This window comes from Lolium rigidum, chromosome 7, assembly GCF_022539505.1.
Source record: "Lolium rigidum isolate FL_2022 chromosome 7, APGP_CSIRO_Lrig_0.1, whole genome shotgun sequence".
NCBI classification, from domain to species: Eukaryota; Viridiplantae; Streptophyta; class Magnoliopsida; order Poales; family Poaceae; genus Lolium; species Lolium rigidum.
In genome coordinates, this window is record NC_061514.1 from 144,020,208 (window position 1) to 144,087,576 (window position 67,369).

The following is a 67,369-nucleotide window of genomic DNA, read 5'->3' on the forward strand; positions in this document are numbered from 1 at the left end:
ACTTTACTTGGAACTTAGTGGTGGTGTATGGAGATGCACAATAGGATGGCAAATCCAACTTCCTAGTGAGACTGGTGAATGTCATTAGAAGCTCACGTATACCCTATTTTGATCACTGGAGATTTTAACATGACAAGAAAAGATAGTGAGAAAAATAAACCAGGAGGTTATAATAGATGGAGCCCCCTGTTTAATGCTGTAATTGAGCAGGGTGGTCTGATGGAGATAAGCCTTTCAGGTAAGAAATTCACTTTGTATAATAACCATGAAGATCCCACTTATGAACTATTAGATAGAGTTCTTGTTTCTTTATCATGGGAAGAAAATTTTCCTTTGGTGTGTGCAACAACTCTCCCTAGTGAGTTATCTGATCATACTCCTATTTTGATTAAATCAGGGGACAAGCCCAGAACACAGTATATTTTTAGATTTGAAAATTACTGGTTCTTGAGACCTGACCTCCAAGAAATAATCAAAAAAAGTGTGGGACAAAACTTACTCGGGGGGATAGGAACATTGATATTTGGCAAAAAAAAAAAAAGGTTTGACTACCTTAGAAAGACTTTGAAAGGATGGAATTTAAATATTGAGGGGGAGTATAAGAGGAAGAGAGGTGCCTTAGCAGTGCAGCTAGATGAAATTGATAAAAAAGGGGAGTTATATGGACTAACACAATCATAGATAGAGATAAATAAGATGATATGGAATCAATTAACATTATTAAAGAAGAGGAACTCAAATGGATCTAGAGAGAAAAAGAAAAAGAAATTTTGGATGGAGACAATAATACTAGGTATTTGATACGTCTCCGACGTATCGATAATTTCTTATGTTCCATGCCACATTATTGATGATATCTACATGTTTTATGCATACTTTATGTCATATTTATGCATTTTCCGGCACTAACCTATTAACGAGATGCCGAAGAGCCAGTTCTGTTTTCAGCTGCTTTTGGTTTCGAAATCCTAGTAAGGAAATATTCTCGGAATTGGACGAAATCAACGCCCAGAGATCCTAGAATTCCACGGAGCTTCCGAACACCCGAGAGCCGCAGAGAGGGGCCACAGGGGGCCACACATGGTGGCGGCGCGGCCCGCGAGGGGGCGCGCCGCCCTAGTGTCTCGGTGGCCCCTGCACCCCTTCCGACGCCGCCCTTCCGCCTACTTAAGGTCTCCGTCGAGAAAACCCTATGACGTTCGACGAAACCAGTAGAAAACCTTCCAGAGCCGCCGCCATCGCGAAGCCAAGATCCGGGGGACAGGAGTCTCCGTTCCGCACGCCGCCGGACGGGGAAGTGCCCCGGAAGGCTCCTCCATCGACACCACCGCCATCTCCATCAACGCTGCTGTCTCCCATGAGGAGGGAGTAGTTCTCCATCGAGGCTCAGGGCTGTACCGGTAGCTATGTGGTTCATCTCTCTCCTATGTACTTCAATACAATAATCTCATGAGCTGCCTTACATGATTGAGATTCATATGATGATGCTTGTAATCTAGATGTCATTATGCTAGTCAAGTGGGTTTTACTTATGTGATCTCCTGGAGACTCCTTGTCCCACGTGTGTAAAGGTGACAGTGTGTGCACCGTGTGGGTCTCTTAGGCTATATTTCACGTAATACTTATTCACCGTTATGAATGGCATAGTGAAGTGCTTATTTATATCTCTTTATGATTGCAATGTGTTTTGTATCACAATATATCTGTGTGCTACTCTAGTGATGTTATTAAAGTAGTTTATTCCTCCCGCACGGTGTAATGGTGACAAAGGTGTGCATCGTGTAGTACTTGGCGTAGGCTATGATTGTGATCTCTTGTAGATTATGAAGTTAACTATTGCTATGATAGTATTGATGTGATCTATTCCTCCTTTCGTAGTGTGAAGGTGACAGCGGTTATGTTGATCTGTCATGCACTCTAAGGTTATTTAAATATGAACATTGAATATTGTGGAGCTTGTTAACTCCGGCATTGAGGGTTCGTGTAATCCTACACAGCTAGTGGTGTTCATCATCCAACAAGAGGGTGTAGAGTCTAGCATCTATCTATTTATTCTGTTATGTGATCAATGTTGAGAGTGTCCACTAGTGAAAGTATGATCCCTAGGCCTTGTTCCTAAATACTGCTATCGCTGTTTGTTTACCGTTTTACTGCATCTATACTTCCCGTAATATTACTACCATCAATCACACGCCATCCGGACAGCAAAGCACTTTTCTCGGTGTCGTTGCTACTACGCTCGCATTTATTCATACCACTCGTATTTCACTATCTCTTCGCCGAACTAGTGCACCTATTAGGTGTGTTGGGGACACAAGAGACTTCTTGCTTTGTGGTTGCAGGGTTGCATGAGAGGGATATCTTTGACCTCTTCCTCCCCGAGTTCGATAAACCTTGGGTGATCCACTTAAGGGAAACTTGCTGCTGTTCTACAAACCTCTGCTCTTGGAGGCCCAACACTGTCTACAAGAATAGAAGCACCCGTAGACATCAAGCACTTTTCTGGCGCCATTGCCGGGGAGGAAAGGTAAAAGGCACTCATACTCCGGTCCCAGGTAAAAGTATTTTTCTGTTGCCGTTGTGTGTGTGCTAGAAGCTATTTCCTTTAGATCCTGCAATTGCATCTTTTTGTTTCTTGTTTACACTAGTTAGGCATAATGGACAACAATGAGCTTCTTATTCTATTTCCTGATTTAAGACATGGATGGTTTGATGCGAAAATTAAAAAACCTATGGAACCTTATTTGCATGCTGGTAGTAATATTACTATGAACGCTTTGAACACCATTGTTAATAATGATATAGAAAGTTCTAAGCTTGGGGAAGCTGGTTTTCTTGATCTTTTCAGTCCCCCAAGCATTGAGGATAAAATTTTCTTTGATGATACTTTTCCTCCTATTTATGATGATTATAATGATAGTGGTCTTTTGGTGCCACCTACTATGGAGAGTAAATTTTGTTGTGATTATACTATGCCTCCTACACTTGATGAGAATAATAATGATAGCTACTTTGTTGAATTTGCTCCCACTACAATTAATAAGAATGACTATGCTTATGTGGAGAGTAATAATTTTATGCATGAGACTCATGATAAGAATATTTCATTTGATAGTTATATTGTTGAGTTTGCTCATGATGCTACTGGATATTATTATGAGAGAGGAAAATATGGTTGTAGAAATTTTCATGTTACTAAAACACCTCTCTATATGCTGAAATTTTTGAAGTTACACTTGTTTTATCTTTCTATGCTTGTTGCATTATGCTTCATGGATTTGTTAATTTACAAGATTCCTATGCATAGGAAGCATGTTAGACTTAAATGTGTTTTGAATTTGCCTCTTGATGCTCTCTTTTGCTTCAACTCTTATTTCTTGCGAGTGCATCATTAAAACTGCTGAGCCCATCTTAATGGCTATAAAGAAAGCACTTCTTGGGAGATAACCCATGTGTTTATTTTACTATAGTACTTTTGTTTTATATTTGAGTCTTGGAAGTTGTTACTACTGTAGCAACCTCTCCTTATCTTATTTTATTGTATTTGTTGTGCCAAGTAAAGTCTTTGATAGTAAGGTTCATACTAGATTTGGATTACTGCGCAGAAACAGATTTCTTGCTGTCACGAATCTGGGCCTAATTCTCTGTAGATAACTCGGAAAATTATGCCAATTTACGTGAGTGATCCTCAGATATGTACGCAACTTTCATTCAATTTGAGCATTTTCATCTGAGCAAGTCTGGTGCCTCAATAAAATTCGTCTTTACGGACTGTTCTGTTTTGACAGATTCTTCCTTTTATTTCGCATTGCCTCTTTCGCTGTGTTGGATGGATTTCTTTGTTCCATTACCTTCCAGTAGCTTTGGGCAATGTCCAGAAGTGTTAAGAATGATTGTGTCACCTCTGAACATGTGAATTTTTTATTATGCACTAACCCTCTAATGAGTTTGTTTTAAGTTTGGTGTGGAGGAAGTTTTCAAGGGTCAAGAGAGGAGGATGATACAATATGATCAAGAAGAGTGAAAGCTCTAAGCTTGGGGATGCCCCGGTGGTTCATCCCTGCATATTTCAAGAAGACTCAAGCATCTAAGCTTGGGGATGCCCAAGGCATCCCCTTCTTCATCGACAACTTATCAGGTCACTTCTCTTGAAACTATATTTTTATTCGGTCACATCTTATGTACTTTACTTGGAGCGTCTGTTTGTTTTTGTTTTTGTTTTTGTTTGAATAAATGCTTGTGTGGGAGAGAGACACGCTCCGCTGGTTCATATGAACACATGTGTTCTTAGCTTTTAATGTTCATGGCGAAGGTTGAAACTGCTTCATTAATTGTTATATGGTTGGAAACGGGAAATGCTACATGTGGTAAATGGTATAATGTCTTGAATAATTTGGTACTTGGCAATTGTTGTGCTCATATAGATCATGTTTAAGCTCTTGCATCATGTACTTTGTACCTATTAATGAAGAACTACATAGAGCTTGTTAAAATTTGGTTTACATGATTAGTTTCTCTAGAGTCTAGATATTTTCTGGTTAAGGTGTTTGAACAACAAGGAAGACAATGTAAAGTCTTATAATGCTTACAATATGTTCATATGTGAGTCTTGATGCACCGTTTTATACTTGAGTTTGCTTCAAACAACCTTGCTAGCCTAGCCTTGTATTGAGAGGAATTCTTCTCGTGCATCCAAATCCTTGAGCCAACCACTATGCCATTTGTGTCCACCATACATACCTACTACATGGTATTTCCCCGCCATTCCAAAGTAAATTGCTTGAGTGCTACCTTTAAATTTCTATCCTTTACCTTTGCAATACATAGCTCATGGGACAAAATAGCCTAAAAACTATTGTGGTGTTGAATATGTACTTATGCACTTTATCTCTTATTAAGTTGCTTGTTGTGCGATAACCATGTTCCTGGGGACGCCATCAACTACTCTTTGTTGAATATCATGTGAGTTGCTATGCATGTTCGTCTTGTCTGAAGTAAGGAAGATTTACCACTTATTTAATGGTTAGAGCATGCATAATGTTAGAGAAGAACATTGGGCCGCTAACTAAAGCCATGATCCATGGTGCAAGTTTCAGTTTTGGACATATATCCTCAATCTCATATGAGAACATTAATTGTTGCTACATGCTTATGCATTAAAGAGGAGTCCATTATCTGTTGTCTATGTTGTCCCGGTATGGATGTATAAGTTGAGAATAATCAAAAGCGAGAAATCCAATGCGAGCTTTCTCCTTAGACCTTTGTACAGGCGGCATAGAGGTACCCCTTTGTGACACTTGGTTAAAACATGTGTATTGCGATAATCCCGGTAATCCAAGCTAATTAGGACAAGGTGCGGGCACTATTAGTATACTATGCATGAGGCTTGCAACTTGTAAGATATAATTTACATGATACATATGCTTTATTACTACCGTTGACAAAATTGTTTCTTGTTTTCAAAACCAAAGCTCTAGCACAAATATAGCAATCAATGCTTCCCTCTGCGAAGGGCCTTTCTTTTACTTTTATGTTGAGTTAGTTCACCTATCTCTCTCTCCACCTCAAGAAGCAAACACTTGTGTGAACTGTGCATTGATTCCTACATACTTGCATATTGCACTTGTTATATTACTTTACATTGACAATATCCATGAGATATACATGTTATAAGTTGAAAGCAACCGCTGAAACTTAATCTTCCTTTGTGTTGCTTCAATACCTTTACTTTGATCTATTGCTTTATGAGTAACTCTTATGCAAGTCTTATTGATGCTTGTCTTGAAAGTATTATTCATGAAAAGTCTTTGTTATATGGTTCAATTGTTTACTCATTGTCTTTACCATTGTTTTGATCGCTGCATTCATTACATATGCTTACAATAGTATGGTCAAGGTTATGATGGCATGTCACTCCAGAAATTATCTTTGTTATCGTTTACCTCCTCGGGACGAGCAGGAACTAAGCTTGGGGATGCTGATACGTCTCCGACGTATCGATAATTTCTTATGTTCCATGCCATATTATTGATGATATCTACATGTTTTATGCATACTTTATGTCATATTTATGCATTTTCCGGCACTAACCTATTAACGAGATGCCGAAGAGCCGATTCTTGTTTTCTCGCTGTTTTTGGTTTCGAAATCCAAGTAAGAAAATATTCTCGGAATTGGACGAAATCAACGCCCAAGCATCTTAGAATCCCCGGAGCTTCCGAACACCCGAGAGCCGCCAGAGAGGGGCCACAGGGGGCCCACACATGGTGGCGGCGCGGCCCAGGAGGGGCGCGCCGCCCTAGTGTCTGGTGGCCCCAGACCCCTTCTGACGCCGCCCTTCCGCCTACTTAAGGTCTCCGTCGCGAAAACCCTATGACGTTCGATGAAACCAGAGAAAACCTTCCAGAGCCGCCGCCATCGCGAAGCCAAGATCTGGGGGACAGGAGTCTCTGTTCCGACACGCCGCCGGGACGGGGAAGTGCCCCCGGAAGGCTCCTCCATTGACACCACCGCCATCTCCATCAACGCTGCTGTCTCCCATGAGGAGGGAGTAGTTCTCCATCGAGGCTAAGGGCTGTACCGGTAGCTATGTGGTTCATCTCTCTCCTATGTACTTCAATACAATAATCTCATGAGCTGCCTTACATGATTGAGATTCATATGATGATGCTTGTAATCTAGATGCCATTATGCTAGTCAAGTGGGTTTTACTTATGTGATCTCCGGAGACTCCTTGTCCCACGTGTGTAAAGGTGACAGTGTGTGCACCGTGTGGGTCTCTTAGGCTATATTTCACAGAATACTTATTCACTGTTATGAATGGCATAGTGAAGTGCTTATTTATATCTCTTTATGATTGCAATGTGTTTTGTATCAAAATATATATGTGTGCTACTCTAGTGATGTTATTAAAGTAGTTTATTCCTCCTGCACGGTGTAATGGTGACAGTGTGTGCATCGTGTAGTACTTGGCGTAGGCTATGATTGTGATCTCTTGTAGATTATGAAGTTAACTATTGCTATGATAGTATTGATGTGATCTATTCCTCCTTTCGTAGTGTGAAGGTGACAAGTGTGCATGCTATGTTAGTACTTGGTTTGGTTATGTTGATCTGTCATGCACTCTAAGGTTATTTAAATATGAACATTGAATATTGTGGAGCTTGTTAACTCCGGTATTGAGGGTTCGTGTAATCCTACACGGTTAGTGGTGTTCATCATCCAACAAGAGGGTGTAGAGTCTAGCATCTATCTATTTATTCCGTTATGTGATCAATGTTGAGAGTGTCCACTAGTGAAAGTATGATCCCTAGGCCTTGTTCCTAAATATCGCTATCGCTGTTTGTTTACTCGTTTTATCGCATCTATACTTCCTGCAATATTATTGCCATCAATCACACACCAGTCCTGGACAGACAAAGCACTTTATCGGGTGCCGTTGCTACTTGCTCGCATTTATTCATACCACCTGTATTTCACTATCTCTTCGCCGAACTAGTGCACCTATTAGGTGTGTTGGGGACACAAGAGACTTCTTGCTTTGTGGTTGCGGGGTTGCTTGAGAGGGATATCTTTGACCTCTTCCTCCCTGAGTTCGATAAACCTTGGGTGATCCACTTAAGGGAAACTTGCTGCTGTTCTACAAACCTCTACTCTTGGAGGCCCAACACTGTCTACAAGAATAGAAGCACCCGTAGACATCAGTATTATCACTTCAAAGCAAATGGGAGGAGAAGGAAAACTCTGATTATCAATTTAAATCAGGATGAAGGTTTTATAGAAGGTCAGGATAATCTTAAGAGATATATCACTAACTTCTACAAAAAAACTCTTTGGTAACCCCGATCTAAATAATATTCATTTTAGTGAAGCAGGAATGGAAAAACTTCATGATGAAGATTGTGAGCTTTTAATGAAAGAATTTACAATGGAGGAGCTTAAAACAGCTGTTTTTGAAATGGCAGCTAATAAAGCAGCTGGGCCAGATGGATTTAATGCAGAATTCTACCAGAAAAATTGGGAATTGGTGAAGCAGGACCTTTTTGGTCTGCTTAAAGATTTCCAAAAAGGGGAATTGGATATTGCAAGACTGAATTATGGGATAATCACATTAGTCCCCAAGGGGAAAGGTGCAGATAGGATTCAAAAGTACATGCCCACATGCCTTTTAAATGTGTCCTTCAAAATTATTACAAGAGTCCTAGTTAATAGGCTCATTCAGGTAATTTGGAGGGTGGTGCTTTTGAACCAAACTGCCTTTATCAAGGGGAGGTATATTATGGAGGGGGTTAATATATTGCATGAGATTTTAAATGACACACACAAAAATAAAAAATCTGGTGTGCTTTTCAAGATTGACTTTGAAAAAGCCTTTGACAAAGTCAAATGGCCTTTCCTTCATCAATCAATGGAAGCAAAATGATTTCCATCCAAATGGATTGAGTTGATAATGAAGACAGTAACCAGTGATGAGCTAGGAGTTAATGTTAATGGTGAGATTGGGGCCTACTTCTCCACATACCAGGGAGTAAGACACGGGGGCCCACTATCACCCATTCTTTTTTACCTTGCTGTAGATATCCTTGTCGTTCTTGTTAAAAGAGCTCAAGAGGAGGGTTTACTGACTGGGCTAGGTACAGACCTTGTGGAGGGGGGTGTGTCTATTCTACAATATGCAGATGACACCATCCTACTTCTAGAAGGTAATCTTGACCAAGCTAGAAACCTGAAAGTAATCATTTGTCTTTTTGGACAGATGTTAGGATTGAAAATTAATTTTCACAAAAGTGATCTTTACTGTTTGGGGAGGGCCTCAGATAGAGAAAAAAAATTGAAAAAAGTTTCACTTGTAAATATGGTTTATTACCAATGAAGTACCTGGGAGTACCAATAAACAAAAAGAGATTGAAGAACTCTGATTGGGACTCTACTGAAGGAAAAATGAGAAATAAATTAGGGCATTGGCAAGGGAAAATGTTGGTGATGGGAGGAAGAGTTACCCTGATCAACTCATCTCTGACCAGTGTCCCTCTTTATATGCTCTCTTCTATAGGATGGTAGTTGGTGTGAGAGAGAAATTGGATAGTATTAGGAATAATTTCTTGTGGGATGTGACTGAGGGTAAAAAGAAATATCACTTGGTAAACTGGTAGACAGTATGTATGCCAAAAGATCAAGGTGGTTTAGGAGTGTTAGATTTGGAGAAAATGGATATTGCCTTATTAGCTAAATGGTTATGGAAGCTCTTTAATGAAGATGGTATTTGGCAAGCAATTCTTAGGAGGAAGTATCTTCAGAAGAAAATTCTCTGCCAGGCAGTCACCAAAAATGGAGACTCACATTTATGGTAGGGGTTAATGGAGATCAAGAAATCCTTCTGGCAACATTGCAAAATTAAAATTGGGGATGGATCAAAAACAAGTTTCTGGGAAGACCAATGGATAGGGCCCTCCTGTCTGGCCAAAGCCTTCCCAAGATTGTTTTTGGTGTCTATGAATTGGAATGTGACAGTTAAGGAAGTTTTTGATGTAGGTGTAGAGATGCTTAGATTTAGAAGAGCAATGGTGGGGGAACTTAGAGAGCAATGGCTTAATTTGAAAAAAATGCTAGGGATGATTACACTAAATAATGAACCTGATAGGTTGGTCTGGAAATTGACTAACACAGAGAATTTTCAGTTAAATCTCTATATCTGGCAATGCAATGTAATGAAGTGGTTCCTTACAAATTTATGTGGAAAATTAAGATACCTCTTAGAGTTAATACTTTCTTGTGGTTAATGCTAAAACAAAGCATTCTTACAAGAGATGTCTTGCTGCAAAAGGGCGGGGGCAAGTGTGAGGAAAAATGTCTCTTCTGTGGATGCAATTAAACTATCAGCCATCTTTTCTTCAAATGTCCCCTAGCTATATACATTTGGAATATGGTCAGCTGCACCTTTGGTTTGAAATTCCAATTTGAATCTGCTGACCACTGCATCTCCAACTGGTTGAAAGGTTTTGGGGGGGGGGGGAGAGAAAAGAGACACTTGCTGACAAGGGATTAACTTATCAATGCCTACGGGTTGTAGACTAGGGTTTTAGTCGGAAGTAGAGGGTAAGTAGATCTCGAAGGTTTCAGCCGAAAAGTACTCGACGATATGAAAACTAGGGTTTGTGAGACAATGATTCGATGCTTTCTTTGTCCCTCGACTCCCCCTTATATAGGAGGCGGAGCCGAGAGATTCGTGATACACAAGTTACAGAGTCCAGGAGGGTTTCCAACTCATCCCGCAAGATTACAAGTATTGTTTCCTAATACAACTCTAGCTTTTCTTAATAACAATTTGGGCTTCCGATTCTTCTTATCCTTCGAGTCGTGGGCTTTCAGTAAACCCCGGGTACCATCTTTGGCAGACCCATTGGGGATGCCTATGTCACTTGCAGTGGGGATTGCTGCTGTTATTTGGAGTATCTGGAAAACAAGGAATTTGGCATGTTTTGACAAAAAGTGGCTGATGAACCTTATGTTGTTATTTTGAATTTTTTTTTATATTAATTCTTGGAGTTGTTTGCATGTGAAGCAGTACGCTAGGAGCAGTTTGGAGTTCTGTGCAAAAGTGCTGGAAAGAGTAGCAAAGGAAGTGTTTGGATCAAGAAAAAGTTGGATTTCCTGGACGCCAAGGTTGACAATGTAGGGAAAATAAAAATAAAGAGAAGGAAGAAGAAGAGAAGCTTGCAATAAGCGGGAGCAATTTGGTTGTGGATAGTAGGAGTTTGAGGGATAGCAGCAATGTTTTCTCTCCCTCCCCCTCCCTTCCCTGTCTTGATCTTATCCAGCTTATGTCTGTTTGATCTCCTCCTTCCTTCCTCTTCTTTGTTGTCACGAACTAGGGTCTTTTCAGTCCGTATGGTCTATAATATACCTTAAATAAGTGTTTGTGTTGTGTCTGGTGGTATGGATGTTACTATGTAGCAAAAAAACTGGTTTCCTTAATAAAATCGGGGATGACTCCCTTTTATCTAAAAAAAATGGAAAGAAAAACTATTAGACAGTCTATCGGTATAAAATTATATATGGGGAATCATACAGATTTGACATCCAATATACACTCGAGGTAAGCATATGGGCGTACCTAGATTCAGCTAAGAAGAGTTGTGTGACTACAATATAGAGTGGACGTTTATTTTTTTCGAACCTTGGCAATGCCTTTGATTGATAAAGTTGAAATGATTTTGGACAGTTTCTAAGAAAAAACAGCCGAAAACCATTGAACACAACGCACCATAGTGGGCCGAGGCCGCGCCCCCACACGAGTCGATGACCAAGTCACCCTAACGACCAAGTGGAGGCGAACATCTGGATGGGGCATTAAGCACATTGAGCAAACGTTTAGCGGAGCCAAAGAATCCGGGAGTTGCTCATTAGCGCTCAATGTGCTAAAATCTGACTTCTCTCAATATAAGTTTCACTCTTTATGTTCACGGGGTCATTTTTTGCATTAGGTCCACCATAGGAGATAAGCAAATCATATACACATGTACATGTACCAACATTCACAGCTTAATATTTTATTTTAAATAACCCGGCGGTTCCATTTACATCACGCCTGACTAATGTTACAAGTAGAAGTTCCATTACAAGTAGAAGTATTTACAAAGGCTAGAAAAAAAAACTTATCAAATGAAGAAGCGAGAAAAAGACAAGTAATATGTATTTTTTGTAATGTACAATCATACAATTCTCGTGCACGAAGCTGAACAACTTATCCGGTACCACAAAGATCATGAAATGTATGCCTTGGGAGGGTAGCTGTTCAGGCTATCCACCCAGGGGTTGCAGCCACGCCGGTCACCACGGGCGCCGGCGGCGAGGGACACGGCTGGCACGTCGCGGAGCGCGCGCCAGACGGCGCTGTTGCACTTGAAGCCGGAGCCGAATCCGATCTGCCACACGCGGTGGCCGCGGCGGACGCGGCCTTTGGCCTCCGCGTAGGCAAGCTCGTACCACAGCGAGCTGCTGCTGGTGTTGCCGAACCGGTGCAGCGTGCACTTGCTGGGCTCCATGTCGACGTCGTCTAGGCCGAGGCTCCGCTGCACCTCCTCCAACACGGCGCGGCCGCCGGCGTGCACGCAGAAGTGCTCGAACGCGCGGCGGAAGTCAGGCATGTAGGGCCGCACGCCGCGTGCGCGCAGGAGTGGCAGGACGCGGTGGAGCACGAGGGACCTGAGGAACTTGAGCTGCTCGGCGAGCGGGAGGACGAGGGGGCCAAGGGTGGTGATGTTCGTCTTGAGCGCGTCCCCGGCGACGGCCATGAGCTCGCGCGCCAGCGACACGCCGACATTCCCGCCGGCGTCCTCGCGCTGGTACACGCAGTTGAAGCGCTCGTCCGCGGCGCCCTTGTGCGTTCGCACCGTGTGGAGGAGCCGGTACTTGGCTCGCCGGGCGTCCGCGCGGCGGTTGGACAGCAGCGCCGCCGCGCCGCCCATGCGGAAGATGCAGTTGGACAGGAGCATGGAGCGGTCGTTCCCGAAGTACCAGTTGAGGGTGATGTTCTCGGTGCTGATCACGACCGCGTAGGAGTCCGGGTTCGCCTGCAGGAGGTCCCGCGCGAGGTCGACGGCGATCAGCCCGGCGCTGCAGCCCATGCCGCCGAGGTTGAAGGACTTGATGTCCTCGCGCATCTTGTAGTGGTTGACGACCATGGACGCGAGCGACGGCGTCGGGTTGAAGAGGCTGCAGTTGACGATGAGGACCCGCACGTCCCGGCGCGGGTCGATCCCCGTGGCGGCGAACAGCTCGTCCAGGCAGCCGAACATGACGGCCTGTGCCTCGGCCCGCGCCTGCGCCATGGACAGCTGCGGGGGGCGCGACTTTATCCCAGACGGCAGGTAAGTGCGGTCGCCCAGGCCGGAACGCTTGGTGATCTTTCTCTGGAAGTCGAGCGCGTCGGCATTGAACAAGCCGGTGCTCTCGGTCATGTCCAGGAAGCCGTCCTTGGAGATCTCGTGCTCGTCGCCGGGCTTGTAGCAGGCGAACTCCACGAGGTACACTGGCCGGGGGCGCTTGATGAAGCAGACGGCGAGCAGGAGGAGCATGGCCGTGCCAAGCCAAGCGGCGGAATCGAAGGAGCGGAGCACACCCACGTCGAGGTCGAGACGACGGAGCGAGCACGCTGCCGCAGCGACGAGCGGAGGCGCGAGCGCGAGCAGTGTCCAGGACGCTGGCACCGGGAAGATCCCGGAGCAGATGCCGAGCTTTACATACTTGAGGTTGACCGACCGCGCGAAGTCCGGGAGCCGCCGCCGGATTTTGATCACGATGCTAGGCGCCCGAGGCTGATCGTCCGCCACCTCGTCGCCATCGATCGGTGGCGTGAAGGCCATCTCGGCCGTCAAGTGCTCGCGTTCCATGACCGCCGCCGTGGACGCCATGGTGCTCGATCAAGTCGGTGTGACTTGGGGCTAGACTTCTTTGTGTGTTGGGTTGGAATTCGGCAATGGGCAGGACGTAGGGAAGAAGTCAATTTATAAGCACAGAAATGGAGTGGAGCAGGACAGCCATTGATGGGAAAGTAAGTAACGGCTTGCGGATAGACCTCACAATTATAAGAGCATGTGTAACAGATCCCTAAAAGGTCCAACTCATAAAATAATCGCTGATATATCGGGTAGAGCTCTACTCGGTCGTCTAGCAGACCCCATAAATCAGCCCCCCATATCGAATTTTTTCAGTTTTGGCTATGGGGTGGCTCCTCGCCCCCTACAAATACGGGGTGGGAGGCTGAATACAGGGCCAACCCCCCACTTGTGGCGCGCTGAACTTTCAGGAAATAGCAACTGCTTCCGCCTCGTTGACTCTCCTGCACGCACCCAATCGCGCCAGATCGAGATCCTGCACGCACCCAATCGCGCCATGCCCTGCACTGGCCTTCGGCCGCGCCCTTCCTGCGGAGTCCCACGCCTGCGACACCGTCTGGGGCGCCCTCCGGTCCCGCATCCTGGTGTTCCACGCCGCCGTCGATCTGCAGTTGCACGGGCGTGCTCCGCCATGGAGCCCCGCTGGTGCTCCCATATGCGCGTGTGGTGGGTCTCCCTGCCTTCGGCGACCGCGCCTAGCCACGGCTGGTGTGCGCGTGCGGCCTGGGACCAAGCGACGGCTGCTGGCGCTCGTCTGTGCCTCGCGTCGGTCGCGGCAGAGGCCGGGGCGGCGTCGCGCGACGGGGGCCGTGGCGGGCGGGGGCGCCCGGCCCACGGCCGGTGGCGGTGGGCAAGGGCGGCGGCGGGGGGCGGGGCAGGGCCTGGGGCAGGGGTAGGGGAATGGCTGGAGGAGGAAGAAGAGGAAAAAAAGAAGAAAAAATTGATTTGGCATATTCTAGAAATATGCCCTTTTACAGTTTAGGGATACAGGGTCTGCTAGCTCCAAGTTTTCGGCCGATCGAAATCGAATACAGGGCCCTCTACTCGTGTTATATGGGGCAGAAATTTAGGGGGTCTGTTAGACATGCTCTAAGGGCGGCTTTGGTAGGCTAGAGGCCTTTCGGCCCTTGTCGCACAGACCGGTTTTTAAACCACCCGCAGGACTGCCTCGGGAGCAACGGCTGAATCGACCATTTCAGGCATGACCCGTTGTGGTGGAAAAAATCATGGCCTCGTGGCTTTCTCGTCGCTTCCGTCGATGGATTCGGGTGCCAAGCTCACTCCCGCGCTCATGATCTGCGAGTACGAAGCCGGTGGAATCCGCGATGCGCCGCAGATTGACCCAGCAGTTATCCTGGTGTTCAATCGGTTGCCCCCTTTGCATCGACACCGAGGGAGATCACGAGGGAGGACGCGTTGGCCTTGGCTGCGGCAGGGAATCAACCAGCCACACCTACGATGGGGGCATTTAACCCCCAACTAGGGTACATGATGGCCTAAGCGGCGGCCATGCCGGTGGGTGTAGCAAAGGCAAGATCGGTGAGGCCTCCTTCACCTCCGTCGGGGCCGCTCTCAATCCACCCAATGGTGGATTCTATTCCATCCCCCTTTCGGTTTCAACAAGGGATTTTTATTCGTTTGTAGTTCATATGATTGGGTTAGGGTCGTTTGATTTAGGTTAGAATCTTGATAGAGTACTAATTTTGGGTGTTCCATTACATCTTGGGCTCGTCGGCCGTGATCAGCAGTACGGTGCCATGGTAACAGGGTCGTGACCGCGCTATGGAGTGGTGATCACCTCGCCAGCAACGAGATACATGTCCATGACAATGGCACTTACCATTGACATGCTTGTCACTACCTTTGTAATATTGACTCACACTCACATTGGCAACGTAGAACTGGAAGCACATTAGAAACTTCCCGGAGGGGCCGATGCAGGGCCTCGAACATACACGCCCAGGGTGCAGCTCATGCCTGATAATACTGCACTCATGCCCGCCGTCAACGAGCTACACTCGCGCAGGGTGCATCAAGGGCGCACTGCAAACTGGAGCACAGTGTCGAGCCGAAGGTTCCGGCCTTCTTCGTGCACCTCACGCTCGCATACCTTAGGGCCCTTAGCATGCTGCTGGCCATGGAGCAAGTGCTGGCAGATAGGTTCAAGGTGAAGGAGGGAGGGCAACCGGTGAAGACGCCAATCTACTTGGGAAAGTGGTGCCAGAACACATCCAGCTGCAGCTGCAGTGGAACGGCGAAAGGCTCTCCTTCTTCAAAGGCTGGAGCGAGGTCACCATCAAAGTCTCCATGACCATCAACGACACACTCATGTTCACCTACAATGACCCCGACTTCGATCTCCTGATGTATAGGCAAGGTACCTCCACTGTTGTAGCATGGGCGTGCAAGAAGCATCGCCAAGGCCCCTACAAAAGACCTGGACATGATGATGGCCATTAGAGACCGCGTTGAAGCTTGCCTGACTTGATTTTGATGTCCTGCTTGCAATGTTGGCATCATGAGGCTATTGAACATGTTTTTTGTTGACGATGTGTGCCAGGAATGTATGCCCCTAGTGTGAGTATGGTACTAATTAGGGGCGGAGCTACATTGGGGCTGAACTTTTCTGCCTAGGATTTTGGCATTTCTTCGTTTCTCTTGCTGGGCCGGCCCACGAAGGCTCCCTATTCTGAAAAAAAATCTTGCGCTTCTACATCTTGGCCCGCCCAGAAAAAATCACTAAAGCTCTGCCACTAGTACTAATGATGCCTTGTACAGGTTTAGAACATCCTACTTTTGATGATGTGGTATAACTAGTAGGATGTAAGACTAGTATGTTAGATGTCTGATGCATGTAGTTAAGTATTGTACTGAGTACTTTGTTAGAGGTTCATATATTATGTAGTATGCTTCTAATTACCTACTGTTGTGTGTGGTATGGTAACCTCATCGTATTTAAATACAGTAAGCACATACCAAAGTTGTCTGCCCAAAACAGCAACCAATGACATGATTTGCGACTCGGCAAAGATGAAAATGTCTTTGCAGACAACCAAATAACTTGGCATTTGTGTACCATTTGATGCAACTAATTTCACCGGATAAAATATCAATTATGGTCCATGTGGTGTATTTGCAACGGACTCACAGCCACAACGTCTACCCTCACGTAGCCTCACCCTGCCAAACGCGTCCACAGTACGTGTATACGTGCCTGAACAAGCCAGAGCTTAATCCACGCAGATGAAAGTGGTTCACGCGCTCGGCGCGAGCTCCGGGCGGCAGTTGCGTATCGTCTATGGCATCCTGATACTAAATTCCTGCGGTTAGCTTACCCATTTCGTCCGATGCCGACGCGGCGGCCTCCATCCAGCCCGGCATGGCGACGTACCAGATGCGCTGCTTCTCCTCCTCGGAACGGGGCTAATAATCGTCGGGGAGTCCAGAGTCCTGTGATCCGATTGAATTCGTATTTGAATAAAATTATCAACGGTATAACTTTTGTAACATGTAAAACATGTATTGCCGGTCAAATTAATGGTCAAAGTTTAAACACGAGAGACGAGGGCTCCACATGCATTGAGACAGAGGAAGCAGAGTGATTGTTTGATTCGTACAGTTTTATATTTTATTTTGCAAATAACGTACAGTTACAAACCTCTTTGGTTCTAGTACTATTTCAAACTCCTATCTCTTAGAAAGAATCAAGATAATTGGCAACTATAGCAAACACATAATCCTTAAAGAAGGCTCATGCATATTTGGTGAGTTGCAAGTTGCAAGCAAACAACACAAACAGTTTCTTATTGATTATGGAAGGATATAGCACAATACAACATCTGATTCATATGTTTTCCACATTCCCATGTTTCCATGCGTTCCAACTTCCGACGATGTTGTGGTGTATACGGTTTTCTAAAAGGACAGAGGACCTTGTATCGCAGATCAAGTTTATTGAACGGCACCCCAGTAGGCAAAAAAAAAACCATCACAGGGACAGAGCAACGAGCAGGCATGAGGCAGGCAGTAACATTTTCTACAGCACTGGCAAAGCTCACTGCTACACATTATTGGCAGTAACATTCCCAATGAAAGAACAGAAAGACCACACAAAACTGAAAAAAGAAAAAACCTCTACCGAAAACAACTACACTCTACAGGTCTGGTATCTTACAGGTTGGCAGCTAATCTAAGAGGGACGGGTGTCATCAGGCATATCTCTCGAAAGGGGAGTAGGGAGAAGAGTCAAATTCGCGGGAAGCGAGAAGGTCCTCTCCTCCGAAGGAACTCAGGAATCTCCACCTTGCTGCCACCTGTGGAAGATGGATGTCGACCATTGTCTCCTTGCATTTGTTGGCCCCCCTGGTTGAAAACGTGACATCCCATAAGAAAATTCCTCACAGAATTTAGACCAATAGTTATTATCACGCTATATTTACCTTTGAGGTGCGACCTTCTGGTTCATCCTGCCGTTTAAAGCCTGTAGCGATCAAGGTTATGCTCACCTGCATGAACAATTTACGCGCATAAGCATTTCCAATCAAATAATGAACTAATTAATCATATTCCACCTGTTGCTAAGCTTGTGAGAATTTTTTTGTGCAAGTGTTGAAGTGCAATAGATCATACTGAATAAGATGAACTATAATGAAATAAACACATTTGTGACTTACCTGGCCACTGAGTGATGGGTCTATGACAGAACCGAATATCAGATTAGCATTTGGATCAACAAGATCGTAGATTATTTCAGCAGCAGCATTTACCTAAATAATAAGAAAACCAGGTACCCGTAAGTGCTTAACCTGGACACAAGATCAAATAGTGACTACATAGACCGATTTCGAAATTATATCACCGCCATGGAAACATGAAAGCAACATCCACACAAAAGGTAAACTTTGATGCCAGACCCATTGCTTTCAGGAGAAGTTACTTCTTGTGAGCAAATTATCAACTCCAGTAAAACTTTCAGCGATGTAAGAGTTATATTGGTGCCAGAAACTTAATATTTGCAGTTTTGAAATACAGAGTTTTCTTATTGGCATAAACTATTGGACAGATGGAAAACATGCTGAGTGTTGAATCTGTCTCATGATGAAGTGTATGCTATCAGCCTATAGCATTCAAAACATGCTGGGAAACTGATAGTATAGTTTTGCAGGAAGAATTGTCTAATTAACGGAATCGGCCTAGTATATTAATATGGTAAAGTCAGAAAAAATTGTGTACAGGTTGGAAAAGGCAGCTCAATATATCAAAGGTACAGGCTCAGAATTTGTTTCCACTGTTCAATAAATAAAAGGTAAGGCTTATTTGAAGTGTTTGCCACTTTGCTGTATTTTGTTTGGAAATGCAGGTTGATATTGAGATGACAATTTGATATCCTGAAGTCCATGGGTACAGAGGCATATATGGTAGCAACTTCAGATAAAAGCAATACCAGATTTTTAACATAAGTATATAATATTATGGGTAAAAATAGAACATTAGAACACAATCTAATTGGATATCAAACTCCTCCAAAACCTTTTTTCTATATGTAGTGGTGTTATTGTATAGATCTTCTGTGGGATCACTCAAAATCAATCAACAGGAGCCTGAGAGAAACTCCCAGAAGAAACAAAGAAATTAAAATATGGCCCCGTGATCGATTTCGAAGGAAAACTAGCCGCTAAACCACAAATACCAGATGTTTGTTTCCTAGTCATTATCATACCCACTTGTATTAATATTGTCGTGTATGAATCAACAAAAATAGTATGTATCCTAGTAGAAACTGTTCTGTTTAATGTTACTCCAATAATATTAGATATATGACAACTTTATAATCACATAATAGGCCATCACAGAAACCTATTAAAAAGTAAGTTCATCAAACAAAGCATGATGTGAGCAAAATAGTGGGAAAAAGTGGAGCTAACCTCAAACAAAGTCAAATCAGTTCCCCCAGTGATATTCCACACGATGCCTGTAGCTCTCTCAATTCCAATATCTAGCAGCGGCGATTGTATGGCATTAAGAGCAGCATCTCTTGCTCTTGACTTGCCTGAAATTTTAAGCCAACACAATAAAATAAACAGAGGAATGTGAATTTCATTACAGTTGGCTATGGTCGTATGTCATGTGTGCAGAAGCTGCAAACTGCAGTGCAACGCCAAGGAAACTGAACTCAATTCGTCAATTTCGACCTATCTTGTGTATTATTATGTTTATGTATAATCAATAGATCGGTTCTCGACTTCTCGTATAGATATAAATTATGTTTCAATAATTAATAATTCATTTGGTTGTTAGTCAAGTAGTTAACAGTAACAATATGTTAGTGTTAGTGGGACGAAATGGTGGTTGATGTTATTAACTTGATGCCATCAGGTGAGAGAAAAACAATTCTGAAGCAACAAAATATCCACAGATTCAAGTTTTGGTAGCATGCATGGGAACTAATATCCTCATTTATGGCAAGCAATCATTTTTCTCTGTCTAACAGTATTTGCACCTAGCTGCACCATGTAAGGAAGTTTTCTCAATGCACGGGGTGCAAACTATAATTCAACTTGCAAGGAAGGTAGTTGGATGCATGCAGCAGTTATATAAATTTCAAAAAGTTACAACCTCTGTTCGTTAATGTAAGACGTTTTAGCAAAATAATTTAGTTTGCCAAAACATCTTATATTAGTGAACGGAGGGAGTACATTAAAATCCTCATTTCAAATGTAATACCTGTAGCAGTCCCTATACCCATCAAAGATGACCCTGCATTTTGCATGATGGCTCGCACATCAGCAAAATCTACATTAACCAACCCAGGAACCTGCCAAGGAGAAGAGGAAAACAGGACATTAAATATCTGTAGGTTATGTGTATCTCTGACATGCTCAAACTAATTCTACTGCCTTGTCGCGATATGAGTTAATGCAGACATCATTTTACTTACCGTAATGATATCAGAGATACCACGGATTCCTTGCCAAAGAATATCATCAGCCAAGTTGAATGCTTCGGTGACAGGAGTGTTTGGGGAAACAGCAGACAACAACTTGTCATTTGGGATAACAATAAGAGTGTCCACGCTATTTCTCAAGGCTGCTATTCCTTCTTGAGCCTGAACTGCCCGCCTTCTCCCCTCAAATGAAAAGGGTGTTGTGACGATACCCACGGTCAGTATACCCATGGACTTGGCGATTCCAGCAATTACAGGGGCACCTCCAGTTCCAGTTCCCCCACCCATTCCAGCCTGCAATTGAGCACCCAAACAGTATTATCATACATCCACTTATAAAATATCATGGTCTCATATGTCAAGCCATCTAAAGGGGGTGACATTTACCGTCACGAAAACCATGTCAGCACCGTGCAGTGCTTCTTCGATGGACTCACAGCTCTCCTTGGCGGCATTCATCCCAATATCAGGGTTTCCACCCGCACCGAGACCCCGAGTCAGCTCCTGCCCAATCTGGAGCCTGTTCTGTGAATGTACCGGGGACATCCTTATCGCCTGCACATCAGTGTTGACAATCCAAAACTCGACACCATTCATGGAGCACTCAATCATCCTGTTGACGGCATTCGAACCCCCACCGCCGACTCCAATGACCTTGATCTTGGCAGCGTTGTAATCATCACGGTCAGACGGCACCCCCAACCCCTCCAGCGTGCTCCCATTGTGGGAATCGTTCCTTGGGTTAACAACCTCGTCGTTCTGCTCACCGCGGAGCAGGGACACCTCCGGGTGGAGGTCCAAGAAGGAGTCTTTCTTCTGAAACGAGCTCGCGCTGCGTGGGCTCGCGCAACACCTGAAGTGAGAGTGACCCGAAAGGGGAGTGCTTTTGACCAGTGCCCTCCCAGATGTAGCCCCGAGGCTCCCGGCTTCGCCTCTCCATCCAGGTGACGGCGGAGCGAGCTGCGTGAAGCACGGCAGCTGAGTCGCCATCCCAGCAAGCTTAACAGCACACAGGGGACGGATCCAGATGCTGTGCCGGGTGTGCGCCGGCACGCCCAAAATTTGTGGAGGTTGGTTGGTAGAACGGGAACGGCGATGGCGGCGGCGCGAGTGAGAGGCGGACTCGGCACGGCGGCGGCTCTAGGTCACGGAAATGTCTGGGCTTTGACTGTATTAAAAAGAAACAAACGATTATTAGATGAAATGTAGCAGAATTTAGGGGCGGAGAGGACGAGGCCGGAAACCTTACCACGAGCGATTCAGGCCAGACCACGGCGTGGAAACCCCAGGAAATCACCGCCGGCGTGCTTCACAGCAGAATCAGCAAGCAGTTGAGATTTGGGGAACGAGGTGGAGAATTTGCGGTGGTCGGCCGCCTTGTCGTCAGAGGGGAGGGAGAGGGGTTTCAGTTTAGGATTTTGTTGGGAGGTGGTGGAATCTGGTATCTGTTGTTGTTGGGTTTCCGGCTTTCCCCTAAACCCCTACAACCAAGACCTGGCTGAGTGAGACGGAACATGTGGTTCTGTTGCTACCAAAGCTGACTGATTATTCTTTTTGCCAGTATAAAGATCATTATTAATGTACACTGTCAAAATGAAAATCTTTAGTGTTGGAAATATGTGTTGGAAATGTGATGGCAATATGTGGTTGTGGCCTCATGTCCATCTTCTCGTACTTGCTATTGTGAGCTGTATTGCAGATGTTGGAGATGGTGGTTGTGTTTGCTACCAAAGTTGGATAACCTAATTTGTTTGTTACATTGTAGTAAAATGTTGGACAGTCTAATTGCTCATTACCTGTACTGTTATGAAGATGACAAGTAGTATTGACGACATTCTGTTCAATTTTTTGTCGGTGGCCTGAGGCCAAATGTCTTATGTACGATATTAATGCTTTAATAAAATGTTTTTTACCGAGGGAAAATGTGATGGTAGATTTATTGTGAACGCTCCTCTAGCCCCGAGGCCAAGTATGATGTATGATTTTGATGCTTTTATAATAAATGTGTTTTATCGGGGAAATGAGATGTTGGATTTGTTGAAAACGTTGAAGACCGTGGCTCTATTTGGTACAAAATTTGGGTAGAGTGATTGGTTTTATCGGAGTACCGTTGTGTAGTCTAATTGTTATATTTAGATCAATGAACATATGTTTAACCATATAAAAAAGAACATATACTTTACCAAAATATGGTTCCACAAGTTAACACATTACTAAAATTTAGAGGTATATAAAGTTGGAAACCATGTGATTCTTTGTGGAGCTGGCGAGTTTCTCCGGTTGGATCCAACGGTGGTGGTATATGGTGCGCAATTGCTTGTTTCCATAGTCAAAAACTTCGATATAGTCTTCCCACTTGTTGGAACCATGACTTTGACATAGCATTATTCTTAAACATGTTGTCTAGGATGTGATGAATGCCTTTGATGTTATGCTTCATGGTAGCTTTATAGACATTTTGAATTCCAAGTTACTTACTATGTATGGTTGGTGTCGCTAAAGATGCTCACAATTTGACAGGTTATTTGATGTATAAGTTGACACTAATGTTCTTGCCTTTTGGCAGTCATTGATTTGTTGTAGAGGCTATGTGCATCGATAGATGCCGGCAAAGATATGTTCCTCCCTTTTCTGACATAACTAATACTACATTTGCAATGGATAAGGCATATAAATTATTTCTTAAAGGAAAACCACGTAAGTTTGATTGCGTTTTTGCAAAAAATAACATGCAAAATGTAAAATCAATATCATTAGATACATCCAGAAATATATTTTCATATGATATATATAGAATATCATATTTTCTGATAGATTTTTCTAAAGTGTCGTCAATCTTTACTTGGCTTGATTTTTCAGAAAAATGTAATCCTTATTTATGAAAAAGGAGGGAGCACAATTAAACAGGCATGACTTTGTTTGGACATGTTGTTTGGCTCTAGGGAGCATATGTTCCCCGATGAGAAGTAAATTCGTAAAAAAATAAAAAATATATGAATTATTTTGATGTTGCATATGTCTATGTATTTTTCATGTCTGAAAAGCTTCCTTGTAGAAGAAGACATATATTGTGTCCTAGGAAAATATCAAAATGGAAGCAGTGTAAAAAGATGTTATTGTAGCATCAATTTTTTCTTTTTCACACAAGTCACAAAAGAGGGTTTTTTCCTTGAAGTTTTAAAGGTAAGCATGGGATATGGAATGTGCATTTATTATTTTATTTTTATGACATTTAAAATGCCCATTTTGAGTAGGCAGGAGCATGGATCCTAGGACCAATTTTGAATCTCGGGACTTGGCTTCCAAGAAAACTATTAGGAAGCCATCATTTGTAGGAAGATGGAAATTTATTGTTGTTTATTCATAAGTTATCTATATTTTATAAACAAATTACATGAAATTTATTGTTGTTTATTCATAAGTTATCTATCTTTTATATAAAAAAATCATTCACATGTTTACATTTTTTATCAGCAAGCATATCACTCTCACGTGCCTCGCTGTCGATGGAAACGTCTCCGCCTCTTATGAAACATCAAAGTGTCAAACCACCTAGGGTTTAAACTCTGGTGGGCTAGAGGTGACACTAGCCTCCTAACCATTCAACCAGATATTGGCTCTTTGTCGCATATTTAGGAAAACGTAGGTGAACTTTTAGGTGACTGAAAAATATTTTAAGCTCCAAGCAAAGTCATACACCGCGCGGTGTTTTGCAAAGGTAAGTTGAAAACACGGACAACAAATCAGACGGTTAGACTTGGTTGCCTAGCAAATAAAGCCCCTAGACAATGGTTGACTTTTCATATCTCTTGTAGATTTGAGAATTAATTTGCGGTTGGATGGTTAGAAGAGTAGTGACATACCTAGTCCATCAACACTTTGGTGTCTACAGACTCAGTGGGAGGTAACGTTTGACACTTGTGGTCATCACTTCTGTGTATGTGTATATTTATAACCTATGCATCTGTACTTATTTCGTAAAAGATGATCTCCTGCAGATTCTTGAAAGAATTTGTTCATTTTCCATCTCAATCGGGCGGCAGTTTCTCCATCTCACTCCGGACTCCACGTACTGTGCCACAGAACCCTGGACACGGCACAAGCAGGAGAGAATGGAGAAGTGCCAAGAGCAAGGCCAAAGAGTCCTTGCCCAGTGCCAGGCTAGTGTGGACCAGGGACAGCGAAAGCGCTGGGCGTCTTGTGTTGTGCCATCTCCCGGCGATGCAGATGCCCTTCTCGGCTGGTTCTTTCATTGGTTCTCCGGAATGAGCAAGCCTCCAAAACCGCATGGTCCAAGTCGCCGGCAGATCGACAGGTTGCCGCCTGTCAGCTTCAGGTACGTCACGGACTCGACTCACACCATCCCACCGGGAGCCCCAGAGCCCCCAAACTGGTTTTATGGTTCGGCACTGCCGTGTCGGCTCCCATAGCCACCGGGTTCAATACAGGCGCTGGCAACGCTCGACACGTTAGATCAGGCACATGGGGCCGCCGTAGCAGCGACATAAAGGGATTGAAGCTTCAAAGGGATTCTATACCTTTCCCACACACACAAAAATCCTCCCACATTTTCACTCTTGCCGGTAGACACGTTCTCGTCTGCCTTTCTCCTTCTCCCGCATGAGGGCATCTCCAGCGGCGCGATGCATTTCGGACGTCGAAACGGACGCGTCGTGTCCGTTTGCGTCGGCCGAAATGGTCGAAATCGTCCGGGCGTCCGTTTGCGTCGGGTGGCTCCAGCGGCGCGACGCATAATTTTTTTGTTCATTCATGCAACCATAATTTACGTTAAAAAAAACATAAAAAAGCCATAAAGGCGTGCTAAAGAGTCTGTCGCGCCTATCGGGTCGTCGTCGGCCGACGAGGTTAATGAACTCCGGCGTCGGCCATGGAAGCTCGTACGCCGGCGGTGGAGGAGGTACCGCCGCATGGGCGGGAGGCCGTGGCCGGGGATCCCACGCCGGAGCGACGAGGCGGAGCGCGATCGTTGGAACGCGTCGGCGTAGCCGGAGGAGTCGCCGGCCTCCCTGCGTGAGCGCCGACTCCCGCAGGCTCGGATTGCGAGCCCCTCCCACAAAGCGAGCTCGTTGAGCTTGTCCTCGCGCGCCGTTGGCCGGTGCCATGGCAATGGCCTCATCCTCGGAAAGGTCCGGCGGCCGGGTCTCCGGATCCCACGCCGGCCCGCCGTCGTCGTGGTCGTAGTCGACCATGTCGACGTCCTCGTCCGCGTCCCTCCTCGTCGTCCGCGTCCTCCTCGGTCGTTCTCTTCTTCTTCTGCGGCGATCTCTCGGTCGAAGAAGTCCACGTCGCCGAGGTAGCCAGCGCGGCGGCGCGCGTCGAACTCCCACGTCCCGAATGAAATCCAGTTGTAGGAGTTCAGCGCGTACGCCTCATCCTCCCGCAGATCCGGCGGCAAGATCGCTCTGCGGCGGCGCACCTCGTCCCGCCGCTCTTGGCCCTCGCGGGGCACGGGGGGGGGGGGGGGGGCCGGCACGCGCCGCGAGTTCAGGTACCAGCCCCCCCCCGGCAAGTTCGCGTCCGGCCATGGCCCAGGCCGGTTTTCCCCCCATAGCTGCCGCGCTAGCCCAACGCGGACGTACCGGCCGACCCTTGCCTTCTTGCCGGAACGCGAGCCGCTTGCCTCCAGGTCGTTCTTCGTCTTGCGGAACGGCCGGCATTTCTTTCCCATGGCGTCGGTGGGGTGGATACTGTGGGATTTGGCAATGGTTTGGTCGTCGAAATGGACGCCGGCAGCGTCCATTTAAAAGGCTCCGACGCCATATCGCCTTCAATGGCCTGCCAGTGCAACGTCTACTAGCTGCGCACGCTCGCGGAAGCCGAGGCACGCCATTAACGCGGCCCTGCGAAGGCTGCAGCGCGCCGCCCGGAAGTAATGCCCGAAGACGAAGCAGTTGTGCCGCTACCAGGCGGGCCCGTGCGAGGACCGAGCGGACACTTTGCGCGTCCGCGCAGTGACCGCCGAGACGCAAACCTGGCGCATATTTGGGCCAGATTTGCGTCTCACTTTGCGTCGCCCCGCTGAAGGTGGTGCACGATGCATTTTCGGTCACGGCGGACACAAACGGTCGCTCAGCGTCCGTTTGCGTCGCGCCGCTGGAGATGCCCTGAATCCTTGCAGTCACTGACCGATGCCACAGCTCGGCAAGCCAGCGTGCGACGAAGAAGCCAAAGGAGATGTCAAATGAGGCTTGGGTGGAGGAGCTTCTGAGGAAGTCAATCGTGACCGACGAGCGCAACGGCCGTCACAAGGAGGCCTTCACCAAGAACAAGGTGGAGGACGTGTTTCGGGGCCCAAAGGCAATGGAATACGCTCATGCCCCAAATGGGAGAATTTCATACTACTCCGTATGATTTATTCCACACCATTTCCTGCGCGATCTGTCCAAACTGAAAGAACCCATACTATTTGTTGTCTGTGAGCAGCTAGCTAACTACACGGTACAGTAGCTGTGCCACGATTACAAGATTACAAGATCTTTAACAAAAAAACATATGTAGAGATGGATAGTTCAATGTCACTGATCTCCGAGTAGCAGAGACTTGACGATGGCGTCCGCCTTCTCGCTGTCGAGAGGGAAGAGGTGGCCGGACTTGGGAAGCTCGTGGTAGATGATCCACGGGAGCCTCTGGCTGATGTACCTCGACAAACCGACTGGCACAATACGATCCTCGGCACCGTGCCACAGGTGCACCTTCCCTTTGCCGCCGGCGAAGGGGTCCTCCAGGTCGAGCGGGCTCCAGTCCCACTTCCCGAACCCGACCATCATGTCACGGTGCAGGCTATTGTAATCCCCTTGCTGCCTTATCGTCGGCTGCGAGACAATTGACGATGCACAAACAGAGCAGAGAAATGAGCAGCCAGTTGCATCAAAGGTTTCTGAGCCAGCTTAATTAGTTATGCCAGGTGTGACTGTGTGAGTGATTCAAGCGATTCTTACGGTGTAGGTTCGCAGGCCAAGCTTCTTCCTGACCATCGCGTCTTCTTCAGACAATAGTAAAGGGCTGCGGGCGATGACGCTGGAGGGAGGGAAGAGCTTCTGGGTGTTCCACCAGTAGGTCAGCCATGGCAGATGATGGGCGACCCAGACCGCCCACTGGTCCTGCGGTGGCTGCTGGTACCAGGCGTCCCGCCACACGTTCGACGGCAAGCCGGACCACCAGTAGTTGCCCACCGGCCCGAGGATGGCCACACCGGAGAGCCTGTTCCACCACGGAGAGACAGACAGTCAGACTTGAAATCCGCTGATGTTCGCAGTTAAGAAATACAAAACGGTGACCAGCTTGTGCAACCAAGTCAAAGAATCAGCGACACACCTCCTATACAAGTGCCTTCACCTTTCACATTTGGAATGCCATTTTTTTTTTGGAAACTGAACAGTGGGTTTCCTCGCTTCATATTTTTCATTTTCTATTAAACAAAAGGGCAAAGTCTTTACAAGGTGGAGCTAGAGAATAGCACCAGAAAAGGGAAAAAAAGCTGCTAAAAGGGAAAAAAAGCTAAGTAACTAAACAAAATTCTGAACCCAAGATTGAAAACCAGAATAAGGTTTCCTTTTGGCTACGTGCACAAGCAATGCCATTTCATCCTTAAAGATCCTTCTGCTCTTATACAGATTAGGGACGATGTCCTTGAAGATGAAATCATTCTGAGAAGTCCAAATAGCCCAACAAGCCAAGACAATAATCTCCAAAGAAAAAGGCTGACCAATTTTAGTCTTGAGACTAACAATGAAGTCCATGATTGGAAACTGTTGGTCACTAGCAATAGGAGGAGTCCACCCGGACAAATATATTGCCAACACATAACAGCAAAAGGGCAAAGTGAAGAAAAACATGATTGCGGGACTCCACTGGTGCAGAATTACACATTGCATGAGGACAATCAGCCAAGAAACAATTCTTTCTTTGCAGTACCTGCCTGTAGTAGTAACCAAAAGAACACTTTCTGCTTAGGTTGACCGCAGGATTTCCATATCCATTTTAGGACAGGCAGGTAATGTGCACTGATCTACAACTATTTTATATGCAACTGATACCTTGAAGGAGACATCACTCCCGAAGGCCAACCATTTATCTAAGTCATCAGACACTGGGAGATCCACCAAAGGATCTTATAAAATGTGTAACTCTGAGAAGGTTTCATTGGACACAGGCAAATAAAAGTGATAAGAAAGTTGATCCAGGGACCTGACTTGAAACACTGACACATTCTCATTCTCAGAGAAAGATAAGAGATGTGGGAGCTGCCTACAAAGGAGATCAGTAGACCACCTGTCTTGCCACAATAGAACTGAAGAAAACCAATTGATCACTGGGAAATATCCTTGAAAGTACCCAAGCATTTGAGACAATCTCTCCACCAAAAAGAAATTTCTCTAGACTTTGATGGTGGCAAAGCATTGAAGCAATAATTTCCCAAACCAACTTGACTGAAGGCAGATTAGCTCGATTATAGAACTTGTGAAGGTGCTTCATCAGCAAACATGAAATAAATACGTCTCTTGAGGCTAATGAATCTTCCATGGCCTCGTTGCTTATCCCCGTGTCATGACATGTTGGTAGATGAAGATTATGTTGGGGAAAGGAAACGCCTGGAATGTCATGGCTTCCTTGCTTATCCTCATGTCCTAAGAAGTTTGGAAAGAGCAGAATGCTAGGGTGTTCGGCACAACCACCTCTATCATTATTTCAAAGATCAAAGATGAGGCTAGGATGTGGAGCACCGCCATGGTGAAATTCTTGAGTTAGTTAATTTTGAGAGAGTGGACCTTTATGTGAAGTTCTAGGACTTGTCCTAGGCATTTATTCTAACGAGAAATCTAACTCTTGGCTGACCACTGTGTGACTTACAGCGTGCTCACGCGCCGCGGCCGCGCGATTCCGATCGGACGGCTCCCATCTTCCTCCCTCTCACGTGGTGGGGACCCACGGCCACATAGACAGACGCGCGTCGTTTCCGGTACACGCGTCGATTCAAAATCGCCGCCCCGAAGAGAGAGAAACCAAATCCCAGTCGCTCCCCTGCAAGCTCGCAGCAACGTCGTCGCCGGCGGCCGATTCGCTCGGTGAACCTCGTCGCCGGCGGCTGAGAGGTGGTCTCTGCATCTCCAATCGACGTATCGAAGAGGGGTGGGTGGATTTGGTAGTTCCGGCGGCTTGAAGGGAGAGGTGGTTTCCGGCCTCGTCTTCCTCGCACCAACCTCGTCGCCGGCGAGCGATTCGCCGTGGTTTCCGGCTGAGAGGTGGTTCTCTGCATCTGCGAATCTTCATATCGAAGCGGGATTGGGTGGATTTGGTAGTTCTAGTGGCTTGAAGGGTGAGGAATTTCGTGGCCGTCTTCCTCGCACCAACCTCGTCGCCGGCGACGATTTCGCTGCGGGTTCCGGTGAAGCGTGAAGAGGCGGAGGTTCCTCTGCAACTTCGACCCTCCGTATCGAAGCGGGTGAGTTTCGATTTGCCATTTTCCTGCCATATTATCCACTTGATTTCATTTCTCGAACTGCAGTAGTCGTCGCCGGCCATGATTCGCTCGTATTTTTCGGGCGTAGATTAGTGAGGCGCAACCTATGTTCATCCGGGACGACCCCTCTCGCTTTTGTGCTCACGAATTTCTGACCCTCGGCCATCTTCATCGTTTTTGTAGGGATTTCATCTTCGATCAACCTCGCACTGCAGTCCTCGTGGGCGTCAAGTTTACCTCCAAGTTCACCTCCAACCTATGATTTGACTTCCTTCCAAGTTCGTCCAGGAAGTGTGTTCAGGTTCACAAGGTAATCCATGGTTGAGTTCAAGTTTTGGTGTGTTTTCAGCATCCATGTTTTTAACCTGCCGCATTGTACTCAGCAATGTTTAGTAATCCATCTGACTTGAACTATGAAATTGTAGAAGTAATTATGCAATGAAGAAGTATTTGGTGTCGCTGCAGGGTTAACTTATGTTCTATACATGCTTTTGTAAACTTAGTTAGAAGTAACTAACTGTTTTTTAATTGTTTCAAGTAACATAAAGATGTTTTGATTTTGTAGAAGTAACTCATTGTTATTTTGTGCTTCTGGCAAGTAACTCAATGTTTTTCATTGTGGGAGAAGTAGAACCGTATCATAGGCATGTGTGTTTCAGGTAGATGTACATAACATTATAAGTTACTTTTGTAGATTCAGCATTAGGTGGTGTTGTTAGGATTTTTGTCCGAAGTAACTATGTTGCCTACTCCTTTTTTGAAGTAACTCGTGTGTTTTTATGAAGTTGAATGAAAAGTAAACTGAATTTGATTTGAGAATTTGATAATTCAGTGAACTTATTTTTTTTGTTTACGGATTCACTACATGAATGTTATTTTTGCTGAATGTTACTTTGCCTTTTGTCGGTGGTTGCTTTTTTCGCTCCATTACCGTGCTAACAATCGGGATCATTATGACGCCTTCGTAAGTTTAGTTATTCTTGTGCTTCTTTTTATTAGGTACTTGTTTTGTGTTTAAGGTTTTCATCCAAGTAATCCAAATTCTGTTCATGTCATGCGGAAGAATGTTAAAACACCAAGGTACTGGTCACCCAAAATTTAAGAATCTAAGGAAAAGGTTGCGGTACAAGCACAAAAAAGAGGACTCCGAGAGATGTTCCAGATGTTGAGAAACAATTACCTTCAGAGGTTCATAGTGTACCCAAAGATGTTGAAAAACAACTTCCAGGAAAAAGGAAAAAAAAGGTAAACATGCTGGTTTGATGTAACTTTCTTCCTGTCTGCAGGCTTGTTTTTGTATGTACTGGTGTTTGACATGCTGGTGCTTTTATGCAGCAATTGTTTTTTAACAGAGCATCCCCAATGAAAGTTGTTAAACTATACAAGAGTCAAAATGCAAGTCATCGTCAATTTATTTCAGATAATGGGTTTGGCAGTTTTACGGGCATAAAATGTTCAAAGTTGCACCCAGATCTCTCCAACTACTTGATGGGCAGCTTCAACCATGAGTCATGCTCTCTTGATTTTCCCGGCAGAGGAAGCATTCCAATAACAGATGAAGTTGTCAAAAAGGTTCTTGGCTTACCATTGGGAAAATATCCTGCTCTATACACAGTGGATTCTGAAGCTACTTCATTTGTTATGAATACCCTTGGTTTCGGCAATGGAAAGCAACCAAAGTTGGCAGATGTCGAGACTAAGCTGAAGGCGATGGTAAAAGGCGATGATTTGTACTTTATGACATGGGTGATGTATGTTGTCTGCTCTGTGCTAGCTCCAACTACTGGTACTAGAGTTTGTCCCAAGTGCTATCCAGCTATAATGGATCCATCGAAGATAAAAGACCTCAACTGGTGTCGATTTGTGATCACTGTCCTCATTGAGACAGCGAAGGCAAAGGGAGTTAAAAATCCATTCAAAGCTTGCATGGCATTTTTGGAGGTGAGCATATTTAACTTCGTACTATCAACTTGTATTACATGTTACATCTCTTTCTATTTTTTCATCTCGCTTCTTTTTGACATGCGGATTCTTTACATTGACTCACCTGGATACCGAAGATATCAATGTCGGTCGGGATGGTCCAAGAATATGTGCCTGGGATAACAAATCGGCAACTCAAGCTATCGAACAAGACTTGAATGATGACGGGTCTTTTGGAAGATTACCTGTAAGTTACTTCGAAGATTTCATGCATTTTTACTTCTTTTTTTATCCTGTTCATTTTTAACTAATTTTCCATGTTTCCTTCCTCAGCTGAAGAAATGTTTCAGGACCACTGGTGTGTTGATGCTAAGCACACCCATTATGATTGAGAACTTCGTTAAGGCAAATGCGCCCTCAGATTGCGGAGAAGAAGTAAGCTCAACCACATCACAAGCATTTTTCCAACTTTTTAAACCTGTTTCTTACCATGTTTCCCTACATCCTTGTATTCTAACTATGTATATTGTCTTCCGAAAATAGGAAATCTCAAGGTATAGGGAAGCCGCACAAGAGATGTATAGCGAAATTGATGCAGCAATTGCAAAGTTCTCGATGAAAGTTTCAACCATTAATACCGCTAAAAAACGAAGAAATCTTCAACCAGATCTAAACCATCTTCAAGAGGTCCAACCGAGAACAAGACTCGACAGACAATTTTCGGGAGAGGAAACCGATGGTTCGGATTCGATCACCAAGTCAACTTGTCTAGGTTTGAAAGCGAAAGTGAAGGCGAAGGAAGCAAGGAGAATGCATATGGCAGTGATTATGATGATTTTGTCTGTGTTCCCAGGAAGAGGAAGATTTGCAATCGAGTTGTGCAGCAGAAGCGTCAATCAGATGAATTAGGAAGAAATGATGCGTTTCCTTGCAAGGTGGTTCAGTCACATGTACTCAAAGAACTGACAAAAGCACCAGAAGTGGTTTTGCCTGCACCACAACTACTGGATGACAACATAGCTCCAACAGCGGATGACACAACTTGCCAGCTGCCAAGGCCAAGCAAACTCAAACAAAAGAAGAAGATCAAGGCTGCCAATGTGAACTCCGATGCGATGACCGAACGGATGATAGCACCGAAGTAGTTTGTGTTCCACAACGAGCATCAAGACGAGTGTTGGTGCAACTAATGTCACAACTACGAAGATGCCAAGGCCAAGCGAACCCAATGGAAACAAGAAGAGGAAGTCCGCCGATGTGAACTCCGATGCAGAACCGTCTAACAAGGCGGCAAGATATGTGATTCTTCCTGAGGAAACCAGAGGGACACCAGTTGGGGATTGCGCACAAGAATCTCACGGCAATGAGATGCAAGTGGAAGAAAAGGTTGCCATATCTGCTCTGGAAAACTTGAGATTGTATGCTTCTGATTCACAGTCAAGTAATGATCTTATTGGATGTGAAGTGAGTGCACATCCAACTACGACTGAGTCACGAACACTTGCATTACCGGGAAGAGGATGCTTGAAGCAAACCGAGGATCGGTCATCTCGTGCATGCCATCGGAAAAGTAACAAGTTACTTGTCCGGCCTATAGACATGTCCGATGCGAGAACCATTCACGCCAAGTTGACTGATGCCCCTCTCGAAGGATCCGTTGCATCTGCTCGTTCATGCTTCGAAGAGGCATCTCTTACAAAGAAATCGATGTCTTGGGCAGCCGACGCGAGTGGTCAATCTTAATCAACGAGTGCATACCACCTGTTCATCCTATCAAGGACTTGCATATCGCCCAAGAAAATGAAACTACAACATTACCTTTGATTACACCTATCCTGCAGAAGGGAAGCCCAACCACCATTGCTAGAAGGCCTGTAACCAGATCAATGTCTCCATTGAAGGCAGCAAGTTCTACCAATACTGATGTCATTCCAGTTACCAGATCAAAGTCGTGTCTGAACCCAATGTTTATTTCCAGAGAAAACGCCAATGTAGAAGAAGGAAGATATAGTCCTCACACTGGAAATAACAACAACGACACTACTACTCCTGGTAGCCATGGAAACTTTGAAGTGGCGACTAGCATACAAGGGAAGAAAACATTCGGCCTACTCGATGACATGACAACAAAGAAGCCTGATTTACACATCACTGCATACAAGGACAGACAAAGTTTATGGCTGCCCGGGGAAGCAGGATCATTTGATCTGGGGTTTGATAGTCCAAACAAAGAAAATGATAAAGGTAAAGAAGAGGTTGTCATTGGGCTCCCTGTGATTACTTCAAGCAATGAGGATGAGTTCTATGGACCAGTGAAGATTATGAAATGCTTGCAGCCATGGTTGGCGAGAAGTATTTCCCAACAAGCAGCTGCACTTTGAATGTTACTTCAGTTGAGGACACTGCAAAGCAGAAAGTAACTTCTGAACATGTAACTTCAGAGGGAACATCTAGTAAAACTCCTATTCCTCAGGCTCACAAGAAAAGAGTAATAAAGCCAGCAAAGACGCAGTTATCTCCATATGTTCGGCGGGGCAAAAAAGCCGAAGAAACTATTACAAAGGAATCAATTGACATGTACAACCGAATATGTATGCATGGATCGAAACGGAAGACACATCCGAAGGGTCACCCGATAGTTGATTATGGAACATATTTTGCTCATGTCCCGCATTTTGCTCGATTCGGTCCAACTTCGAAGGTTTGATAAGTAATTCAACTATGGAGGTTGGATTACATGTTCTCTCTAAAGAATTGGAACCACAGAAAAAATGTGTGATGCCTCTCATCATAGCTGTAAGTGTTACATATTAGAACCCCCTCACCTTTTTAATATCCATGTTTAGTAACTCAAAGCCATTTGTAACTAGGTGTTGTCTGTAGCTAACCTGTATACCTCTCATCAAATGTAACTCTGTTAAATTTTTGAGAAGTAACTCTGTTAAATGTAACTAACAAGTACATATGTTTTCCAAAGTTACACATCTGTTTTACATTTTGAGAAGTAACTCTGTTGAATTTTATTATGTACATGATAACATGTTAACCTTTTTTAAAAGATCATAATAATATCATTTTAGGCTACTTCAAATCCTCGATCTATTTTCTTGCTATTCTTGCCGACTAGAACAAATTGCGAGACCATGTCTTCACCGGCAAGGACATTAAGAGGGTGTTTTCATTCACGGAGAATAACCGTCTTGACCACAAAGAGCAGAGTTACATAAACTACTTTTTTCCCTCCACGAAAGTCTGTTTTGCTTTTTTAACTTCCAAGCTGTGTTTGACAGAGTTACATATGCGAGTCATGTTTCCTGTACTACGAGAACTTATCTACTATCGACGATCCAAAGTACTTTTGTGGACACTACTACCTAATCAACCTCAATCTCAAGGCTGAGAGGTTCGAAATTTTTGATTCCTTGAGGAATCTTGGGGACAAGAAGCTCAAGAAAGATAGTGCAATCATAATTGATTCTGTTAAGACTCTCTGGGCCAGAAACTATAAGCAGTCAAATGTATCAATTCAAAACTACGAAACGATTTACATCCCATCTCCTAAACAACTTACAACGTAAGTTACCTCATATTTTCTCTCTTTTTTGTCTACATTTTTTCAGACATTTGCATTCTAGCAAAACTTTCAAAAACTAACACTGTTTTTGCATTTCCTTGTTGTTGTAACACACGGTAGTTGTGATTGTGGATACTCAATGTTGAAATGCATTGAGTTATGGGATGGAAGAAAGTTGGGTCATTTCGACCAAAAGGAAATGCCACTATACAGGATGCAATACAGCTTCAAGTGGCTTGACTGGTGGGAGAACAAGATTTCATGGCGAAACAAGTTCAAAGCCAAAAAATGACAAGTTTTACAAAATGGTAATACTTCCTGCTTATGTTTTTTCCCAAATCATTTTTGTGTCTTCTATTTATGCAAGACAACACGGTTAACCGAGTGTTATGCTTCTGGTCATACAATGCAAATCAACATATATATCTTTTCACTTGGGAAACACAAAGTAGTTTTCAGTAATCTCAATACTAGAAAATGAAACAGAAGTAAACACCACTAATCTAAACACCCTGCATCTTCAATAAATATGTCTCAAGCAGTACAAGAAACTTTTCTTCTACTTCTCATGTGCTGACACAATTTTTTACTTCCTCATCATTGGAAAAGCTGAATAATTGGTGTCTTCTCTTTCATTGCAATCTTAGATGGACAATCTTTTGGATTATGCAAGCTTGACCCACAAATTGTACATTTTGTTGGTTTTGCGGAGTTTAAGATGTAGTCCACTCTTCTTCCTCTTCTCCTCCGGCCTCCCTTTTATTACTTGTCAAAGGTGGATCCCTAGCTTTCTTGTTTACATGCATATTATGTTCGGCACCAACGGTTGAGCTGCTAGGATTTTACGTAGTTTCGGCATGTTACGCACATGGAGGAACTGTTTCCTTCGCTTCTTTTTTCTCTTCAATGCATCTGCCGCTTGTTTCTTCATTGCTTGAAAATTCAGCTTCCATTGCACGCATATGTTTCCTAGCCACTTCATCTGTTTTTTCGAAGCACATGCATTAAGCGCTAGTTTCGCGAAATCTTTAGTGAGGTTACCATAGCGAAGTAACCTCATTTCCTTCCTAGACAATTTGCCCGCTGGCATTTGCTGGGGTTCAGTCTGAGGAATATGTATGTCGGGAGGGGGAATTGACCACCTAGGTAGAATGTAACGTTGTGGCATTACTTCTACTTTACCAACGATGAGACATAACCTTTATTATATGGCAACAAATCAACCCATCTCTAGTAAATTTGCGGCATTCACAACCGTATTCATCTTGCTCCAGCATTTGCAGGTGATCCTGTAATTCCTTGCTCCATAACCAAACACTGCATTTCGATTGGAGAAACCTCAAACAATGAAGGATTAATTTGCTCGTATGTTGTAGGATGTAAATTTCTTCAACTCAAGTTGAAATCGCTCGAATATGGGTAGTGTGTATATGGATAGTACTTGCTCCTCCATTGGAAAGTCACACCAAGTTTTTAGAGTTTTGTCCTCACCCATAAATTCATGTGAATCTTCGGTAATATCTATCCTCTCTTGTAACTTCATGTATTGTTTGAAGAAACGTAGCGAGGCTTGCATTTGGGTCAACATATTTCTTCGGAACCGCATTGAATCCTTCACTCTGCGAGCGATAGTTTGTAGGAAAGGGAAGAACCTATCCATAAAGTAAGCCGGGACAAATTTAGCTCTAATTTCATATAGGGAAGCAAGGTCTGTGTTGTCCGATACACCATGCCTCTCAATCATCTCTCCCCATCGGTTCTCAAACTCGACAGGTGTCAGGCTATAGTCAACAATTTCATTGAACTCCCTTCGTAGTTCCTCATGCTTCGCCATGAAAGGGCCGAGAGGGGATCCTTGTGCATTTTGCATTATATGCCACCGACAGTTCCTATGGCACAAGTTAGGAAACATTTCCTGGATGGCAGTAGTAATAGCAGCATCCTGGTCAGTGATGATATTCAGAGGGTGTAAACCATCCATAGCATCCAGGAACTGCTCAAACAACCAGACAAAGTTACTTATCCTCTCATTCCTCAAGAAGCCACATCCCAACTGGATTGTCTGCCCATATCTGTTAATTCCAATAATGGGTGCACACGGCATCTTATAAGCATTTGTCATGTATGTAGTGTCAAAGGATATGCAGTCATTGTAATTCTTGTAAACTTCTCTAGTGGGTCCATCGACCCAAAATATATTTTCAATCTTGTCCTCACTATCAAGTTTGTATTTGTAGAAGAAATTTGGATCTTCTTTCTTCGGTTCCTCAAAGTAACTAAGAAGCTCGGTATGTCTTTCACATTTTGCTTCTCATCTATACTTGCCATGTAGTTGCTTATTGTCTTCGTGTCATAAGGAACTGCTTTCCTGTTCCATAAAGCTCGGACATGATGTCCATTATTCTTCCTGCTTGAGAGGTTAACACCGTCTAACGGATCAATGAACTTCTTTTCTTCTTTTGGTATCTTCTTGTGTGATCGTAAATACTTCTTCAAACCAAGCTTCTTGATAGTTTCATGAGTGTGCTCTTCAATGAACTGTGTTACTTCCCATATTGAACCCTTCCTTTTTACACGCATTTTAGCTTGACAGGTTAGTCCGTATCGTGATTGCTCTGTTCCTCAACTTCACTGCCTCGGTCTCTTCCTTCAGTGAATTAGTTCCAGACTTGTTGCACACAAACAAGTACTTGTCCTTACGCTTGTCCAATACCGAATTTCCGGAAGAACTCATCTTCATAGAGAAACCAACATGTTCGGCATACCTGTTGTAGTGCACTTTAGCAGCCTCCCACGTATCAAATTTCATCCCTAGGTATGGTTTACGTGGTGCAAATCCTTCGGCGTTGATCGCACCTCGCCATCACCGCCACTTTCTTCACTAGACGGCGTTTGACCAGTCGGAGCACCATCAGTAGTATCATCTACTGACATGAATCCAGAATTAGCACCAGTACCATCTACTGATGCGCCTTGGACTGGTGCTTCAGTTCCATCTGGTTCGATGAAGTCATCATCGCTAGGCGGATGGTTCAGGTCAATACCGTGCGGAGTTAAACCAATCCATTGCCTCGCAAAGAAGAAACAAGTTAAAACATTTTTTTGTTACTTCACCCATGTTTGGCATCAAATCAAACCAGCAAAGGGCAAATTACTTCTTCACATTGTTTGATTAACAAGCATCAGCTACAAGTACTGTTTTATGGTTCTTACACCCTGTTTTTTCTTTCTTTTTTCATGCAGATATCATTCATGCCTACATCAGTGTTCCAAGAGCGCCATGTTTGTTTTACTGGTTGAATACTTCCTGCTGTCTACAAGATCAACACAACCAGGTCCTCAGCTTGCAACTCCCTGATGGCTTCTACAGAATTCAAAGTTCATCATCTAGATTACTTCCTGAAGGCTAGATTACTTCTACTGACTTTGGTACAGAAAACTCAGCAGGAACTGTGAGTAACATGTGAGTAACATGTGAGTTCCATCCAGTATGTAACTTTTTTGGCTGTGGTGGATCTGGATGAAACTGCTACAACTGGATGGAACTGGTAGATGAATACTGGTAGTACTAGATGGAACTTGGATGAATTTGAATCATGTTTTTGTCTTTTGTTTACCTTTCTTACTTCTCTGGGCGTCGTCCGGATGAGCAGCTCTGTTGTGTTACTTCTCGAAGATGCGGGGATCAATTCATGGAGGTTCTAGGGTTTGCCTCCCCTTCCTGCTGCCTCCTCTTGCTGTCGGCGAGCTGTGGAGAAACAGGGGAGGAAGAAGAACCCGAGATCCGGTTAGGTAGGATCCTTTTTTCTGTGTTTCTGTAGATGCTTCCCGTCGAGGCAAAAGTAACCTGTGTTGCTTTCTTCGTTGTCTTTTTACGTGGGCTGTGTGGTCCCGTCACTTTCCTTTTGGGGAAAGAAGGAAAAACGCGTTTTGCCCCTAATGGGCTGTCTGAACTGACCACCGGGGTAGGCCCAATAGTGGTTGACCACTGTGTAGTCAGCCCCTTATTCTAAAACTTAAATCAACGAAATGGCAAATCTTTGCCTTTTCCAAAAAAAAAATATCTTGATAAATTCAGTATTCTGTGTTACCTGTGTGGGATGTACTTGAGGCAGCTCCACATAATCTCGCCGCCCATGGAGAAGCCAATGAGGTGAAACTTAGGACCAAGCTTCAGGTTGTCGGCAAGCTCCTCAATGTCGAGGGCAATGCTCTTCTCACTCGGAGCAGGGTCTGGGTCACTCTCAGCGTATCCAGGCCGGTCAAAGGACAGGAGGTAGATGCCCAGCTCTTGTGCCACCTCCTGCACCAGATTTCAATCCATTACATGGCAATCACTCCATATCAGCTTGAACTAGATTGTTCATTCTGTAAAATGATTCTTGAGATAGTCTCCCTCGGTTCAATTTTATAAGATGTTTTAGATATTTTAATATATATATACTAGATACAGACCGAAATGAGTGAACCTAATAAAGTGAATCTACACATTAAGAAAATCTAAAATGTCTTATAATAGTAAATGGAGGGAGGAGTCAGTTAACAATATGTACCGGGGAAATCGGAAGCGCGTCGTATCGGCAGGAGTAGAACCCATGAACAAAGATGACCTTGTACTTGGCCTTCATCCTTTGGACGCCGGATTCTAGGTATGCCAGATGCCTACCGTCTTTGAGCTTTGTTCGTGGTGCTGTAACCGGGGGGCCATTCAGCGAGCCACAGATTATCGGAGGTGGAGGCTGAAACTGCTGGTAGAACAGAGCCGACAGGGTCACAAGCAGAACTATGGAGAGCTTCGTCGCCATACCTGCGAAATGAAAAATAAACACCTGAAATTGGTTTTGTGTCATTTTCGACTGGGACTTCCAATCCAATATTTCATCACTTCATCAATAATCCACTCAGTCCGTACACATGAGGTTCAACTAAGAAGATAACAGAGGCTTTATGTGTAAAGAGTACCAGTACATAACTAGCGATATTGCTTAGGCATTCTGAAACCGAGCAACTATTTTACTCCTCTAGGAAGCAACTAGCTACAGTATATATATTATGGAGGCTATAAAGAGTCAACCGACACACTGGCGTACGCTTCTGAAACCGAGCAATATTTTACACCGGAAGCAACTAATAAATAGTTTGCACGGAATCCAGGATTTATGTAGGCGAATAATTTTCTAGTGGCGCTGAAAAATGCAAAGGACGGGGAAACTACGATGCTATGAATTTGTAGCAGGAATCGGATTAAGTTTTGCGACTGCTTGAGACGATTATCAGATCAAACTTGCATACAGAGCAGAAAGCACAATGAAGCACTACGCAGCCGGAGGCAACGAACACAAGCAAGCAAGGCATTCTTCTGCGGGGAACAGATGCGGACTTCACTTGTGGCCGAACAATCTCGCGAATCAAGTCATCATTCGCAGTTACAGTATCCGCGCAGGAACATGAGCAAATCCAGCAATACTCGCGTAAGAACAAAAGAAACAAGGCACAATGATACGACAGCAACAACCGCGCAGGCACGAGCGTAAAGAAACAAGGCACAATAGAGCACGGAGAGGGTGCGTACCAGCGGAGGCCGGCGGTGATGCCGGAGGCCGCTTTCTGGCCGACTCGGCCATCGATCGGCTGCGTCGGTGGCCGGGGCCGGCGGCGGGGAGGAGAGCAAGCAAGTTCCACGAGTAAACGGCCGTCGCCCCTTCCCGTCCGTCTGTCCCGCTTGCGCCGCTTCCCTACCAGTGGGTTCCACTTCCACAGCATCCTGTTGGCCCCACGTCAGGAAACGCGCAGACCAGCCGGACCACTCGGTAAAAAAAATGGGTTCAGAGCATGTCTAGCCTTGTTCTCCAAAGCATCCTTAAACAGTGCCGAATCAAGCACGTGTTTCCTTCGTGTCGCGTTTGGGGGATGTCGCTCTTCAGCCGCATCCCCCAAACGCCGCCTCCAAACAGAAATTCAAAACATTCATATTTAAAAGAGATTGTTTCTGTTGAAGTCATCGCCGCGATCAAAGTACTGGACGCGCGATCATATTACAGACCGGTGGTGCAAGCTAAAACATAAATTACAAGAAGGGGTTTGGTGACTCCGACGGTGCATCCTGAGTCAGTGTAGGCCCGTCGATCACGACGACCTCGTCGTGACCTGCTCCGTCATCGACGCCGACGCAGATGTCGATGCCGCTGACGCAGCGTCTGCTGGTGCCGGCTCTTGCTCCGGGGGTTGGGTTGCTGCCGCTGCCTCGATCGCCGTCATTTTTGAAAAGACATGGATGTCATCTAGAAGAGGGGGTGAATATGCGGTTTAAAACTTTTACGAGATGGACTTAACAAATACGGAATAAAACTAGAGTTACTTTATCAAGGCCAAAGCCTATATACTATGGTTCACCTATGTGCATCAATAACTTATGGTAAGCAAAACAAGCAACTATGTGATAGCAAGATATATAACTTCAAGCATGATGGCTATCACAAAGTAAAGAGCTCGGGTATAGAGATAACCGAGACACGCGGGAGATGATGATTTATCCCGAAGTTCACACTCTTGCGAGTGCTAATCTCCGTTGGAGAGATGTGGTGGCTTAGTGCTCCCGAATGCCACAAGAGGCCTCACCTTGAGGTGTGGTTGATGCACACCAACGCCACCAAGGTCTCACCCTAAGATGTGATAGTCACACCACACACCGAGCGCCACGAAGGCGCCTCACCTTATTCTCCGGTGACCCTTGCCACAAAGGCCTAGGTCACGGTTCCACTAAGGGATTTCCTTTGAGGCGGAAATCGAACCTTACACAAAGCTTGGGGCACACATCCACAACTTAATTGGAGGCTCCCAAGAAATCACCACAAAAGCCTCAAAACCGTCTAGGGTTCCAAGAACCCAAGAGTAACAACTTTCTTGCTTTCACTTCCACGAATCACCGTGGAGAGCTCAAACCGATGCACCAAATGCAATGGCAAGAACACCACAAAGATGCTCAAGTCCTTCTCTCTCAAATTCCAACAAAGCTACACAAGCTATTGGGGGAATAAGAGAGAAGAACAAATAAGAGGAGGAACACCAAATTTCTCCGAGATCTATATCTAATGGATTCCCCTCACAAAGAGAGTGATTTGATTGGTCAAGATGTAGATCTAGATCTCCTCTCTCTTTTCCCTCAAATAGGTGAAAGAATCATGAAGGGATTAGAGGGAGAGGAAGCTTCTCAAGGTCAACAATGTAGTAGAGAGAGTAGAAGAAGCAACCAGCCCAAGGAGGAAGAAGGGGGTCTTATATACCCCCTCCCAATGAAAGATGACCGTTTGGGACCTCCCGGGTCGGATTATCCGCCCTCGGGCTGGATTATCCGCCCACTGGCTTCGAAAAACAGCTAAGGACTTAAGAGAACTACTCGCAGTAAGGGGGTCGTATATTTGGCTGGATATTTTGAATCAGTGCCGGATTATCCGCCCCCGAAAACTGTAGAAACACCAAAACGAGAATGAGCATAACTTGAGCATCCGGACTCCAATTTTAATGATCTTGGGCTCGTTTCGAAGCTAGTAACAAGATATACAAGATCATGCAGGGAACCATCATAGTACATAAAGGTAGGATAGAAAAAAATGATGAAATATTTGACCTATCTAAAAAAGATATACCGGTAAAACCTACAACCTCGAAAATGCAACAAGTTGCCCGTGCAAAAATCATTCTCGATGAACTAGAGATTGTCATGAGAATAATCACAAGATCTAAAACATCACATGGATAAGATCCAAATAAAAACCAAGAAACATGATGCAAGGATGCAAAGATTTGAGCTCTCCGAAGGATACGCTCGAGTTACTCACTCGAGAGTCCTCTTGATAGTACGACAACTAAACTATAAACCGGTCTCCAACTACACCATGAGACCGGTAAGAAAGAAACTCTATCAAGATCAAACCTTAACCTTGTGCGTTCCTCTTGAGCTCGATGACGACGATCCTGGCCGCAGCAAGATGGAACGCCTTTCTTTCCACCATGGGAGAGCTTCTTATTCGGATCAACTTCACATATCCATGATCACCATATGGATGACAAGCTTCAAAAATATGATCTCTTCGAGTTGGCTCATCTTGTACTTGCACTTCCTTTCTACATTCGTCATCATGTTGATGTCTTGAAGTTAACTTTAAGGACGCACTTCATCTTCATCTTCAGGACATACTTGATCCTTGATATTCTTCATCAATTTCTTCTTACTGGAACCTTGAAGCCAACATATGGTTCAAGCATTGCCTATGGACCACTCCTACAAATATAACTCAATGCAAACATTAGTCCATAGGGATTGTCATCAATTACCAACATGCACTTTCAATCTCCCCTAGTTTGGTAATTGATGAGAACCTCTTTCAGATGGTTTATATAAGGAATTTAAGTAACAAACAAGTTTAATAGATAGTGCAAACTCCCCCATAATACATGCACGTGTGAATGAACTTGAATTTCATTGCATACACTGGCATTCAAAGCCTAGTGGAGTTTCCTCTAAATATTCAACTATGCAAAGCAATAAGATGCAATGCAAGAAAGGCACATGCTTAAGCAGAAAGCAAGCTGGAATACCGTAGCGAGACTTTTTATTTCTCCGTTTTCTTTTTTTGGCTGTGTGCCTCCATACTATCATCTGCATAGTGTGTTGTTGCACAGACTGGGTGTAATTGGTATCTCTCGATATTAATATATTCCCTTAATCAAAAAATAGATAAAAAATCCCCACCCGTCAAAATATCCCCACGAGGTCAACGACGAGCACCTTTGCCCGGTATTAGCCCTTGCCGGCGGCTCCACTGCTTGATGCCTCGCATCAGGGGCGCATCCATGCTGAAGTTCGCCATGGGAGAGGGGCGTGGATCTCGTCGATGTCTTCCTTGTCTCCCTTGCGTTCATCCGCTCCCACGCCCTTGGTGGAGTGGATGACAACGGGGATGATGGGGGCAAGCTCAGTCGAAGGAGTTCCTCTGCCCTGTCTCTGCCACGCTCGCTGCACCATAGTTGTACCAGAAGCTCCTCCTAGTGCCGCGGGGTGCCGCGCTGCCAGGGGTGCAAGCCGACACTGCCGCGAGCACCCACGCGGGCTCTTATTGGCCGCCGTTGGGCATGAGCACATGCGCTCGTTGTTGCCTTGGGCCAGGGATACTTGCCCATCCTATTCGTTCTCACATATTTAAAAGTCTGTCAAGGTTTGGATTATTTCAGGGTTGCACATGGTGTACACATTGTTGGAAGGACCTTAAAGAATGTCCAAGTTTTAAGAGGACCACGAGGCCTACAAGAAGACATTGCGTGGAAGCAAGCATGCCAAGGAATCAACAATCAACCATGTGGGTCGGCCAAGATGGCACGCATAAACCAAGCTAAGACATGAATCGTGATGTTTCAACACTTCAATTGCATACCGAGAAGGATATGTCAAATGAGAAGAGTGAAGAGAGTAAACGCCGAAACAAGGAGGAACTAATGAAGAACTACTATGATGTACAAAAAACGAAGCTTGAGATTGATGCGACCAATTCCCGATCAAGAGCCAAGGAGGTAAAGCTCAAGGAAACAGGAAGTAGAGCTCAATGCATTGGCAAGGTTCAAAAAAAGTTAAGCCCAAGATATGCTTCAAGGAGAACTTGATCACGTTAGACCACTTGATGTATGTTAACCTAAGAAAATGGGCTTGGTTCGAGAAGTGACGAAAGATAATCCAAGACCGATCATGATCGGGTTGACAATCGGTTTTTGTCTCGCTGTTTGTCCAATTATTTATGAACTATATGTCCCATATTGTGGTTCTTTTGGTACTTCGGTTAAATGACAAAGAGGCGTGAATTTATTTACTATTATTTTCTATCTATTTTCTGTCATTTGTTGGGATGAAATGAGCAAAATGATAAAATTTTGCAAAAAAAAAAACCCTGCCAGGGACTGACCAAATGAGTGGCCACGTGGGGACCAACTGCCAGCCAGAAAGGACATGATTATACACCTGCGTGACTCTTTATTCCCCGTCTTTCGCGGTCCAAAAGAAATAGAATACACACATGCTCCAAATGCGATAATTTCATATTTTCTCTGTCCCTTAAAAAGTGACTCAACTTTATCTAGATATAGACACATATAGATATATTTGAAATATAGATACATTCGTATCTATAAATAGCTGAGCAGTTTATTTTGGAACGGGCAGAGTATGATTTATTCCACGCCATTTTCTGCACGATCTATACGAGGTTCTTGTGTTCAAACTGAAAGAAACCATATTATTCAGTGTCTGCGAGCAGCTAGCGATACGGTGCAGTGCCTGTGCCACGAATACAGCTCTTTACAAATTACAAGAACCATACTGTACGACGATGATCCAAGATCGGGAGACTGGGGAGTTGAAGGTCACTGATCTCCGAGTAGCAGGGACTTGACGATGGCGTCGGCGTTCCCGCTGTCGACAGGGAAGAGGTGGCCAGATGTGGGAAGCTCGTGGTAGACGACCCACGGGAGCCTCTCGCTGATGTACCTCGACAAGCCGACCGGCACGATGCGATCCTCGGCGCCGTGCCACAGGTGCACCTTCCCTTCGCCGCCGGCGAACGGGTCCTCCAGGTCCAGCGGGCTCCAGTCCCACTTCCCGAACCCAACCATCATGTCACGGTGCAGGCTATTGTAATCCCCTTGCTGCCTTATCGTTGGCTGCGAGACAATTGACGATGCACAAACAGAGCAGAGAAATGAGCAGCCAGTTGCATCAAGGTTTCTGAGCCAGCTTAATTAGTTGTGCCCGGTGTGCTGTGTGAGTGATCCAAGCAATTCTTACGGTGTAGGTTCGCAGGCCAAGCTTCTTCCTGACCATCGCGTCTTCTTCAGACAATAGTAAAGGGCTGCGGGCGATGACGCTGGAGGGAGGGAAGAGCTTCTGGGTGTTCCACCAGTAGGTCAGCCATGGCAGATGATGGGCGACCCAGACCGCCCACTGGTCCTGCGGTGGCTGCTGGTACCAGGCGTCCCGCCACACGTTCGACGGCAAGCCGGACCACCAGTAGTTGCCCACCGGCCCGAGAATGGCCACACCGGAGAGCCTGTTCCACCACGGAGAGGCAGACAGTCAGACTTGAAAGCCGCTGATGTTCGCAGTTAAGAAATACAGCACGGTGACCAGCTTTGTGCAACCAAGTCAAAGAATCAGCAGCACACCTCCTATACAAGTGTCTTCACCTTTTACATTTGGAATGCCATTTTGTTTTCGAAGCTGTGGGTTTTCCCACTGCATATTTTTCATTTTCTATTAAACAAAAGGACAAAGTCTTTACAAGGTGGAGCCAGAGAATAGCACCAGAAAAAAAAAGCTGCTAGAAGGAAAAAAACTAAGTAACTAAACAAAATTCTGAACCCACGACTGAAAACCAGAATAAGGTTTCCTTTTGGCTACGTGCACAAGCAATGCCATTTCATCCTTAAAGATCCTTCTGCTCTTATAGAGATTAGGGACGATGTCCTTGAAGATGAAATCATTCTGAGAAGTCCAAATAGCCCAAAAAGCCAAGACAATAATCTCCAAAGAAAAAGGCTGACCAATTTTAGTCTTGAGACTAACAATGAAGTCCATGATTGGGAACTGTTGGTCACTAGCAATAGGAGGAGTCCACCCGGACAAATATATTGCCAACACATAACAGCAAAAGGGCAAAGTGAAGAAAAACATGATTGCGGGACTCCACTGGTGCAGAATTACACATTGCATGAGGATAATCAGCCAAGAAACAATTCTTTCTTTGCGGTACCTGCCTGTAGTAGTAACCAAAAGAACACTTTATGCTTAGGTTGACCGCAGGATTTCCATATCCATTTTAGGACAGGCATGTAATGTGCGCTGATCTACAACTATTTTATATGCAACTGATACCTTGAAGGAGACATCACTCCCGAATGCCAACCATTTATCTAAGTCATCAGACACTGGGAGATCCACCAAAGGATCTTATAAAATGTGTAACTCTGAGAAGGCTTCATTGGACACAGGCAAATAAAAGTGATAAGAAATTTGATCCAGGGACCTGACTTGAAACACTGACACATTCTCATCCTCAGAGAAAGATAAGAGATGTGGGAGCTGCCTACAAAGGAGATCAGTAGACCACCTGTCTTGCCACAAAAGAACTGAAGAACCTGAACCAATTGATCACTGGGAAATATCCTTGAAAGAACCCAAGCATTTGAGACAATCTCTCCACCAAAAAGAATTTTCTCTAGACTTTGATGGTGGCAAAGCATTGAAGCAATAAACTTCCCAAACCAACTTGACTGAAGGCAGATTAGCTCGATTATAGAACTTGTGAAGGTGCTTCATCAGCAAACATGAAATAAATACGTCTCTTGAGGCTAATGAATCTTCCATGGCCTCGTTACTTATCCTCGTGTCATGACATGTTGGTAGATGAAGATTATGGTGGGGAAAGGAAACGCCTGGAATGTCATGGCTTCCTTGCTTATCCTCATGTCCTAAGAAGTTTGGAAAGAGCAGAATGCTAGGATGTTCGGCAACCACTCCTCCAACACCTCTATCATTATTGCAAAGATCAAAGATGGGGCTAGGATGTGGAGCACCGCCATGGTGAAATTCTTCAGTTAGTAAATTTTGAGAGAGTGGACCTTTATGTGAAGTTCTAGGACTTGTCCTAGGCATTTATTCTAAAACTTAAATGGCAAATCTTTGCCTTTTCAAAAAACAAATTCTTGATAAATTCAGTATTCTGTGTTACCTGTGTGGGATGTACTTGAGGCAGCTCCACATAATCTCGCCGCCCATGGAGAAGCCAATGAGGTGAAACTTAGGACCAAGCTTCAGGTTGTCAGCAAGCTCCTCAATGTCGAGGGCAATGCTCTTCTCACTCGGAGCAGGGTCTGGGTCACTCTCAGCGTATCCAGGCCGGTCAAAGGACAGGAGGTAGATGCCCAGCTGTTGTGCCACCTCCTGCACCAGATTTCAATCCATTACATGGCAATCACTTCATATCAGCTTGAACTAGATTGTTCATTCTGTAAAATGATTCTTAAGATAGTACTCCCCCTGTTCAATTTTATAAGATATTTTAATATAGACTAGATACGGATCAAAATGAGTGAACCTAATGAGTGAATCTACACACTAAAAGAATCTAAAATGTCTTATAATAGTGAACGGAAGGAGGAGTCAGTTAACAATATGTACCGGGGAAATTGGAAGCGCGTCATATCGGCAGGAGTAGAACCCATGAACAAAGATGACCTTGTACTTGGCCTTCATCTTTTGGACGCCGGATTCTAGGTATGCCAGATGCCTACCGTCTTTGAGCTTTGTTCGTGGTGCTGTAACCGGGGGACCATTCAGCGAGCCACAGATTTTCGGAGGTGGAGGCTGAAACTGCTGGTAGAACAGAGCCGACAGGGTCACAAGCAGAACTATGGAGAGCTTCGTCGCCATACCTGCGAAATGAAAAATAAACACCTGAAATTGGTTTTGTGTCATTTTCGACTGGGACTTTCAATCCAATATCACTTCATCAATAATCCACTCAGTCCGTACACATGAGGTTCAAATAAGAAGATAAGAGCATCTCCAGTCGCGTCCCCCAAACCGTCCCCCAAACCGCGCCGGATTGAGCGTTTGGGGGCGTGTTTTGTTCGTGCCGCCTTTGGGGGACGTCGCTCCCCAGTCGCGTCCCCCAAACGCCGCCCCCAATCAAGAATTCAAATTTTGCATTCAAAAGAGATCGTTCCCGCCGAATCGTCGCGATCAGAGTAGCGGCGATCAAAGTACTAGGCGCGCGATCATATTACAGACCATAGTGCATGCTAAATTAGAAGAAGGGGTTGATCGACGGCGACGTATCCTGAGTCGACGCAGGCCCGTCGATCACGATGACCTCGTCGCGATCTGCCTGGTGTTGTGCATACTCCGTCTCCTCCGCCGCCGTCGCGTAGGCCGACGATGGTGTAGCAGTCGAAGACGCTGCAGCCGGCTCTTGCGCCGCAGTTGCTGCCGCTGCCGCTTCCTGGGCCGCCGCGTCGGCCGCCGCCATTTTGGCTTCGATGTCGTCGAGGATCTGGCCTTTGAAGAAGTTGTGCGCCGCCCGCGTCCGGAGAGACATTCCCTCTGTCGATGCTCTCAGCAGGGACATGTCGTCCCTGCGTTTCTTGAGCTCCAACTACTCCTCTTGCCTCTTGAGCAGCTCTGCCCACCTTTCGTCGTTCTTTTTGGCGCGGGAGAGAAAGGTCGAGGAGACGTCCGCGAGGCATTTCGTGATCGACGCCTGCGTCTTCTCACCCGACGCGGCGTCGGCCAAGGCGGCCTTGGCAGCCTTGTTGCCGATGGGACGCCCCGCCGACGTTGCCGACGCCGCGTCCGCATCAATGGCGTCCTTCCCCTTGGACAGCGACGGACGCGTCAACCGCCATTTCTCATTCCCTTTGAGCTTGCTATAGCAATGCATCGGCGCGAACGGCTTATGCCCATCCGAGTTCCTCGCGTAAACCTCCATGGCCCTATCAAACTAGCCAAAGGAAGCGGAATCATTTCATCGAACACAATGTAGGCGCTACAGATTATGGAAGAAAGAGGCGTACCATTTGGGAGAGGTCGGCGCCGCTCTCGGCTCTGGTCAGTAATTCCTGATGGTATCCATGGAAGGAGTTCACCGACGTCTGGATGATGGCCCATCGCGTCGACATTGCCTTTTGGCTCCTCTTCATTGTCACTTTCTTGTACTCGCTGTTGATGAGCTTGCGCTCATCGAACTCGGCCTTGATCCTCGCCCAATACTTCCCGTATTTTTGGTTGGCACCGATGATGGAGTCATGGCTCACCGTCGCCCATGACTCGCATAGACAAAGATCCTCCAAAACCGTCCACTTGGGGCCTCGTGTGCCCGACGCCTTCTTCTTCTTTTTCTTCTTCACGCCGTCCGCGTCTACCTCCACGAGATCATCGTCACCGGCACCCTCCTCGTCCTCTTCCTCGCCGCCCTCTTCGTCCTCCTCGTCGTCGTCGTCCTCCACCTCCTCCTCTTCATCGTCCTCCTCGTCCTCACCCCCGCCCTCTTCCTCAGCACCCTCAGCACCGGCGCCGTCGAATTCGAGCGGCCCCCTTCGGCCGCGTGAAAGGGTCGCCGTTCGCACCGGGTCCTGGCTCGCGCCGCTCGTACGCCGGGAGTAGAGGTTGTTGGGGTTGAGGCCGCCATGCGGCAGCGCATCCTGGTAGTGGGGCGACAAGTTAGGCGTCACGCACCCGGGAGTGCCGGAGGGGCCGTCGTTGTAGAAGGCGGATGACGACGGAGAGAAGACTCCCGGAACGTACACCGGCACGTTCGTACTATATGGACTCGCGTTGGTGGCGGCGATACACCCGGCCATTATGTGCTGGTGCTGGCGCGCCGCCAGAGCCTTCTTCTCCTGCTCCGCCGCCCTCCGTCCTTTCCGCTCCGCCGTCGACATCTTCCGGCGCGGACAGGTCTTGATGCCACCGATCATCGGTCCATCCTTCCGGCTTCTTCTTCGGGGCCGGCGCCTTTCGCGGCTCGCGAACGGCGCTTTCGCCCCTTTCGTCGCATTGCCCGGCGGCTTCTTGGCCGCTTTCTTGGCCATCTTTTTGGGGGCTATCGGCGGCGCCATGGAATGGGGAGAGGGTAGCGGCGGCGGGTGGACGACGGGAGGGAGAAACAAATCGGCGGGATAGGAGAAATGAATCGGCGGCGGGATATGTGTTGGGAGACCAGAAATGCGCGGCGGGATAGGCGCGATATGGCGGGAGGGGCGGGATGTGGCGGGAATGGGAGACGATTTTTCACTGAGCCGCTGACTAGTCGGCCCCGCGTCGGTTCGCCTCGCTTTTCGTTGTGTCCGGCGTTCCCGGTGCGTCCCCCCTGTGGGACGAGGACGGGCTCGGGGCGCCGGACACCGTATCGGGCCGCGCCGGACAAAAATGGGCTTTGGGGGACGCGGCTGAAACGCATTTTTTGTCTGGCGCGCCCCAAATCCCTTTGGGGGACGCGGCTGGAGATGCTCTAACAGAGGCTTTATGTGCAAAGAGTACCAGTACATAACTAGGGATATTGCTTAGGCATTCTGACGAAAAATACAAAATCCTATTTCAGCAGTTTTGCGCTTCTGAAACCGAGCAACTATTTTACTCCTCTGGGAAGCAACTAGCTACAGTATATATATTATGGAGGCTATAAAGAATCAACCGACACACTGGCGTACGCTTCTGAAACCGAGCAATATTTTACACCGGAAGCAACTAATAAATAGTTTGCACGGAATCCAGGATTTATGTATGCGAATAATTTTCTAGCGGTGCTGAAGAATGCAAAGGACGGGGAAACTACGATGCTATGAATTTGTAGCAGAAATCGGATTAAGTTTTGCGACTGCTTGAGACGATTATCAGATCAAACTTGCATACAGAGCAGAAAGCAAAATGAAGCACTACGCAGCCGGAGGCAACGAGCACAAGCAAAGCATTCTTCTGCGGGGAAGAGATGCGGACTTCACTTGTGGCCGAACAATCTCGCGAATCAAGTCATCATTCGCAGCTACAGTACCCACGCAGGAACATGAGCAAATCCAGCAATACTCGCGTAAGAACAAAAGAAACAAGGCACAATAATACGACAGCAACAACCGCGCAGGCACGAGCGTAAAGAAACAAGGCACAATAGAGCACGGAGAGGGTGCGTACCAGCGGAGGCCGGCAGTGATGCCGGAGGCCGCTTTCCGGCCGACTCGGCCATCGAGCGGCTGCGTCGGTGGGCGGGGCCGGCGGCGGGGAGGAGAGCAAGCAAGTTCCAGGAGTAAACGGCCGTCGCCCCTTCCCGTCCGTCTGTCCCGCTGCCCTGAACTGCTTGCGCCGCTTCCCTACCAGTCAGGCCTGCTTTTGGCCTCCCAACGGCATTGCAGTAAACCTGCACAGTACAGTGGGGTCTACAGCATCCTGTTGGCCCCACGTCAGGAAACGCGACAGACCAGACCAGCCGGACCACTCGGTAAAAAAAATGGGCTTAGCGCATCTTTAGCTGCGTCCTTCAAAGCGTTCCCAAACAACGTATCGTATCGGATAAAGAATTTGGAGGACGTAGCTCGTCGAATCAAGCGTTTGGAGGATGTGTTTCCTTCGTGTCGCGTTTGCGGGACGTCGCTCCCCAGCCGCGTTCCACAAACGCCGCCTCCAAATAGAAATTTAAAAAGTTTATATTTAAAAGAGATCGTTTCTGTCGAAGTCGTCGTGATTGAAGTAGCCGCGATCAAAGTACTGGACGCACGATCATATTACAAACCGATGGTACAAGCTAAGACATAAATTACAAGAAGGGGTTCGGCGATGCCGATGGCGCATCCTGAGTCGGCGTAGGCCATCGATCACGACGACCTCGTCGTGACCTTCTCTATCGTCGACGACGATGCAGATGTCGATGCCGCTGACGCAGCGTCTGCTGGTGCCGGCTCTTACTCCGGGGGTTGGGTTGCTGCCGCTGCCTCGGCAGCCGCTATTTTTGAAAAGACACGGATGTCGTCTAGAAGAGGGGGGTGAATAGGCGGTTTAAAACTTTTACGAGATGGGCTTAACAAATACGGAATAAAACTAGAGTTTACTTTGTCAAGCCCAAAGAAATATGGTTCACCTATGTGCACCAATAACTTATGGTAAGCAAAACAAGCAACTATGTGATAGCTGAAGGGGTTCGCAGCATAGAAAACAAAAAAATTCCTACCGCAAGACGAATAAATCCAAGATCTAATCTATGGAACATCCAAGATCTAATCTACAAGATGGAAGCAACGAGATTGATATGAGACTAACCCTCGAAGATTTCCAAGCCTACGAGATTAGATCTCGTTGTTTGTGTAGACGATCATCCCCGGTGCTGCAATCTGGCAGCACTTCCATACTCGGTCGCGCGTACGGTGTCGATGAAGCCCATCCTCTCCCCGTTCCAGCGGGCAGCGGAGGTGTGGTAGATCTCCTCCAAGTTCCAGCAGCACGACGGCGTGGTGGTGGTGGTGGCTGAGGGCTCTACCGGTAGCTATGTGGTTCATCTCTCTCTCCCATGGTGTGATCTTTATGTGATCATGAGCTTTGTATCACTATTAATCTATGTGCTACTCTAGTGATGTTATTAAAGTAATTTATTCCTCCTCCATGATGTAATGTTGACAGTGTGTGCATCATGTAGTACTTGGCGTAGGCTATGATTGTAATCTCTTGTGGATTATGAAGTTAACTATTACTATGATAGTATTGATGTGATCTATTCTCCCTTTCATAGCTATTGTTGACAGTGTGTATGCTATGTTAGTACTCGGTCTAAATTGCAATGATATTATCTTGGATTATGATTTGATGAGGATATCCCTATGAGTGGTGTTTGTCAAGTACTTGATGAACTTTGAGTGGAGCTTTTGTAGCCGCTACGTGATGATTAGTGATTCCAATAGGAGAGTAATTAAGAGTAGCACAAGTGAAGAGAAGTTATCTAATTGTCCAATTATGTGATCATTGTTGAGAGTGTCCACTAGTGAAAGTATGATCCCTAGGCCTTGTTTCTAAGCATTGAAACACCATTTCCAACAAGTTCCGCTACATGTTCGCTTCCTGCCATTTTTATTTCAGATTGCAACTACTACTTATAATCATCCATATTACTTGTATTTCACTATCTCTTCGCCGAACTAGTGCACCTATACATCTGACAAGTGTATTAGGTGTGTTGGGGACACAAGAGACTTCTTGTATCTTAATTGCAGGGTTGCTTGAGAGGGATATCTTTGACCTCTACCTCCCTGAGTTCGATAAACCTTGGGTGATTCACTTAAGGGAAACTTGCTGCTGTTCTACAAACCTCTGCTCTTGGGGGCCCAACACTGTCAACAAAAATAGAAGCGAGCGTAGACATCAAGCTATTTTCTGGCGCCGTTGCCGGGGAGGTAAGGTAAAAGTTATTCACATCCTCCGACTACTAAGCTATTTCCTAGCACTGTTGCCGGTGTGTGAGTGCTCGAAGTTATTTCCTTTAGATTCTGCAATTGCATCTTTTTGTTTCTTTTTTTTATTTTTCACTAGTTAGGCATAATGGAAAACAACAGTGAGCTTTTTAATCTTTTTCCTGAGTTAAGACATGAATTATTTGATGCGAAAATTAAAAAACCTATGGAACCTTATTTGCATGTTAGTAGCAATGTTATTAGTATGAACGCAATTACTGCTAATGCTATGGAAAAGTCTAAGCTTGGGGAAGCTAGTTTTTATGATCTTTTTAGCTTCCCTTCTTTAGGGGAGAAAATTTGCTCTGATAATACTTTATCTCCCATATGAGATAACTCTAATGATGCTTGTGATATTTTAAATCCACCTACTGAAAGTATTCCTTTCAAGATACCTATGAAATTGTTGAACTTGCTATGAACAATTGCTATTTTGGAGATGGGACTGTCCATCCTAGTGATCATTTACTCTTTATACATGAATTATGTGAGTTGTTCGAGAGTGCAGGTATTTCAAAGGACCAAGTTAAGAGGAAGCTATTCTCTATATCTCCGAAGGGCAGAGCCGCGAGAATGGTATAAGATGTCGAAGAATGGTCGATCTATTGGTTGGGAGGAAATTGTACCTCTCTTTTATTCTAAATTTTATCCTCCTCATGAAGTGCATGTTGATAGGAATTACATTTATAACCTTTATCCTCGTGATGGAGAGAGTATTTCCCAAGCATGGGGGAGATTGAAGTCACTAATGCTCAAATGTCCCATTCATGAGCTCCCCGTAATGTTATTATTAATAATTTTTATGCAAGGCTTTCAGGACACCACAAGGACTATCTAGATGCCTGTTTGGAGGGATCTTTCACAAGCAAGGAGGTTGAAGCTAGATGGGATCTTCTTGAAAGAATTCAAAGCAATACTGAAGATTGGGAGGATGACAAAGGTAAAGAATCCGGTATAAACTACGAGTATGATTGCATTAAGTCTTTCGCTCAAACTCGCTGGTTTTCAAGAGCTTAGTGCTAGATATGGTCTTGATCCTCAAATTATGGTCGATTGCTATAGAGCCTTTGCTTCTCATATTAATGTTCCTAAAGAAAATTGGTACATGTATCATGAACCTTTTAAAGACACTTGCATGGAAAATGAAATTGTTGTTAATGATTGCAATAAACATGCCCAAACTTCTGAAAATACTATTTCCTATAAGCATGTTAATTTTTGTGGAATACATAGACCTTGTGGAATTAATCAAATCGAAGGTGAATATTGTATCCATCATAGGAATGAAAAAACTAGAAAGTGGTCTAGGGCTCTAGATGATCTTGGTGAAAAAGTTTGTGCCCTCTATCCTTTTATTTGTGAACTTTGCCATAGAGTGGGTCATTTTAATTTTCAATGCTCCTCCAATGATAATTCAAACCTCATGAGTGCTGCAAATTTGTATTGTGATGGTGAAATCACTTCTAATCAGCATGATGAAACTTACATTATTTTTGGAGTGTGAAGAGTTATTGAGAAAAACTTCTTTGGTGGATATGAGTGCTCTAGATATTAATAGTGTCCTGCATGGGTGTCTTTCTTATTGCTTTGATAATTGCCACACAAATACTTACATACAAAATATTTTAGAATATGACACTTTGCCAAAATATGATAGGACCGCTGTGTGTTTTGAACTTATTAATGAAAAGGAGGAATCCTCCCACGTTTCTTCTATTGTTTCTGGAAATAAATCAGGTTATGTGGAGAAGCCTCCCTTCAAGCCTCTTCCTCCTAAAGAAGGGAACGAGGAGAAGGAACAGAATAAGAAGAAGGGAACGAAGAAGACGAAGAAGAAGAAGAAGAAGAAGAAGAAGAAGAGGGGGAATAAAAAGAAGAGGGGGAATAAAAAGAAAGAGTGTAACGGCATATCCCCGCGTGTATGAGATAACGATAGGTAACCGTAAGTATGTTGTCCTAATGATTATTATGATAATGAATCTGAGTACAATGATCTTCCTATGCCCTTTACCTACATTAGTGATCATGATTTGGAAGAGCACACTACTTTTGATATTGAAGATCTCTGGGACACTAATTATGAAAATGATGATGTTAATAATTGCCATAGTATTAGTACTATCCATTTTTCTTCCCATGATGATATAGAAAGCTCTAAGCTTGGGGATGAGGTGTTCGAAAATCCTTTTGCTACTGATGATTATATGTTTGATACATCTCCTTCTAGTAACAATGATGGTATGTTTACGAGATGAACACACTCGTGGAAGATAACTATTCTATTTCTTATGATGACACTATGCCTCCAGTCTTTGACAATTATTATAAAGAATACTATGACATAGTTTATAATTACAGTCATCCTCATGAAACTTGTCATAGTTATGGAGGGATTACCCAAAACCATCTCTCTAATATACAGCTTGTCTATCATATTCAAGTTCGTTATGGTGATTGTGATATTTTCAGTCCATCTACTATTGAGGAGGAAATTAATTATGATTACAATATGCCTTCTATATATGGTGATTATGGTGATGAGAATAATAATGATAGCTATTTTATTGAATTTGCTCCCACTACAATTAATAGTAATGATTATGCTTATGTGGAGAGTAATAATTTTATGCATGTAGCTCATGATAAGAATGTTTCATGTGATAGTTATATTGTTGAGTTTGTTCATGATGCTACTGAAATTTATTATGAGAGAGGGAAACATGGTTATATGCATCTTAATAATATTAAGTTTCCCTCTTTATGTTGAGAATCTTGAAGTTGCGCTTGTGTTGCCTTTCTATGCTTATTGCATTATGCTTACATGACTTGTTTATTTACAACACTCCTTTTCATAGGAAGTGGGTTAGACTTAAAAGTGTTTTCTTATTTGCTCTTGATGCTCTCTTTTGCTTCAACTCTTATTTCTTGCGAGAGCATCATTAAAATTACTGAGCCCATCTTAATGGCTATAAAGAAAGCAGTTCGTGGGAGATAACCCATGTTTTTATTTTGCTACTGTTTTGTTGTGTCTTGGAAGTTGTTACTACTGTAGCAACCTCTTATTATCATGTTTATTTCGTTTTTGTGCCAAGTAAAGTCTTTGATAGAAAGTTGATACTAGATTTGGATTTCTGCGCAGAAACAGATTTTTAGCTGTCACGGATTTGAGCTGTTCTCTCTGTAGGAGAATCTAAAAATTCTGAAACAATTCATGAGTAATCCTCAGATATGTACGCAACTTTCATTCAATTTGAGCTTCTTCATCTGAGCATGTTAAGTGCCTCGAAAAAATTCGTCTTTACGGACTGTTCTGTTTTGACAGATTCTGCCTTTTATTTCACATTGCCTCCTTTACTGTGTTTGAGTGGATTTCTTTGCTCCATTAAATTTCAGTAGCCTTGGGTAATGTCTAGAAGTGTTGGGAATGATTTTGTCCTCTCTGAACATGTGAATTTTTGGTTATGCACTAACCCTCTAATGAAGTTTATGAGAAGTTTGGTGTGGCAGAAGTTTTCAAGGGTCAAGAGAAGGGTGATATAATGTGATCAAGAAGAGTGAAGAGCCTAAGCTTGGGGATGCCCCCGTGGTTCATCCCTGCATATTTCAAGAAGACTCAAGCATCTAAGCTTGGGGATGCCCAAGGCATCCCCTTCTTCATCAACAACTTATCAGGTTACCTCTAGTGAAACTATATTTTTATTCCATCACATCTTATGTGCTTTACTTGGAGCGTCTGTGTGCTTTTATTTTTCGTTTTGTTATCTTAGTTCTCTGAATAAATTGGATCCTATCTTGTTAGGGAGAGAGACACGCTCCGCTTTTTCATATTGAACACTGGTGTTCTTAGTTTTACTTTTAATGTTCTTGGCGAAAGTTGAAAGCCGCTTCATTGCTATTTGGTTGGAAACAGAAAATGCTTCATATGGTAATTGGTATATTGTCTTGAATAATTTGATACCTGGCAATTTTTTTGAGCTCTCAAGTAGATCATGTTTAAGCTCTTGCATCGTGTAGTTTAAACCTATTAGTGGAGAACTACCGTAGAGCTTGTTGAAATTTTGTTTGCATGATTGGTCTCTCTAAAGTCTAGATATTTTCTGGTAAAAGTGTTTGAGCAACAAGGAAGACAGTGTAGAGTCTTATAATGCTTGCAATATGTTCTTATGTAAGTTTTGTCTGTATCGGTTCATACTTGTGTTTGCTTCAAACAACCTTGCTAGCCAAAGCCTTGTACTGAGAGGGAATGCTTCTCGTGCATCCAAAACCTTGAGCCAAAACCTATGCCATTTGTGTCCACCATAACTACCTACTATGTGGTATTTTTCTGCCATTCCAAGTAAATTGCTTGCGTGCTACCTTTAAAAATTTCATTCCTTGTCTTTGCAATACATAGCTCATGGGAAAGTAGCCTAAAAAACTATTGTGGTAAAGAATATGTCGCTTATGTATCTTATTTCTTATAAGTTGTTTGTTGAGCGGTAACCATGTTTCTGGGGACGCCATCAACCTATTACACCTTTGTTGAATATCATGTGAGTTGATATGCATGTTCGTCTTGTCTGAAGTAAGGGAGATTTGCCATGAGTTGAATGGTTTGAGTATGCATATTGTTAGAGAAGAACATTGGGCCGCCAACCAAAGCCATGTATCATGGTGAAAGTTTCAGCTTGGACATTAATCCTCAAATCTCTTATGAGAATATTATCTGTTGTTGAATGCTTAAAGCATTAAAGAGGAGTCCATTATCTGTTTTCTATGTTGTCCCGGTATGGATGTCCTCAAGTTGAGATCTATCAAAATCTAGAAATCAAATGTGATCTATCTCCTTGGACCTTTGTACAGGTGGCATAGAGGTACCCCTTTGTGACACTTGGTTGAAACATATGTAATGCAATGATAATCCATGGAAATCCGAGCTAATTAGGACAAGGAGCGGGCACTATTAGTATTCGATGCATGAGGCTTGGAACTTATAGGAGGTTTTATGCATAACACATATGAATTATTACTACCGTTGACAAAATTGTTTCCATGTTTTCAAAATAAAAAAGCTCTAGCACATGAGTAATCCCAGCTTCCCTCTGCGAAGGGCCTTTCTTTACTTTATGTTGAGTCAGTTTACCTACTTCTTTCTGTCTTAGAAGCAAACACTTGTGTCAACTGTGTGCATTGATTCTTACATACTTGCTTATTTGCACTCATCATATTATTTTGTGTTGACAATTATCCATGAGATATACATGTTGAAAGTTGAAAGCGACTGCTGAAACTTTTATCTTCCTTTGTGTTGTTTCAAAACCTTCTATTAAGAATCTATTGCTTTATGAGTTAACTCTTATGCAAGACTTGTTGATGCTTGTCTTGAAAGTACTATTCATGAAAAGTCTTTGCTATATGATTCAGTTGTTTAGTTATTATCTTTACCATTGCTTTGAATCACTTCATTCATCTCATATGCTTTACAATAGTATTCATCAAGATCATGTTGGTAGCATGTCACTTCAGAAATTATCCTTGTTATCGTTTACCTACTCGAGGGCGAGTAGGAACTAAGCTTGGGGATGCTTGATACGTCTCAAACGTATCTATAATTTCTTATGTTCCATGCTAGTTTTATGACAATATCTACATGTTTTATCCATGCTTTATATCATTTTGATGCATTTTCCGGAACTAACCTATTAACAAGATGTCGAAGCGCCAGTTCCTGTTTTCTGCTGTTTTTGGTTTCAGAAATTCTACACATGAAATATTCTCGGAATTGGACGAAACAAAAGCCCACGGTCTTATTTTCCACGGAGGCTTCCAGAACACCGAAGAGGAGACGAAGAGGAGCCACGAGGCGGCCACACCCTAGGGGGGCGCGGCCCCACCCCTGGCCGCGCCGCCCAATGGGGTGGGCCCCTCGGGACTCCACCGACATCGCCCCTTCGCCTATATATTCCTTCCGTCGCGAAAACCCTAAAAGAACAAGTCATATTCCACGAAGAGTTATGTAGCCGCCGCCATCGCGAAGACAAGTTTCGGGGGACAGAATCTCTGTTCCGGCACGCCGCCGGGACGGGAAAGTGCCCCCGGAGTCATCTCCATCGACACCACCGCCATCTTCATCGCCGTTGCTGTCTCCCATGATGAGGAGGGAGTAGTTCTCCCCCGAGGCTGAGGGCTCTACCGGTAGCTATGTGGTTCATCTCTCTCTCCCATGGTGTGATCTTTATGTGATCATGAGCTTTGTATCACTATTAATCTATGTGCTACTCTAGTGATGTTATTAAAGTAATCTATTCCTCCTCCGTGATGTAATGGTGACAGTGTGTGCATCATGTAGTACTTGGCGTAGGCTATGATTGTAATCTGTTGTGGATTATGAAGTTAACTATTACTATGATAGTATTGATGTGATCTATTCCCCCTTTCATAGCTATTGTTGACCGTGTGTATGCTATGTTAGTACTCGGTCTAAATTGCAATGGTATTATCTTGGATTATGATTTGATGAGGATATCCCTATGAGTGGTGTTTGTCAAGTACTTGATGAACTTTGAGTGGAGCTTTTGTAGCCGCTACGTGATGATTAGTGATTCCAATAGGAGAGTAATTCAGAGTAGCACAAGTGAAGAGAAGTTATCTAATTGTCCAATTATGTGAGTGTCCACTAGTGAAAGTATGATCCCTAGGCCTTGTTTCTAAGCATTGAAACACCGTTTCCAACAAGTTCTGCAACATGTTCGCTTGCTGCCATTTTTATTTCAGATTGCAATTACTACTTATAATCATCCATATTACTTGTATTTCACTATCTCTTCGCCGAACTAGTGCACCTATACATCTGACAAGTGTATTAGGTGTGTTGGGGACACAAGAGACTTCTTGTATCTTAATTGAAGGGTTGCTTGAGTGGGATATCTTTGACCTCTACCTCCACGAGTTCGATAAACCTTGGGTGATTCACTTAAGGAAACTTGCTGCTATTCTACAAACCTCTCGCTCTTGGAGGCCCAACACTGTCTACAGGAATAGAAGCGTGCATAGACATCAAGCTATTTTCTGGCGCCGTTGCCGGGGAGGTAAGGTAAAAGGTATTCACATCCTCCGACTACTAAGCTATTTCCTAGCACTGTTTCCGGTGTGTGAGTGCTCGAAGTTATTTCCTTTAGATTATGCAATTGCATCTTTTTGTTTCTTGTTTTTATTTTTCACTAGTTAGGCATAATGGAAAACAACAGTGAGCTTTTTAATCTTTTTCCTGAGTTAAGACATGAATTGTTTGATGCGAAAATTAAAAAACCTATGGAACCTTATTTGCATGTTAGTAGCAATGTTATTAGTATGAACGCAATAACTGCTAATTTTATGGAAAAGTCTAAGCTTGGGGAAGCTAGTTTTTATGATCTTTTTAGCTTCCCATCTTTAGGGGAGAAAATTTGCTCTGATAATACTTTATCTCCCATATGCGATAACTCTAATGATGCTTGTGATATTTTAAATCCACCTACTGAAAGTATTCCTTTCAAGATACCTATGAAAATTGTTGAACTTGCTATGAACAATTGCTATTTTGGAGATGGGACTGTCCATCCTAGTGATCATTTACTCTTTATACATGAATTATACGAGTTGTTCGAGAGTGCAGGTATTTCAAAGGACCAAGTTAAGAGGAAGCTATTCTCTATATCTCTGAAGGGCGGAGCTGCAGAATGGTATAAGATGTCGAAGAATGGTCGATCCATTGGTTGGGAGGAAATTGTACCTCTCTTTTATTCTAAATTTTATCCTCCTCATGAAGTGCATGTTGATAGGAATTACATTTATAACTTTTATCCTTGTGATGGAGAGAGTATTTCCCAAGCATGGGGGAGATTGAAGTCACTAATGCTCAAATGTCCCATTCATGAGCTCCCCCGTAATGTTATTATTAATAATTTTTATGCAAGGCTTTCAGGACACCACAAGGACTATCTAGATGCCTGTTTGGAGGGATCTTTCACAAGCAAGGAGGTTGAAGCTAGATGGGATCTTCTTGAAAGAATTCAAAGCAATACTGAAGATTGGGAGGATGACAAAGGTAAAGAATCAGGTATAAACTACGAGTATGATTGCATTAAGTCTTTCGCTCAAACTGCTGGTTTTCAAGAGCTTAGTGCTAGATATGGTCTTGATCCTCAAATTATGGTCGATTGCTATAGAGCCTTTGCTTCTCATATTAATGTTCCTAAAGAAAATTGGTACATGTATCATGAACCTTTTAAAGACACTTGCATGGAAAATGAAATTTTTGTTAATGATTGCAATAAACATGCCCAAACTTCTGAAAATACTATTTCCTATAAGCATGTTAATTTTTGTGGAATGCATAGACCTTGTGGAATTAATCAAATCGAAGATGAATATTGTATGTATCATAGGAATGAAAAAACTAGAAAGTGGTCTAGGCTCTAGATGATCTTGGTGAAAAAGTTTGTGCCCTCTATCCTTTTATTTGTGAACTTTGCCATAGTGTGGGTCATTTTAATTTTCAATGCTCCTCCAATGATAATTCAAACCTCATGAGTGCTGCAAATTTGTATTGTGATGGTGAAATCACTTCTAATCAGCATGATGAAACTTACATTATTTTTTGGAGTGTGAAGAGTTATTGAGAAAAACTACTTTGGTGGATATGAGTGCTCTTGATATTAAAAGTGTCCTGCATGGGTGTCTTTCTTATTGCATTGATAATTGCCACACAAATACTTACATACAAAATATTTTAGAAGATGACACTTTGCCAAAATATGATAGGACCGCTGTGTGTTTTGAACTTATTAATGAAAAGGAGGAATCCTCCCACGTTTCTTCTATTGTTTCTGGAAATAAATCAGGTTATGTGGAGAAGCCTCGCTTCAAACCTCTTCCTCCAAAAGAAGGGAACGAGGAGAAGGAAAAGAAGAAGAAGAAGAAAAGAAGAAGAAGAAGAAGAAGAAGAAGGGAACGAAGAAGAAGAAGAAGAAGAAGAAGAAGAGGGGGAATAAAAAGAAAGAGGTAACGGCATATCCCCGCGTGTATGAGATAACGATAGGTAACCGTAAGTATGTTGCTCCTAATGATTATTATGATAATGAATCTGAGTACAATGATCTTCCTATGCCCTTTACCTACATTAGTGATCATGATTTGGAAGAGCACACTACTTTTGATATTGAAGTTTCTGGGACACTAATTCTGAAAATGATGATGTTAATAATTGCCATAGTATTAGTACTATCCATGTTTCTTCCCATGATGATATAGAAAGCTCTAAGCTTGGGGATGAGGTGTTCGAAAATCCTTTTGCTACTGATGATTATATGTTTGATACATCTCCTTCTAGTAACAATGATGGTATGTTTACAGATGAACACACTGTGGAAGATAACTATTCTATTTCTTATGATGACACTATGCCTCCAGTCTTTGACAATTATTATAAAGAATACTATGACATAGTTTATAATTACAGTCATCCTCATGAAACTTGTCATAGTTATGGAGGGATTACCCAAAACCATCTCTCTAATATACAGCTTGTCTATCATATTTAAGTTTGTTATGGTGATTGTGATATTTTCAGTCCATCTACTATTGAGGAGAAAATTAATTATGATTACAATATGCCTTCTATATATGATGATTATGGTGATGAGAATAATAATGATAGCTATTTTATTGAATTTGCTCCCACTACAATTAATAGTAATGACTATGCTTATGTGGAGAGTAATAATTTTATGCGTGTAGCTCATGATAAGAATGTTTCATGTGATAGTTATATTGTTGGGTTTGTTCATGATGCTACTGAAAGTTATTATGAGAGAGGGAAACATGGTTATATGCATCTTAATAATATTAAGTTTCCCCTCTTTATGTTGAGAATCTTGAAGTTGCGCTTGTGTTGCCTTTCTATGCTTATTGCATTATGCTTACATGACTTGTTTATTTACAACACTCCTTTTCATAGGAAGTGGGTTAGACTTAAAAGTGTTTCTTATTTGCTCTTGATGCTCTCTTTTGCTTCAACTCTTATTTCTTGCGAGAGCATCATTAAAATTACTGAGCCCATCTTAATGGCTATAAAGAAAGCACTTCGTGGGAGATAACCCATGTTTTTATTTTACTACTGTTTTGTTGTGTCTTGGAAGTTGTTACTACTGTAGCAACCTCTCCTTATCATGTTTATTTCGTTTTTGTTCCAAGTAAAGTCTTTGATAGAAAGTAGATACTAGATTTGGATTTCTGCGCAGAAACAGATTTTTAGCTGTCACGGATTTGAGCTGTTCTCTCTGTAGGAGAATCTAAAAATTCTGAAAAAATTCATGAGTAATCCTCAGATATGTATGCAACTTTCATTAAATTTTAGCTTCTTCATCTGAGCATGTTAAGTGCCTCGAAAAAATTCGACTTTACGGACTGTTCTGTTTTGACAGATTCTGCCTTTTATTTCACATTGCCTCCTTTACTGTGTTTGAGTGGATTTCTTTGCTCCATTAAATTTCAGTAGCCTTGGGTAATGTCCAGAGGTGTTGGGAATGAGTGTGTCCTCTCTGAACATGTCAATTTTTGATTATGCACTAACCCTCTAATGAAGTTTATGAGAAGTTTGGTGTGGCAGAAGTTTTCAAGGGTCAAGAGAGAAGGGTGATATAATGTGATCAAGAAGAGTGAAGAGCCTAAGCTTGGGGATGCCCCCGTGGTTCATCCCTGCATATTTCAAGAAGACTCAAGCATCTAAGCTTGGGGATGCCCAAGGCATCCCCTTCTTCATCAACAACTTATCAGGTCACCTCTAGTGAAACTATATTTTTATTCCATCACATCTTATGTGCTTTACTTGGAGCGTCTGTGTGCTTTTATTTTTCGTTTTGTTATCTTAGTTCTCTGAATAAATTGTATCCTATCTTGTTTGGGAGAGAGACACGCTCTGCTTTTTCATATTGAACACTGGTGTTCTTAGTTTTACTTTTAATGTTCTTGGCGAAAGTTGAAAGCCGCTTCATTGCTATTTGGTTGGAAACAGAAAATGCTTCATATGGTAATTGGTATATTGTCTTGAATAATTTGATACTTGGCAATTGTTTTGAGCTCTCAAGTAGATCATGTTTGAGCTCTTGCATCATGTAGTTTAAACCTATTAGTGGAGAACTACCGTAGAGCTTGTTGAAATTTGGTTTGCATGATTGGTCTCTCTAAAGTCTAGATATTTTCTGGTAAAAGTGTTTGAGCAACAAGGAAGACAGAGTGTAGAGTCTTATAATGCTTGCAATATGTTCTTATGTAAGTTTTGTCTGTACCGGTTCATACTTGTGTTTGCTTCAAACAACCTTGCTAGCCAAAGCCTTGTACCGAGAGGGAATGCTTCTCGTGCATCCAAAACCTTGAGCCAAAACCTATGCCATTTGTGTCCACCATAACTACCTACTATGTGGTATTTTTCTGCCATTCCAAGTAAATTGCTTGCGTGCTACCTTTAAAAATTTCATTCCTTGTCTTTGCAATACATAGCTCATGGGAAAGTAGCCTAAAAAACTATTGTGGTAAAGAATATGTCGCTTATGTATCTTATTTCTTATAAGTTGTGTGTTGAGCGGTAACCATGTTTCTGGGGACGCCATCAACCTGTTACACCTTTGTTGAATATCATGTGAGTTGCTATGCATGTTCGTCTTGTCTGAAGTAAGGGAGATTTGCCATGAGTTGAATGGTTTGAGTATGCATATTGTTAGAGAAGAACATTGGGCCGCCAACCAAAGCCATGTATCATGGTGGAAGTTTTAGCTTGGACATTAATCCTCAAATATCTTATGAGAATATTATCTGTTGTTGAATGCTTAAAGCATTAAAGAGGAGTCCATTATTTGTTTTCTATGTTGTCCCGGTATGGATGTCCTCAGGTTGAGATCTATCAAAATCGAGAAATCAAATGCGATCTATGTCCTTGGACCTTTGTACAGGTGGCATAGAGGTACCCCTTTGTGACACTTGGTTGAAACATATGTAATGCAATGATAATCCATGGAAATCCGAGCTAATTAGGACAAGGAGCGGGCACTATTAGTATTCGATGCATGAGGCTTGCAACTTATAGGAGGTTTTATGCATAACACATATGAATTATTACTACCGTTGACAAAATTGTTTCCATGTTTTCAAAATAAAAAGCTCTAGCACATGAGTAATCCCAGCTTCCCTCTGCGAAGGGCCTTTCTTTACTTTATGTTGAGTCAGTTTACCTACTTCTTTCTGTCTTAGAAGCAAACACTTGTGTCAACTGTGTGCATTGATTCTTACATACTTGCTTATTTGCACTCATCATATTACTTTGTGTTGACAATTATCCATGAGATATACATGTTGAAAGTTGAAAGCAACTGCTGAAACTTATATCTTCCTTTGTGTTGTTTCAAAACCTTCTATTAAGAATCTATTGCTTCATGAGTTAACTCTTATGCAAGACTTGTTGATGCTTGTCTTGAAAGTACTATTCATGAAAAATCTTTGCTATATGATTCAGTTGTTTAGTCATTATCTTTACCATTGCTTTGAATCACTTCATTCATCTCATATGCTTTACAATAGTATTGATCAAGATCATGTTGGTAGCATGTCACTTCAGAAATTATCCTTGTTATCGTTTACCTACTCAAGGGCGAGTAGGAACTAAGCTTGGGGATGCTTGATACGTCTCAAATGTATCTATAATTTCTTATGTTCCATGCTAGTTTTATGACAATATCTACATGTTCTATCCATACTTTATATCATTTTGATGCATTTTCTGGAACTAACCTATTAACAAGATGCCGAAGCGCCAGTTCCTATTTTCTGCTGTTTTTGGTTTCAGAAATTCTACATAGGAAATATTCTCGGAATTGGACGAAACAAAAGCCCACGGTCTTATTTTCCACGGAGGCTTCCAGAACACCGAAGAGGAGACGAAGAGGAGCCACGAGGCGGCCACACCCTAGGGGGGCACGGCCCCACCCCTGGCCGCGCCGCCCAATGGGGTG

General features: G+C 44.0%; 4 protein-coding genes across 4 annotated transcripts; all 4 read right to left on the minus strand.

The window, feature by feature from the left end:
• Positions 1 to 11,572: 11,572 nt before the first annotated feature.
• On the minus strand, positions 11,573 to 13,412 carry LOC124672111 (3-ketoacyl-CoA synthase 1-like). The gene has a single exon (XM_047208394.1). It carries the CDS (start codon positions 13,410 to 13,412, stop codon positions 11,763 to 11,765), a length of 1,650 nt encoding a protein of 549 aa, XP_047064350.1. The 3' UTR covers positions 11,573 to 11,762.
• A 4,000-nt stretch (positions 13,413 to 17,412) lies between these two features.
• LOC124677998 (cell division protein FtsZ homolog 2-1, chloroplastic-like) lies at positions 17,413 to 21,776 on the minus strand. The gene is made up of 8 exons (XM_047213930.1): positions 21,590 to 21,776; positions 20,728 to 21,508; positions 20,335 to 20,634; positions 20,121 to 20,211; positions 19,322 to 19,446; positions 18,071 to 18,163; positions 17,837 to 17,902; positions 17,413 to 17,759 (listed from the first exon to the last, which is right to left on the minus strand). The coding sequence occupies exons 2-8, from the start codon at positions 21,328 to 21,330 to the stop codon at positions 17,643 to 17,645; spliced, it is 1,395 nt and encodes a 464-aa protein (XP_047069886.1). The 5' UTR covers positions 21,331 to 21,508; positions 21,590 to 21,776; the 3' UTR covers positions 17,413 to 17,642.
• Positions 21,777 to 26,749: 4,973 nt separating this feature from the next.
• Positions 26,750 to 40,958, minus strand: LOC124669925. Its single transcript, XM_047206459.1, has 5 exons — positions 40,891 to 40,958; positions 39,872 to 40,125; positions 39,410 to 39,621; positions 27,300 to 27,561; positions 26,750 to 27,173 (listed from the first exon to the last, which is right to left on the minus strand). The coding sequence occupies exons 1-5, from the start codon at positions 40,940 to 40,942 to the stop codon at positions 26,877 to 26,879; spliced, it is 1,077 nt and encodes a 358-aa protein (XP_047062415.1). The 5' UTR covers positions 40,943 to 40,958; the 3' UTR covers positions 26,750 to 26,876.
• A 4,498-nt stretch (positions 40,959 to 45,456) lies between these two features.
• LOC124669924 lies at positions 45,457 to 52,115 on the minus strand. Its single transcript, XM_047206458.1, has 6 exons — positions 52,048 to 52,115; positions 48,541 to 48,794; positions 48,092 to 48,303; positions 46,150 to 46,411; positions 45,691 to 46,025; positions 45,457 to 45,642 (listed from the first exon to the last, which is right to left on the minus strand). The coding sequence occupies exons 1-5, from the start codon at positions 52,097 to 52,099 to the stop codon at positions 45,729 to 45,731; spliced, it is 1,077 nt and encodes a 358-aa protein (XP_047062414.1). The 5' UTR covers positions 52,100 to 52,115; the 3' UTR covers positions 45,457 to 45,642; positions 45,691 to 45,728.
• Between the last annotated feature and the right edge of the window lie 15,254 nt (positions 52,116 to 67,369).

Bases quoted from the DNA above. Each gene is read 5' to 3' on its own strand.
- LOC124677998 (XM_047213930.1), bottom strand. From the start codon at position 21,330: ATGGCGACTCAGCTGCCGTGCTTCACGCAGCTCGCTCCGCCGTCACCT. The intron at 19,447-20,120 runs GTATTACATTTG...TTAAAATTTCAG, and splicing joins GGGTATAGGGACTGCTACAG to GCAAGTCAAGAGCAAGAGAT. The intron at 18,164-19,321 runs GTTAGCTCCACT...CTTATTATTTAG, and splicing joins CTGATTTGACTTTGTTTGAG to GTAAATGCTGCTGCTGAAAT.
- LOC124669925 (XM_047206459.1), bottom strand. From the start codon at position 40,942: ATGGCCGAGTCGGCCAGAAAGCGGCCTCCGGCATCACCGCCGGCCTCC. The intron at 40,126-40,890 runs GTACGCACCCTC...TTCATTTCGCAG, and splicing joins ATCACCGCCGGCCTCCGCTG to GTATGGCGACGAAGCTCTCC. The intron at 39,622-39,871 runs GTACATATTGTT...AATCTGGTGCAG, and splicing joins ACGCGCTTCCGATTTCCCCG to GAGGTGGCACAAGAGCTGGG.
- LOC124672111 (XM_047208394.1), bottom strand. From the start codon at position 13,412: ATGGCGTCCACGGCGGCGGTCATGGAACGCGAGCACTTGACGGCCGAG.
- LOC124669924 (XM_047206458.1), bottom strand. From the start codon at position 52,099: ATGGCCGAGTCGGCCGGAAAGCGGCCTCCGGCATCACTGCCGGCCTCC. The intron at 48,795-52,047 runs GTACGCACCCTC...TTCATTTCGCAG, and splicing joins ATCACTGCCGGCCTCCGCTG to GTATGGCGACGAAGCTCTCC. The intron at 48,304-48,540 runs GTACATATTGTT...AATCTGGTGCAG, and splicing joins ACGCGCTTCCAATTTCCCCG to GAGGTGGCACAACAGCTGGG.